The following is a 57,507-nucleotide window of genomic DNA, read 5'->3' on the forward strand; positions in this document are numbered from 1 at the left end:
GAAGTCGTGACTCCCTCTTGGAAGTCGGCCCAGGGCCCGCCGAGGGAGGCCTACCCTGACCTAGGGGCGCGCCTCCTGGCGCGGAAGTCGGGGGGCTGCCAGGCCTGCCCTTTACCGTTCTCGCATGCTGGTTTGGCTCCTTGGAAACTGGGGACTGTTTCCGAAGAAGCGCCCAGCAGAGCCCCTCGGCTTTCCCCGTGGCTCCCAGAGTCCATGGTGTTTTCGAGCACCCACCAGGGCCGAAGCAAGCGCCCCTGTGGGATTCCTGGCCCCGCCTTCTCTCCTGACTTCCCCCAGCGAGAGCCCACCAAAGTCCCACCCCGTCTCCCTTCCTTCTCGCTCCCGACCTCGCTGGGTTTGCCTTAGAGCGGTCCTCTAGGGAGAGCGCGATCGGCCCCCAGGCGGCCCTGTGGGAGGGTTTGGGAGATTCTCCAGGGTTCGAACGCGACTTTCTGAGCCTCAGTTTCTCCAGCTTTCAAACTGGGAGTTTCTCAGAGGTTGTTGTTAATCAATGGGGTAATTCATGGAAAGCCCTTGCACGATTGTTCAATATTGAGAGCTTAATAAATATTACATCAAAGCTACAATAAAAAGCGGCCTGAAGCCCTCAAGGAAGCTCACTCACAAGGAAGGTCTCTTCAGGGAACCTGTCCTCTTTCCATAATCATGCAGACCGTGGGTCCCCAGCCGGCTGCCCCTGGAGGGGCTGGGGGCAGAGTCAGTGAGCTGAGGCCTCCGCGTGCGTTCGCGCGGCTCGGAAGGAGGCGGGAGGGGCCCGGCAGTACTGCTCTGGGCGCCCACCGCAATCTGCCGCCGCAGCCTCGCCTGCGGCCGCCGCCGCATTATCCTCGCGCCGCGTGGGGACGGCCCAGTCGAGTGTGACGGAGCCGACCCGAGGCAGTGGGCACGGCTGCGGGCAGCAGGGAAGGGACAAAGTGCTTTCCGTAGCTCCCCATTTCCGAGGCCTGGAGTTCCCTGAACGAGCCCGGCCAGAAAGGAGAGAAGGGAAGCGTTCTGATACGAATCCTCTGCTAGTCTCCAAACTACACCTATGTAAAGGTGTTTTCCCTTTCTAATGATTATAGCCATTGCTTTGCACCAGCAGGAAAGTCCATCTTTCTATCGCCACGGCCACCTCCACCCCAGCCACAGTGCAGTAGAACGTCCTCTGGTGGCATCTCGGAGGGCCAGCCCTGCCGCCGGGTTGCAGCAGATGGTGATTTGGAGGGTCTATAACACCTCGTGCGTCCAAATCATTCCTGGCTCTGGTGAATTTTTATTGAGAGGGCTAGGAAGAAAGAACGGGTTCCCTTTGACTTTGAAAGTGACCTAAGAACCAGGTCAGTGTTGGAAATAATTTCCTTTTTATTTATAATATTTTCAGAGGAGCTTAAAACATACAATGAGAATAGTCCTAATATTACTCAGGAATTTCTCTTAATTGTGTTAATGGAGATAAAATAGAAATGCAAACACTAGACCTCAATTTTTAAGTGAAAACGTAGGATCTCTCCAACACTGGTTGACTGGGAGGGTGGGCTGTGGGAATCTGAAGTCCCACACGCAAGGTTGGTACAGCCTTATAAACGCAGGACCCGTGTGTACAGCCATTGCAGAACTGTGTCGCTTCGTGAGACCCTCGATCTCTTTATAGTAATATTGCGGAATCCGCTGCCTGCAGGTTTGGAGAGGTGGCAACAGGATCTAGCCGAAGAGAAAGAGGGAAACATGACAGTGATTTAACTCCTTCCTCTGCGCCCACCTCAGCAGCCCAGTCTGCTCCTTTGGCGGCTGCGCCTCGGCTTGGATGCAGTGAGACGTGTCCCTCCCATGTTTCCCTTAATTAGGAGGAGGCAAACTTCTATCATTCCCTCCCGCCGGCTTCGGTTTAGTAATCAGACCCACATGAGTCACGCCAAACACGCAGCCCCCTCCCGCCCGAGTGACAACTGGCCAGCGTACTCTCAGCTGTTGTCCCTTTAAAATTCGAATCCAAGGAGGTAATGATTTATCAAACTTGTCTTATCAAGAAAATGTCAAACGAAGGGCACCTTGCTTTGCACTGACGCAAACCTGGCCTTTCCCAAGGAGATATAGAAAGCGCCTCTCTTGCTGGAGCCGAACCCAGTCTTGTCAATAGCTGGTTTCACTCTCTACCTTCAATCTATTGCCAGTTCCAGACATGGTGAGTGTTTGCTTTGTTCTTTTAAGGGGAGAGGGGGCTGCGAGGGTAGGAAAGGCAGATTCGTTTTGGATATTTCTTTTTGAAATGTTGTGTGCGTTCTGGAAGGCGAAGGGAGCTCACATTGTACTTGTGAGCAACACCTGGGGTCGGAAAGAGGTTTCCGAGGCTGTGGAGCTGAGAGGTTGGAGGTGTCTCCCAACCCCGCTATTCTGAGAACTGTCCTTGGTGCTGAAAAGCCAGGTGCCAGTACTGAAGAGAGCTGCTGTGGGTCCTAGAGGCTATTGAGATAAGAATGCTGGCTCGAACTGAGATGCTTAGATTTGGTGCAGATTAATTTAGATTTGGTGCAGATTAAAGAGTTCTGATCTGTGCGTTTGTGAAAGAAGGTTAGACGAGAGGTGTGTGGTTGAGGTGAAGGTAATATGATTATTCTTACCGTATAATAGTAATTATTGGAACTAATATTTACAAAGCCCTGAAAGATAACACGAGGGGAGAAAGTGGATGGAAAAAACACCGCTGGCAGTTATTTTCATTTGAACCTCAATTGGGAGAAAGCAAATGAGAATTAGTCGTGAGTTTTGGTTCCCAAGCCAGTGTAGGGGCATGGATATTAAACTCTTGTGAATAGTTATTCTTGGGGAGTGGGAGGACCAAAAAACTTCTCACGTTCTTTTACATATCTGGGAATCTAGAAATGAATGTAGGTTGTGTAAGATAAATCCAGTTACTACCTTGTGTTTGAAATCTGGTTTATTACTGTTCTTGTGGGGTTGTTGTTACTGTTATTTTGGTCGTTATCCTTATTCTTGCTTTTGGTACCTGGCGGGTGGGGGTGGGTTTTGGAGCGCTGGGATTCGCACAACCGATTTGGCCTCAAACACTCGCAGGTGCCAGGGCATCAGCTTTTGTGGCCGCAGCTTGTTTATCGCTTATTAAAAAAAAAAAAAAAAAAAAAGCAATGTGCATTGTTGAATGACAAAGGAAATGGGGCGGAAAATTAAAGAATCTTTCTACAATGGTGATGGGAACGTGGGCACCCTACAGTCGTGATGTGAAATCCAAAGAGGGCAGGGACCTCATGGCTGTAGGGTTATTTCCGCCCTCCACTTCTCCCCCCTCCAAAAAACATTTCTGCATCTTTTCTTAGCTCACCTTCTATCAGGGAGGAGAATATTAGTTTCTTTATGTCATCCAGTTATCCACAAGACGGACAGACTGAGAAATAATGATTACAGTTTTTCTTGGAGAAGGAAAAAAAAATCCAGATTCCAATTTGTTCCCTAGATATTATGTCGGGACCTGAGTTGTGAACGTCTCTATATGTAGATACAGGTATTTTTAAAGCTGCCGTGACTTTTTTTTTTTTTTTTTTTGCACGAACTTCGCATTATGTTTGCAGGATTGCGGTGCTCCCAAGGAAATGAATAAACAACCAGCCAACAGCCTGGAGGCGGCGGTGACGCTGGGCCACCACGATGGCTCGTGCGCACCCAGGACGAGCCCGGAGCAGGGGCTTCCCGCGGCGACCGCCGCGCCGCCGCCGCGTGTGCCAAGGTCCTCTTCCACCGGCGCCCAAACTTTGCATTTCCCCGACGCGCGAGCCTGCGAGGCCGAGCGGCCGGGAGTAGGGGCTTGCAAACTCGGTAGCCCGCGGGCGCCGGCGGCCTCGGCGGCTCTGCGGGACTTGAGCGAGGCGCACGGCGCGCAGGCCGCCCCTCCTTCAGGGGGCGCCGGGCCCGGCAACGCGCTGCATTGTAAGATTCCGGCCCTGCGCGGCCCGGAGGGGGATGCGAACGTGAGCGTGGGCAAGGGCACCCTGGAGCGGAACAATACCCCGGCCGTAGGCTGGGCGAATATGAGCCAGAGCACCGTGGTGCTGGGCACGGATGGAACCACGTCCGTGCTCCCGGGCAGCTTGGCCGCCTCTGCCGTCCAGGTAAGCAGGTCGCGCTCGAGCCGCGCCGCCTCCTGCTCCCCAGCCGCGCGAGAGGCGAGCCTGGCCGAAGCGGGTGCACGTGTGCTGATGGGGAGACCGGTTGGCAGTGCCAGGTGATGGATGCGGGAGGCAGCTTTGGGGCTTCGGAAACTCGCACTGCGCTGGGGTCACTAGTTCAGGGCGCGAGGGCTGCAGCGAAGCTGCCAGAGGAATTGCGACCTCAGGACCTGCCGCTACCTGCCCCTTCCCAGCCTCAGGGGTAGCGGAAATCCAGGTGCAGACTCATTAAGCAGTTGAGGCATTTAGATTCTTACCCCTTTCTGCGGAGAGGACTCCCCCTCTTGCTAATGACTGGGTCTTTTTTTTTTCCAAAACAATTCTTAATTTTAAAAAGGAGAAGAAAATACAGGGAAAAACCTGGGGGAATAATAATTTAAGTCCTGTAGGTTTTGCACTGCGAATTACATTTATCACATGAGAACTCATTTGATGAGAGGTGGCTTACATGAGGCCAGTACTGAAGTTTAAGCCTCAGAGCCTATATTTTCCAAAACCTGGTACCTAATTTTGTATATATATTGTTTTTCTTAGAGTACCTCTCTCAATTGTATGAGCCTCAGGCCCCAAAAACCTGGATTCACCTGTGCATTTGATCCTTTACGCTCAACCAGAGGCATGAAAAGCCCACAAAGCAAATCCCAGTCCTGAGTTAGGGATGAGGCAGCTATTCCTGGTGGCCCCCCTCCCATATGGACTTTTGTCTTCTTCCATCTCCCTCCAGTTTCTCTTCCTCCTTCCCTGATTTCTTTCCTCCATCCCCTTTCACATACTTTAGCTCTTCCTTTCCCATTGCCTGCCTTTACGCTATCTCCTCTCCTCCCCTGGGCTCAAGGGCTAAGCGTGTGTAGCCAGTGGTGGGCTCTTGAACCAGAACATCTGCCTGTGTGAGATCTAGGGTGTGTATAGCCCTTCCTAGTTACTCTAGTGTTTGTACACACACACACACACACACACACACACACACACACGCCCACGCAGCAAGAGCTCAGCTGTTACAATAACTAGAAATGGACATAAACTTAGGCTTTCCCACTCGCCCTTGCTTTTGGGGTCCGCCTCTGGAGCGTTTGGCTGTGTGCATTAACAGCCAGTGACAGCATGTGCCCAAGAGTGTGACCTCAGGTAGAGGCAGAAAATTTGTTCCGCGTGCCTTGCTTAACCTCCGCACTGCGGCAAAAGGAGCTGGAATCCCCACCCTTCGTAGCCCCGGAAGAATTGAAGTGGGGGGGCGGTGGCTGGAGGTGGTATGTGTGTGCGAGGAATGTAGTGGGGATATTAAAGGTGTTCAGTATAGATCAAGCCCTGCCTTTGCCTATTTTCAGCTCTGCCCATCTTTCTGATTCTCGCCTTTCTGACGCCCACCTCGGCCCTCCTCCTCTCTCCCCAAGACTTCCTTCCCATTTTGGCAGCTGCTTCTTTACCCTCCATGGCCTGTGGAACAGTGTGGGACGTGCCAGGTTGCTAGAATGAGGTGGAGGGTGACTGAGGATGTGGAAGCTGTGCAGTGGCTCGGGTCCCTGGCAGCTTTGTGTGGTGTCCAGGTGTCCGGAACATTTCCCGAGTTTATTTGAGGTGCCTTCACCTACAGTTTTTTCTGCTTTCCAGTGAGGCATTCCAGAACCAGGGACTGCCCCAAGAAAGCATCTTAGTGTGAGCTTGGAGAGGTGAGCTCCAAAGATCCACAGACTGCGGGAGCTGGGGGGTGCCTCAGGGGACAGTGATTCTGAGCCCCTCAGTTTACAGATGGGGACACAGAAGCTCAGCAAGGGCCAGTGGCTTGCCTGGGGTTATCCAGCTGGGAGGATAAAGTTTAGACCAGAACTCAAGGTTTTCAGTGTCCTGTCTCTTTGCATGTCTGTTTCTCCATTCTCCCTGTTGTTTCACCCCCCGGTGTCTCTCTCCTTCCCACCTCCCTTGCCCCACTGCTGAAAGGTGCCCCCTTCAATGAGCTGACCAGGCAGGTCCTGCCCGTAGGCTTTAGAGAAAGTGAGGCAGGGGCTCTGGCTGGCTTCAGGCATTGCAGCTCTCCTTCTGGCCTTAGCATGGGGTCCAAAAAAAGAAAGGGCTGAGTAAGGGGTGTGAGGAATTTTGGGGGGAGGGGTTGGTTAGGGACCTGCTTGCTGGGGACTCTAGGCATGATATTGGGGGCCTGCTTGCCAAATGAACTCTTGGTCATGGGTTGGGGATGGAGCGACCTGCTTGCAATCAACCTACAGTTCAAGGTTTGGGGAAAGCTGCTTGCTGGTGTGATTTGACTGCAGGATTTGGGAAAGAGGGGTTCAGGAGTCTATTTAAGATGGCTCTTCAGATCAGAATTGGGAGCCTCCTGCTGAAAGACTCTCTGCAGGGTTGAAGGGTCAGGGCCCTGCTTGTAGGTGCATCCTCTCTTCAGAATTGGGGTCCTGCTTGCCGATGCATCCTCGGTTGAAAAGTGGGGTCCTGCTTGCTGGGAAGGATCCTCAGCAGTGGGGGAGGGGCGGAATGGGGCCTGCTTGCGGACCTTCTCCGGGGCTGGTATCCGACCATGTGCTTTTCCGCCCCCAGGAGGACGAGCAAGGGGATGAGAATAAGGCCCGAGGGAACTGGTCCAGCAAACTGGACTTCATCCTGTCCATGGTGGGGTATGCAGTAGGGCTGGGCAATGTCTGGAGGTTTCCCTACCTGGCCTTCCAGAACGGGGGAGGTATGGCTTTTCCGCTCTTTCCGCCTGTGGCGGGGCGGGGCGGGCACTTGTGGGTTGGGGGGTGACGCAGAGCCCCGGGACGGGGACTGAAGCTGAGAGGAGAGGCTCAGAGAAGCCTCCTCACACTCCAGTTCGTCCCCTGTGGGCATCCATGTGAAGCCGGAGGGCAGGAGCTATTGAAAGTGGTTGGCACTAGATCCAGGAGGCTTTTATCTGGAGATGGAGCTCAGAGACGAGATGGGTCCCCACGCTTCCTCAGTGGTCCAGCTTGGGGGGCTGGGCCCCGATTCAACTGAGCATTGATGCAGGGAAGTTCAAATCCTAATTTGGCCCACAAGTATTTCGGTATCCGACACACTCCCCGCACCTAAACAACTTTAGAGCCAGGAGCTGTGCGGTCCTGGACACTGAATTAAGGAGGTTTTAAGATCATAACCTGGAAATCCGAGCCTACATAGGGGACTTTGGGAATGGGCGCTTGGGTCGTGCAGAACGCAGGATGCAGGCGAACCAGGAGTGGGGAGATCAGAGGGGCTGGGGGTTGTGCTGTTGAAAATCTATTAGAAGCACCCCCCCCACACACATCCTCATGGGCACAAGCAGGGCATACTCTGACTTTAGCAAAAATCGTTTTGCACAAACGGTTTCCGTTTCATTTGTCCTCACTGGGTGGAAGGAAAACCGTTTCTAAAGGGGGGAGGACGCCAGTGAGGCATGCACCAGCTGCCAGGCCTCTAGGATCCTCTCCTGTACCCACCGAGGAGGGACCTGGCACGTTCACGGTCCCCTTTGCAAGGCGGGGCTAAACTGACAAGTCAAGCCCCCTCTAGGAATAGGAATTTGCACCTAGGATTCCCTTTCACAGCTTCTCAACTGGACCAAGGAGACCAGAGCCGTGCCCCTCACCCCATCGGGTTAAGCAGCTTAAGTTTTGTTTGTTTGTTTGTTTGGTTGGTTGGTTTTGTTTTTTGATTTTGGTCTCTCGGTGCGCTCCAGGCACAAGGACAAGGGACAGATGCAGCGCCACGTGATGATGAAAACGGAAAAATATGTTAATACCCCTCCCCCTAATTCCAAATTAGGACACGTTGACAAGTATTTATGAGGAGTGCAGAGCGTTCGCAATCAGGGGTGCCCCGGAAACACACATACGGGCGCCCCAGACGTGTTACCCCTTGGTTCTCTGCAGGGAGTCCCCGGACCAGGGTGCTGCGTTAAGCTTTACAGTACCAGGAAAGGGGGCGACACTCAGGATGAGGGTGGGAAGGGAATTCCAGTCCAGGGAGCGCGGCAGCTTTGCAGCCCTGCTGCTCTCTCTGCTGGGCAAGTCAAAAGGGTCCGTGCTTTGCTCGGCCCGGGATCTGCGATCTGCAATCTGCGAAGTGTTGGGCTGCGCAGGGAGTGGGACGCTGGGAGGGAAGGCAACCTCTTCCGCACTGCGGCTCTGGGCCCCTTCGCGCGGGTGGAGAGCTCGCTTCCTCCCTCCCAGGAGCAAAAGAGAAAGATTACGCAATCTACATCTTTCTTGAAAACCCATTCAGGAGAGGATAAAGCAAGAGCCCTGGTTTAAAGCAAGAGCCCTGGTTTTGCCCCGGCAGGAAAGGCCTTTCCAGCAGGAGGAAGAGACTAGAGAAAGATCAGCTTTCCTTCAGTGGAGCCCAGTGTTCTGGGCTCTGGCATCTCGAGTCCTGAATTGGTTCTGACTCTGCGACAGAACTCCCTTGTCCAAAGGTCATGGCTATTCCCCAAGCCTCTACCAAACAACCTCAAAGAATCCTTGAGGATAAAGAACTCCAGAGAACCCTCAGGAAGTCTGCGGAGACCTGCCAGCTACTGGTGCCCTAGACTGGGCGTTCTGGGGAATAGACATGAAGGATCAACATCAGGGGCCCTCGGTCTATGTAAGACACCCACATAAATAGTGTCAAGTGCTTAGTGCCTGGGGAGAGGTACTGTGGGAGGACAGAGGAAGGAGGCTTCCTGAAGGAGGAAGCATTTGAGTTGACCTTGAAGGATGGAAGGGACTTCTAATGTGGAGAAGGAAGTTGAGACGTGTGTGATGGCTGAGGCAGTGGGGAAAGGGATGTCCCTGCCACCCGTCTGGCAGAGCAGGTCCAACCCTGGTTGGCAGAAGGTATGCAGGTAGCAAGTTGAGGGCTCCTGGAGTCCTAGCTTAGAAGATTTTAAGGTTTTGGAGGGCTGAGGTGCCAATGAGATTTCACCAAATCTGACTCCAGTAGTGAATCAAAGGTGTGGATTTGTTGAACATTAGAAGAGCTTAATTTGGGGACATTGAGGTACTAGAATAAGAAAGAGAAAAGAAGAGAAAATAAAACTCACCCAGTAGACAACCCCTAGTGACCCATCCAATGGGGAACTGAAAAAAAGAATGTGTTTGCAGGGTACCCTTGTACTTTTTAGAGGAGGGCTCTTAAATGTCCTGGGTACCTGTGGTTGAGCTGGAATATCGAAAGCTTCCTAGAGAAAGCAAGGGAGCTTCCTCCCTGAGGGGGAAGGTGGAGCCAGCTGGCCTGGGCCTCCCTGGGCTCTCACCTCCCACTCTCTCTTTCCAAGGTGCTTTCCTCATCCCTTACCTGATGATGCTGGCTCTGGCAGGGTTGCCCATCTTCTTCCTAGAGGTGTCTCTGGGCCAGTTCGCCAGCCAGGGGCCGGTGTCTGTGTGGAAGGCCATCCCAGCCCTACAAGGTGAGTCTCCCCTGCCTTCCAGCTCCCTCAGCCCTCCCCAGCCCTCTGTGGCACCACGTGGCCCCGGGGAGGGAGACCTGCTTCTGGGATCAGGAGAACCCACTCCCAAGATCACCTCTGGCATTGTTCCGTTCCTGGCAGAATGCCTCAATGTCCCCGGTAGACACAAGAGTCTATCCCACTATTAGTGTATCCATCTGTAAGAGAGAGCCAAGACCTAGGTCCCCACCCTGTGCCCAACTGTAAGGATTCCACAGGATTTGGAGGAAATGAATCCCTGGAACTTTTGCTTCCACAGGCTGTGGCATTGCAATGCTGATCATCTCCGTCCTAATAGCCATATACTACAATGTGATTATTTGCTACACACTTTTCTACCTGTTTGCCTCCTTTGTGTCTGTGCTGCCCTGGGGCTCCTGCAACAACCCTTGGAACACGCCAGAATGCAAAGATAAAACCAAACTTTTATTAGGTAAGTTTGGAGATACCTACACTAGGTGAACTATTCATTCATTCAATGAGGACGAATTGAGCACATATTACGTTTGCCAGGTTTTATGCTAGGTGCTGGGGGCACAGAGATTAAAACCAACATCAAATATACTTAATTCTAATATTTAAGGAGCTCATGGCCTAGAGGAGGGGTAATCAAACTTTTGTTTGCTCATGAATAGCTGGAGTGTTTGTTTAAAATGTAGAATTACAAGTCCACCAAATAGTCTGAGTTACTAGATTTGGCTGGGGTCAGGTCCCCAGGTGACTCATATGCACGGTACAACTTGTAAAGCAATGGGGTCTAGCGTCTAGGGGAGTGACGCTTGTGATCCTGGGTCCACACTTCACAAAATGCTGCCCAGTGCATGAGGTAAACGTGAGAAGAGACACTTAAACTGAGGACCTGTGATAGAAAGGTGCATAACGCAAAGACCTAACCGAGAAGAGGGGAAGGCTGCTCGGGGAGGCAAGGCGTGTTCCTGGGGGAAGGCTGGTTCGGGCCTGAAATCCACTGGGACTTGAGGACTTGGGGGAGCTGTCAGCTTGCTGGGTCAAGGGCAAGAGCGTGGCGGTGAGGAGGAGCAGGGCAGAGTGGCTGGCAAGGCTTCTGGTCTGTAAGACGTTTTGCCCCTGATGGTACATGTGTTTGTGTCAGGTAACTTCTCCTCTCTGGATCTCAGTTTTCCTCATTTGAAAAATAGAAATCCTAACAACATTCTTCATCCTACTTACCTCTGTAAGGAGAAAAGAAACGGAGGATATGATCGCAGTTGGAAAAGCGTACAAATAGAAGGTGCTAGTATCAGTTGCCTTTGAAGGTGCTGATCATTTTAATGGACACCAATAAGCAAGTAGTTTCTTCTCTCCCCAGCGGAGCTGTTATTCCCTTTAAGCTGGATCTGGCTGAAGTCAGAATCCTGTGGTCTCTGTATGATTGGCTTTTAGTGTTGGTCCCCCAAACCAGTACTTTTGCCCTGACAGCCTGCACACTGCAGAACTAGGAAGTTACTTAAACGCTTTGAGTGTGTAAGAGAGAAAGATGATCCGTCCCTCCCACACCCCAGAGAGATGCACATTCCTAAAGGCAGTAATTCACACTGGAGTATTTTTACACACATGTGCATGTATGCACACAACATGTCCAGCCTCCACCTTGAGAAGCTTTGAATGAGACTGCAAGAAAGCTAAAGCTGGAGACATGCGCCCATCAGATTCAAACCCAGTGCACCTGAGGTGCTCAGGAATGGGAGGATGGGGATTTGTGGGGTTCCCAGGTGTGCGGTCCACTAGTGGAATGACCGAGAGTAAGTGCCTCCAGACCCTCTGGGCCTCATCTTTACAATCTCCATGCGGACGGATTCTTAACTTAGCGCAGTGGTTCTCAGCCCAAGCTGCTACACAGTAGAATCACCTGGGGAACTAGCAAATCAAGACATCACTTAGGGTCCAGCCCAGACCAATTAAATTGGGCGCTCTGGGGATGGAGCCTAGGAATCTATTTTTACAGTTCCCCAGCTGCACCCAAGGGTAAGAACCACCAGGTTGGTGTTTGCCCACGTCCCTTAATTAAGCTGCCCTTAACCATGTTTGGAATGGAGTGCCCACTTCCTTTGCCCTGCAGTCCCTATCAACTCAGGGTCACCTCTGCAAAGCTGCTGTCTGAGAGAACCCCACTCAGGTACCCCACTTAAGGTAGCTGTTCTCAGATTCACAACCAACAATCTGCTGCCGGAATGGATTCCCAAAAATGCCATTTTGGCAAAGTGCATTTTCTAGGATGTGGGGCTGGAATGGAGAAAAACCTCAAGGTCATAACAGTGCCCTGCCTGTCCTTCCCAGATTGTGTCTGGGACGGAAGTTACTTTCCAAGGGAGTACCTCTTCCAAGGAGAGATGTTGCCTTGATCCAGCCTCCAAGGAAGCTTCCCTGGGCACGTCCCTCAGGGAATCACATGGGTCCCACAGCTGTTCCTCGGGAGGGATAGGAGTTCAGAAACACGTTCTCCTCTGCTAACAATAGCCACTAATATTTGTGCAGCACCTTAATAATAATAGCCAGCATTACTTATTACACACCAAGCACCATGTTAAACCCTTTAACTCATATTACCAATGTTAAGATGGATAACAAGCCAACATATGGTTTAATTATTATTTCCATTTTACAGGTGAAAAATCTGGAGCTCAAGTTTATAAAGCTAGCTCTGTGGTAGAGCTTAGATTAGATTTGACCCCAAGTTTGCCTGCCTCCCAAGGCCATGGTCCTAACCACCATGTTAAATGCTCCGCAGCTTACAAAGCAGCTTCATAAATGATGTCTCTGCTATTCCTAATAAGAGCTGTATACGTCCCAAGGGGCAGGTGACATGATCACTATTTCACAGGTGACAAAGTAGATTCTAAGCCTTAGAGGGTGGAAGTATCAGGCCACAAGTCTCAAGGTAGAGCCAGCACAAGAATTTGGGTCTCATGACCCCTGATTCTCTGCTCATCCAGGGTTCCTGAAGGTTCTATTCTATCAGTCCTGGCAGAGTGACATCTGTCCAGTTGTTCCCTAACTGATGTTTTTAGCTGAGATTCTGTGGGTTTAAAAGAAAGTTCGTTTAAACAGTAGTCTGACTTAGTAATTCCACTTCTGGGGATCTATTGTTAGAGGAAAATCAGAGACACAGGTAAGGACTATTCGAGACTGTTCATTGCAGTCACATTTACAATCTAGGAAAACACCGGAAACACTTAGACGTGTAACAAAAATTCAATAATTCCGTGGTTCAAATAAATTATAGTGCATCCATAGGATGAAGTATTCTATAGTCTTTAAAAGTGAATATTCATTAAACATAGGGAAATCATCAGCATATCGTTAAATGTAAAAGCAGGATACCAATTTATAGTATAATTTCATTTTTACTAACAATATGTGCTGACTAGAAAACATATAGGAAGGTGATACGCAAAATGTTAACTGGTAAACTTGGGGCCATTCTTTTTTTTCTACATTTTCTATCAGGGATGTGTATTTATTTTATAGTCGGAGAATATACATGTATATGTATGTGTACGTATATATATATACACACATATATAGTGTGTGTGTGTATTTTTTTACAGCAAGCTGAGCACGATGACTGGGCCAGGCGTGTGGGTGCAGGGCCCCCCCCTGGTTTTGTGGAATTTTTTGTCTGGCTCACAATATCCCGGGGAACATGAAAGGCAGAGTGAAGACATTATACAGCTAAGCACCTTGTCGACTGGTATAAACCATAAAAACGATGCAAGCTCTGAGCAGAGAGAGACAATGGACATTTTTCACTCTATTCCCTGGAAACATATGGACAGGCTGGGCAGATCTTATTTCATTCTTAGCCAGTACTTTAAAAGTTTTTGTTTGTTTGTTGAAGATGGAGGTATCAATCCTTTCCCCTCTCTTAGTGGAGCCCCTCCATCTGTCCTTCCCTGGGTTATCCGCACTGGACCGGGGCCAGGTATCCTTTGTGTAAGTATTGATCCTTTGGGGTCCTGGGGTGTCTTGGAAAAGGGGTTGATGGCCTGACTTTCAGAGACATGGGTAGCTTTGTAGCCCCACTGCTCTGCTGGACAAGACCGGAGTCCAGACAATGATGTCCCAGGCTGCCTCCCAAGTGGCCATACTGAGAGAGGCTTGTTTAGGAAATGGAAAAACTCCCTCCCCCAAGGCAGTGTTCCACAAATGACCTTCCAGGCTCACCCTACCCCGTGATAGTGGGTCGCTGGTCCCAGGAGAGGGGGGTAGATTCCCACGCCATTACGACCTTCACTCATAGCAGGGAGGGGTTTAGCCCATGGCCCCTCAGCTCTGCTAGGGACATACTGCCTGGGAGCCCCACCTCGTCATTCAGATGCCAGGACCCTGTACCTGCTCCAGCCATGGGCAAAAGCCCTGGCTCCCTCCACCGCGGAGGCTGAGCGTGCCACACGGTTCTCAGGTGTAGATTGTGAGAGAGGCTGTCTTCCTTAGGGGCATTCAACCCTCCAGGTATTTGTAATGTTGAAGGGCTAATCCATGCCCTGCCAAGTAAGACCAACAACTGTTCTTTGAAATTAGGAGCTAGCTGGGTCATTTAAAATGGGAAGCGCATAACTACCATTTCTGTTTCTGGAATGGCTTAATTTTCATTAGAACCTTAATTCAGTGATTCCTTTTCTCCCTGGTCTTTCACGTGCTTTCATTTATTCATAATTGCCCGCGTAAAGAGAATCTCATTCGAACAGCTTCCAATTCAGCACGATGCCTATCGCTGTTCTTTGTTCAGGGTTGCTGGGCCGCAGAGCTCGCCGGTGACACGGCCCATCGTTCCGTTGCTGGCCGACCCGAAGGCGCAGTGTGCTGGGAAGCACGCCTCTGCCGCCCAGTGGTGGGAAGGGATGTTGCAGGAGGCTTGAGGCTGCAGGGAGCCCTGCTGCAGTGCCTCAGGGACGCTGTGACCTTGCACTGCAGCGGAGAGCGGTGATCCAGAGACGTCCAGAGACGCTCTGTAGGGAAGCTGCCCACGTGCTTCTCAGTGCCAGTTTTGGAAGCAAGCGATTTGACGTTTGCCCGTGTGTTAACGATCTCTTCTGTCTTAGGGGACGTACTTTTGGGCAGGAGGACGAGAAATAACTTCTGTGCTTACTTACAGAAAAGGGCTATGGATGGTGCTTTAATTGTCTTCATTCTGGTCCCTGCTGGGGGAAACAAATGCTTCCTCGGTAAATAGTTGGTAATTATGAGGTGAGAATCCCCCTGAAAGTCTCTGTTATTTGATTAAAGAAGATAATTTTGAGTAAGAAGGCATTTTGAGGACTCTAATAGTGGTGGTTCTCAAACCTGGGAGATCTTGGCAGGAGACATTTGACAGTGTTCATAGACATTTTTGGTTGTCACAACTGGGCTGGGGTGGGGTGTGGGGGGGCTGTATGTTCCTGGTATCCAGTGGGCAGAGGCCAGGGATGTTACTAATACCCTGCAAGGCATGGACAGAGAGTTTTCTCGTCCCAAGTGTCAGTAGTACTGCTGTTTAGAAAAATTCTGGTCTAAAGGACTAATCAGAGGGAAGGGATTCTTTTAATTACTCTTTTCAATTTTATCCAGTATTCTGAGATATTCTGGGGGAATGTGTGGGAGGTAGTAGATAATTTACGGCTGGCAAGTGGGATTGAGAGACGATGTTGAGGATTAGAGATGCTCACCCCATGCAAAGGTATAACAATGGCGATTGCACTACGGCTAAAGTTTTACTGAATCCAGCTGTGTGCTAGGCATTGCATGAAATTTTTCCATTCATGATCTATCTCACTTAATTTGGTTCTTGGAACAACCTTCAAACTAGATACACTGTTATCAGAAAATGGAGGCTTGGGCAGATTAAGGAACTCATCCAAGCTCTCAGGGCTAGTGGAACTCCTGAACCCATGGTTTTACCCACTTCGCTGTTCCACAGAGGGCATAAATTGGGATTCCATGCACCAGATCTAGGCTGCATGTGCTTTTTTTTTGGTTTGGTTTGGTTTTGTTTTGGTCCACAGTGCTTAAGGACAATTTGGCCTTATTTCCAAAGTTTTTTTTTTTTTTTTTCACACACACACTGTATTTTATTTTTACAAGAGATAAATAGACTGACACCAAGCATTGTACATGGATGACCACAACAAAAGCAACAATGATTGCAATTACCAAACATGAAACACACTCATACTATGTCATAATATTGACATTCAGTCCAGTAATCCTCCACTGTAACAGCTCCTTTACTTTGCAGTGAAAATTGATTTGTATATTCTTTGCCTCTGAGTCCTTGTGGGATTTTTTTTTTTTTTTAATTCAAACAGAAAGTCACAAAAATTATACTCATCCTCATCAGTTCACTCAGTCCCATGTAATTAATTTTTTTTTCATCTTGATCTTTTGTTAGCACTTTTATGAGTTCATCGGTTTTTCATTAGCGTTCTGAAAATGCTTATTCATTCAGTTCAGCAGTACAGTCAGTTACCAGAAACCTGTACTTGTCAGAGTCTTTTCCATGAATTTCCTGAAGATGAAACCCTTTTATAGGAACATATTTACAAAAGCATCAAAGTACACCCAGAACTGTCTGTAAATGACAGAAGACTTAAAAATGACCATGGTTAAAGATTTGATGAAAGTTCATAATAATGCAGTTGACAAGAAAATTAGTTATTTCTGAGATATACATTTTAAAATAATAACTAGGATTATGACTTATAACATTATACCAGAACATATAAGATTTTTAGAAATTTCATGTAATGTCTGAAACATTTATATTAACATATTTCCATACAAATAACCCAATGAAAGTTTAGTATTAGTTGTTTTGTTTGTTTTTTTATACTGCAGGTTCTTATTAGTCATCAGTTTTATACACATCAGTGTATACATGTCAATCCCAATCGCCCAATTCAGCACACCACCATCCCCACCCCACCGCAGTTTTCCCCCCTTGGTGTCCATATGTCTGTTCTCTACATCTGTGTCTCAACTTCTGCCCTGCAAACCGGCTCATCTGTACCATTTTTCTAGGTTCCACATACATGCGTTAATATACGATATTTGTTTTTCTCTTTCTGACTTACTTCACTCTGTATGACAGTCTCTAGATCCATCCACGTCTCAACAAATGACTCAATTTCGTTCCTTTTTATGGCTGAGTAATATTCCATTGTATATATGTACCACATCTTCTTTATCCATTCGTCTGTTGATGGGCATTTAGGTTGCTTCCATGACCTGGCTATTGTAAATAGTGCTGCAATGAACATTCGGGTGCATGTGTCTTTTTGAATTACGGTTTTCTCTGGATATATGCCCAGTAGTGGGATTGCTGGGTCATATGGTAATTGTATTTTTAGTTTTTTAAGGAACCTCCATATTGTTCTCCATAGTGGCTGTATCAATTTACATTCCCACCAACAGTGCAAGAGGGTTCCCTTTTCTCCACACCCTCTCCAGCATTTGTTGTTTGTAGATTTTCTGATGATGCCCATTCTAACAGGAGTGAGGTGATACCTCATTGTAGTTTTGATTTGCATTTCTCTAATAATTAGTGATGTTGAGCATCTTTTCATGTGCTTCGTGGCTGTCTGTATGTCTTATTTGGAGAAATGTCTATTTAGGTCTTCTGCCCATTTTTGGATTGGGGTGTTTGTTTCTTTAATATTGAGCTGAATGAGCTGTTTATATATTTTGGAGATTAATCCTTTGTCCATTGATTCGTTTGCAAATATTTTCTCCCATTCTGAGGGTTGTCTTTTCGTCTTGTTTATGGTTTCCTTTGCTGTGCAAAAGCTTTGAAGTTTCATTAGGTCCCATTTGTTTATTTTTGTTTTTATTTCCATTACTCTAGGAGGTGGATCGAAAAAGATCTTGCTGTGATTTATGTCAAAGAGTGTTCTTCCTATGTTTTCCTCTAAGAGTTTTATAGTGTCCAGTCTTACATTTAGGTCTCTAATCCATTTTGAGTTTATTTTTGTGTATGGTGTTAGGGAGTATTCTAATTTCATTCTTTTACATGTCGCTGTCCAGTTTTCCCAGCACCACTTATTGAAGAGACTGTCTTTTCTCCATTGTATATCTTTGCCTCCTTTGTCATGGATTAGTTGACCATAGGTGCATGGGTTTATCTCTGGGCTTTCTATCTTGTTCCATTGACCTGTGTTTCTGTTTTTGTGCCAGTACCATATTGTCTTGATTACTGTAGCTTTATAGTATAGTCTGAAGTCAGGGAGTCTGATTCCTCCAGCTCCGTTTTTTTCCCTCAAGACTGCTTTGGCTATTCGGGGTCTTTTGTGTCTCCATACAAATTTTAAGATGATTTGTTCTAGCTCTGTAAAAAATGCCATCCAATGTTTTAAAATGGAGAGATTTCATGTAAATATCCGGATTTTCTGCATCTTTTATCAGGACACCTAGAAAAGCATGGCACTGATTGGCTGGTAAGTTGTCCCTCGGTATTAATGGGATTGGTTCCAGGAGCCCTTTCAGATACCAAAATCTGCAGATGTTCAAGTCCCTTATATAAAATGGTGTAGTACAATGAAAACAGTATTCAGCCAACCGCCATTGAAATTTCATTCTGTGGTTGATTGAATCCATGGATGTAAAACTGCGGATACGGAGGGCAGACCGTACTCTCTGTTTTGCCACCCCTTTTTACCCTCCATTTTATATCTTTGTAATTTGTGTCACCAGCCTGGCTTCTGAAGGTGTTTGAGTTTATGTTCCCTGCTCTCTGCTTCCCAGTAAAGTGGTTAAGAGCATGGCCTCCAAAGAGAGAGTGACTGTTGGCCTCCTGATTCTGTTGTGTGACCTTGGCAAGCAACCGCACTTCTCTGTGCCCAGTTTCTTTACCTGTAACATACAGATAATAACAATACCTACCTCGCAAGTGTGGTGTGAGGCTCAAATTAGTTAATGCATATGACATTTAAAATAGTACATAGTAAGTGCCATATAAGTGTTAGTTATTGTTGTTATTATTACTTTTCATTTCTTTATAAATTAATATCCTTTGGCATTAATCCTGGTGGACTCTTTATCTAAAATATCCATCAAGTGATCATAGAAACATTGTGATGTGGTCAGAAAGGCTTCAGTATCTTCCTATTTCAAATGAGGATAATCATAGGCACCTCCCAGGTCTTCTGAGGCTTCCACAAGATAATAATTGGTAAAGCGTCCAGCACGGTACCGACATGCTAAGACTCACCTGCTTAGTTCCCTGTTCCCATCCCAGCCTAGGTCAGGCATTCTCAACCTCAGCACTGTTGACATCTTGGGCTGGATAATTCTCTGTTGTGGGGCTGTCCTGTGCATTGTTGGATGTTTAGGAGCATCCCTGGCCTCTGCCCACTAGTTGCCAGTACCACCTTGTTCCCCAAATATGACAACTAAAAATGTCCCCCGACATTGCCAAGTGCCCCCTAGTGGACAAATTCGTTCCCAGTTGAGAACCAATGTGTTCAGTCCTGTTGCAGGCTCACGAGCACGTGCGAGTGTGCAGAAAGCACATGGCACACGTATCTTAGGGAACTTCTGTATGTCAGCCGTTGTGCCAGGCAGTGGGTTCAAGCTGGGCTTATTAGTAAGCCTTCTGTGGTAGAGCCCTTCAGAAGTTTTACTTATGTCTGATTAAAATTCATTTCTGCAAGCCATTTATTTTTTGTGGAGTCATAACGATCTGGCTTTGAATCCTGATTCTCTTCCTCATTAGCTGTGTGATTTTGGTAGAATGACCTAACCTCTGAGCCTTTTTCCTCATCTGAAAGACGGAGGCAATAGTACCCACAGCACAGGCTGTTGTGAGCCTTAGGTGAGATAATGCATGTAAAGTGCTTGGCGTGTAGAGAGCGCTCCAGAAATGAGAGCCGTCGTTGCCGGGACCGGGCACTGCTGGGGGGTACCGGGGGCTCTGGGATGAATAGCACACAATTTTGGGGTTCATCTGCATCTAGCTTTGCTCAGTTAATACCCTCGCAAAGTTACTCTGCAATATTTGGCAAATATGTTTGGCTTTTGTTTTTAAGTTGCTAGAGAGATACACGTGTCTATTTTCTGTACAGATTTCACTGTGTTTTCGTTCCATCCTCTCCTAAACAGATTCCTGTGTGATCAGTGACCATCCCAAAATACAGATCAAGAACTCAACTTTCTGCATGACGGCCTATCCCAACTTGACAATGGTTAATTTCACCAGCCAGGCCAATAAGACGTTTGTCAGTGGGAGTGAAGAGTATTTCAAGTAAGATTTTTAAAAAACTTTTCTAAGAGAAACCCAGTGAATTAGTGACTATCCAACTTGTAGACTAGAGGGATGGGTTGCCTCCCTCTGTACCCTCCCTACCTACTCAGATGCTCAGGGAGGAAGACTTTTTCCCTGGTCTGGCTTCTGGGAGCGGGTTATTGTGCCCTGTGGGCCTGGAGAGGAGAGTTGGCTGAATGCTGGTGGGAACAGAATTGGTGCTGCTGTAGTTCATGATGTTGATGCCAAAAACATTGCAAAACCTTCCTCCAATGTGATCTAAGCAGACCTTCAGCTGACTAGGTTGTTTTTTGTTTTTTCTTGTTTTGTTTTTTTCCTTCTGCACTTGTAAGGGGAAGAGAGACAAAAATTCAGGAAAGTCAGGAAACAAATCATGATCAGTGATTTGGTTTAAAGAAGAACTAATTCTTTTCTTTTTTTTTTTAAAAAAAACAGTTCTGTCTTAGTTTTATACTTTCTTCATCCATTTTGCCAGACATTGGGGATTGAGGTTTGGGGATTTAGGAAATCCTCAGCCACCACAGGAAGATTTAATAACGTTCAGGGAATTATTTCATAAGGGAGGTAGATGGAGACAGAGTTCAACAGAGAGTAGATAATGTTCTCTAGCTAGGCCTTAAGTCGGGGGTTGTAAACTCAAATGTACTTGGGGGCAGGGAGGAAGAGGTAAGACGATAGAGAATGGTGGGGACTGTGGCTAACGGGAGGGGAGGTCTGCCCAGTATAAGGGAGGGTGCTGATGCTCAGCTCCAACTGACCCCTGTCTGATGGGAATGTGGGCAGTGCTGCCAGAGCTTCCATTTTACAAGAGAAGTTGGAAATAAAATAGGAGTTTTTATGTGTCTCTCCCATTTTAAATGTTAGCACACTAATTCAAATGAAACACTGGGGTCATGTAAAATGCATGTATCAGGGGGCCCCTGGTTTGTGGCCTTTACTTAGATAGTAGGAAGTGGTTACTACTGTTCCCACTAGTTCTTCCAAGCTTTCTCTCCTGTGGACTAAGAGGGCACATAGATGTTTCCTGTAGAACAGAAGGGGCACTTAGGCTGAATGAAGAAATAACCCCCTTTGAAGAATACGTAGGACCAGTGAGGGTGGGCCTTGATTCACCCTGAACTCTGAGAAAGGAGTCTGACCTCGTGGTGGGCTGAAATCTGATCACATAATCCATGTGGTCAGGTGTATTATAAAGTGTTTTGCAAATCTGCTTTTGGTGGCTTTGCTAATCCTCTGGGACCAGTCTTAGTTTCCAAGAGGGAATGTTATCAGGAGCTTCTTGGGGCCCATCCAATATCCCTTATTAAATCATGGAGTAGTTGAGATGGCCAAGGGGCCGTGGAATTGTTGGCTAGATGGCCTACCCATTGTGGGGTTGGGGGTCCTTTTCAATGCTTAGAAGTATGGTCCCTAAGGTTTGGTAGCCCAGGCCGGTTCCACCCTTGGTGACTTCTACTCTACTGTAGAGCCCAGGTTGCCCCAGCAGTTGAGACTAAAAGAGCTCCAGGTTGCTCTCGTGAACCGCAAAACAGCCTCTCACAGTGTCGCTGGCTAGCTGGCCGGAGGGGTGCTGCCCCCTTCGCTTCCCTCAGGAGGTCAGGACGCTCGGCCGTCATGCCTGCAGTCCAGTAGAGTCTGGATGCTGGCTGGCCCTTGGTTCAGGTCACAGAAAGACACCCACCTGCACGCACAACACTTTCATCCAGGCTGTGTGACTTTATTACGGAGTTGAGGGGATCGTCGCATCTGGCGTCATGACTCATGGTCTCTGAAGCTGCTTCCTCTCCCCGGGGGTGAGGCTGGCTGCTCGCCCTCTAGCCAGGGATGCGGGCGTCGCCACCTTCAGCTTACACACAGGTGCCAGCAGCCGCTGCAGATGAGCGCCAGCCCCCTTCTGTTTGCGGCTGGTTGTCTGTCTTCGAATATGTTCCTTGAGTAAGGCCCAGCCAGCCCTGCTTTTACATTTCAGCCAACCTCAGCCCTGGGACATGCCCATCACAACCTGAACTAAAATGCACAGCAGCATTTTTAATTCTTTTACCATAATGACTCTGTACTGATATTTTTAAATTTAAAGTTGTACAAAAACTATTGGGATACATTCTCATAAAAGAGTAGAACAACACAGAAACACACAAAAATCATCCTTGACAGTTTAGAGTTTCTGTTAGTGATGTGTCCTTATGTAAAGACAACAACCTCCATAATGCCCATTCCGGGGGCTGCTACACCAGGACCCCCGATGCTGTTGGATTTGTTGCACTGCTCCTGGGGCAGCTCCAGATGACGGTGGAGCTGACATAGCCTTGTTCAGAGCCCACCCAGGGCCATAATTAATTTTTTTTAAGTCGAAGTATAGTTGAATTACAATATTGTGTTAATTTCAGGTATATAGCAAAGTGATTCAGTTACACAAACACACATATTCTTTTTTAGATTCTTTTCCCTTATAGGTTATTACAAAATATTCAGTATAGTTCCCTGTGCTAATACAGTAGGTCCTTTAGGGCCATAATATATATTTTTAAATTTATTTATTTTATTTATTTATTTTTGGCTGCATTGGGTCTTCGTTGCTGCGTGCAGCCTTTCTCTAGTTGCAGCGAGCAGGGGCTACTCTTTGTTGCAGTGTGCAGGCTTCTCATTGAGGTGGCTTCTCTTGTTGCAGAGCACGGGGCTCTAGGCACGCAAGCTTCAGTAGCTGTGGCACGTGGGCTCAGCAGTTGTGGCTCGCGGGCTCTAGAGCGCAGGCTCAGTAGTTGTGGCGCACGGGCTTAGCTGCTCCGTGGCATGTGGGATCTTCCCGGACCAGGGCTCGAACCCGTGTCCCCTGCACTGGCAGGCGGATTCTCTACCACTGCGCCACCAGAGAAGCCCCTTTAGGGCCATAATTAATTAAAAGCAGGGTAAATTCAGTGGGTCTCACCGCAGACAGCTGTGGGAGGGAGCCCGGATCAGCAAATCCCTCACAGCCTGATCTGATCGGGTCCCTGATGGGGAGGGTGGGGATGCCGGGATTTTGTCTGAGGCTCTGCAGGAAGATAAAGCCTGCAGACTGTCACCTCCGCCAGCTCATCCTTCCCCTCCTTCCTCCCCTCCCTTTTCTCTCCTTTCAACTCATAGGTACTTTGTGCTGAAGATTTCTGCAGGGATTGAATATCCTGGCGAGATCAGGTGGCCACTAGCCTTCTGCCTCTTCCTGGCTTGGGTGATTGTGTATGCATCCCTGGCAAAAGGAATCAAGACCTCAGGAAAAGTAAGAACTTGTATTTATCTGAGAGAAAGCTCTGGGACCCCCAGGGCTGTTTGTGTCATAGAGCAGCCGAAGGGCACTGGGATGAGAGTCAGGAGGTGTGGGTGGAATTCTGATTCGTCCCTGAGTAGCTGTGAGGCCTTGGACAAGTGACTGCACTGCTGTCTGTAAAATGGGATAATAATGCCTTTCTCCCCGGGAGGTTTTAAGGGTTAACTGAGACAGTTGTACTCAGGGCTCCTCGTGGATGGCGGGGGCTCTGTGGTGAGTTTCCTTCCTTCCCTACTGGGGGCCCTTCATTCAGCAGATGGCTCTCCCCGAAATGATTCAATCTCTCCCGAAAGTCTAGAATTGGTGCTGCCGGCTTTTTGCTTCTTGGTCTGGCTGCCAGCTCAGTCACTGCTCCTCCCAGGAAGCTGGAAGGAGATCAAAGTTGTGCAGGGGATTCCTTCTCCTCACTCCTGACCACCGTGTTCTCCGCCTTTCGTGCCCTTTCTCCAACCCCATCCCAACACTCTCCCACCGCACGTGCCCCCAGCATGACAGGGCGATAGTCCTGCCCGCGGGATTTTGGTCGAGCACGTGCTTGGCCCCTCTTGCCAGATAGTCGCTTGGCAGGTCCTTTGGAGGTGGTGGGACCCCCCACCCCAAGCTCCGTTCCAAGGCACGGCAGGCACGGTGTGGAGGGTCCCTCAGGACACGCTGGATGTTGTGGTAAAGGTCCCAGTGTTTTCCCCTCATCTTCCTGCCGCTTTAGAAAACCGCCATGAAACGGTTAACCAACCACTTTGATGATGACCAATACGAGTTCATCATCTGGAGAGTCATTTGCATGTCTCAGCTTGAAACCCGAAATGTCTTTAAGGCCCAAGGAATAGAATGTGACGGTGGACTCTGAGACCATAGGTTGTGGAGTTTGGCTTGGTGCAGTCATCCAGGCCAGGGTTTACTGTGGTCACAATAGCAAGCAACCCGTTTGGAAGGATCCGGCCTCACGGGGGTGAGGGTCCGTGCCGCCTCTCACCTCCCAGGCCTGCTTCACAGGTCCCACCAGGCACCCACACCTGGCACCCATCAGCCACAGAGAGCGGTCTGTCTTCTCCCCGGACGCATGGACAAGCTCACGAGGGCCTTCTGATAACAATTCTTTCTGGTGCCCTCCATGTAATCTGGTTCCACGCGGGCCTGAATGGTGTATTCTGGCAGCTTGGTCAGGGTCCCCTGAGCCAGTGGTGCCCTTAAATGACATCAGGTGGGGAGAGAGCCAGACTGGGGGTTAGGAGACCTGGGTTCTAGCCCCCCAGCCCTTCCGTGGTGTTTTCTGTGTAGGGACATCTCTGCTTGGACGATGAAACCTGGCTGAGCTTTGGATTTGCCCTTAGCTTTTATTTATTTAGCCAATAAGTGGAAAGCAGATTTTCTTTATCTTAGCTATTTCAGGAGCCTTCGGTTGTCTCATTTCTAAAGTGAAGGCAATTGGATTGGGCGATGTCTAAGACCTGCTGGCTCTAACATGATTCTGTCGGAACACTTGCTGGGTGAGCTGGGGGTACTTTTCCTCTCTTGACCTCCGTTTCCCCCTCTGTAAAATGAGAGCTGGGATTGAGGACCCTGCTAGCTCTGAATGAGTATTATGAGACTGGAGCAGTTGTTTTTCTAGGGCAGCAGGAAGATGAGGAAATGTTAGCATGACCCTCACAGTAACGCCCTGTGAGTACTGAGGTTTCCTGGGCTCCTCACCTTCCGTGACTTGGAACTCAGCTTGGAGTGGCAGTAAAGGGCCAGCCAGGTGATTGTTTAGCAAGAGGGACCATGTCTTTGCTCAGCCAAAATCGAACTGCAGGACCATCACGTATAGCTAGAGATAGAGAGAGGGCACCTTCAACAATAATCGAGTGGCCAGACAGGTCTCTAGCAGGATAGGCTAGAAGGTGTGATTGGCAGGAGAAGAGGTGTTAGGTGAGGAGGATCAGATCAGCAGCCTTGTTGGTGACATGAGGAAGGACGGCCTGGTGGCTTTAGTGTCAGACCTGTCTGAGTTCAAATCCCGTCTTGATCACTTTCTAGTTGTGTAACTCTGGACAAGCTATTTAACCATTGGAACCTCAATTTCCTCATCTGTAAAATGGGGATAATAGTACATACCTCATAGAGCTGTTCTAAGATTAGGTGAGAGAATATATATATATATATATATATATATATATATATATATATATATATATATATATATATATATATATATATATAAATACCTGGCATATGGTCAGTTCTTGACATTAACTCTTTTCATTTTTGTGATAATGACTGACTGATGTATTGAGTGGATATTGTGCCGTGCTGACATCTTGAAAGCAGTGGCTCTGGTGGGAAAATGAAAAGAGAAAGGGAACTTCGTTGAACACTCTGTGTGACAGGCACTCTGCTAACTACTTTACCTGCATTAGTGCATTCAATCTGCCCAACAACCAGCTAGGTAACGACATTTCTTTCCATTTTATAGATAGAGAAGCTGAGGCGCATCAAGGTAGAGTAAATTGCCGGAGGTCACACAGCTTTTTTTTTTTTAATGGTGTAGTATTTACATATAACCTACTCACAAACACCCGAATACTTTATTATTTTTAAAATTATTTATTTATTTATTTATTTATTTGGCTGCACTGGGTCTTAGTTGCGGCATGCGAACTCTTAGTTGCAGCATGTGGGATCTAGTTCCCTGACCAGGGATGGAACCCAGGCCCCTTGTATTGGGAGCACAGAGTCTTAGCCACTGGACCACAAGGGAAGTCCTGGTCACACAGCTTGTAAGTGGCAACGCTGGGATTTGAACCCAGGTCTGTCTCCCTTTAAAGCCTAGACTCTTTCCACTACATGACATCCTCTCCCAAGGAGCAGCTATTAGAAATAGATGGAAATGCAGAATTCTGGAGCCGTCATTTGCATCTGGGTGGATAAAAGTCCCTCCACTGTGAATCAGGACCCTTGCACTGCTACCCCGTCCTGCTGTCAATAGCTGTCATTGCCAGCTGGGCAAGTCCCAGGAGGCACCCGGGTCCCATCTTTCACATCTGCAAATTCAATGGTTAAAATAAATATTCTCTAAGATCCTTCTTTGCTTATCAGTCTGCAATTTTGGGGGGATGGTGTTAGAATCAGTTCTTGGCATTGATTTAGAATTTAATCCTTGGTGCTAGATTTTATGGGCTCTCTCTCTTTGAAATGGGGATTTTTGAGTAGCCCTGAGCAAGTAAGCTTTCCTTTTAGATCTGCTAAGTTATCTTTCTGCTTCATTGAGAAAGGTTTCCAATTAGGGATCAATGATTAATTTTCTTTTAATGAGGAATACCACCAGAAATAATGCATCCCAGTTTATTATCCTGCCCTGGCTTGTGCAGACATTAATCATGGAGCTTTGTTTGGAAGCACGGCTGCAACACCTCATTATGACAGTCTCCTTTGTGATCGAAGTTCCACCAAGACTGTCATTTCTAAGCAACAGAGATGTCCTTCTTCTGTTGCAGCAAGATAAACTCAGTTCCTTTTGTTCAGGGCCCTAGGAGACAAGAGTGGCCGGTTGCTTCCTATGAGACCTGAGTTTCCCTTTGAGCAGCTAGAATTCCAGAGGCAGGGGCGACCAGCAGGCAGTCTGAAGGTCAAATGCAGCCCATCTGACCTCAGGGGCCGCTGTGCCTGAGAGTTATGGCAAGGCCACAAAGCTAGCTTAATTAGCTGGCACTGGCTGGGGTGGGGGCAGTGGCCTTACCACCTGTTCAGGGCTCCCGTTGTCAGGACGATGCTGCCAGGTGTCAGGCCAGCAGGCTCAGATCAACTCGTCATTGTCACTCCTGCCAAGTATAATTCATTACTGTTCAAGTTTAATTCCGCTGACAGTCCATCCTGAAACAGGTGCATTCTGAAGCCCCCATGACACAGGAGAACTAGCTGTGAAGAAATCTCCACAAACACCTAACGCCTGACTCACATTGGAGGCATCCCCAGGATTTCGAAATGAAACTGTGTGCCCTTTCAGTTCACCGCAATCCCCACTGACAAAGTGAGTGCACCATTCCACATACCAGGGCCGGACCTGGTGAGGCAAGCAAGTGCCTAGGGTGTGAAATTTAAGGCGGCGCTCACTCTCAGGTTCCTGCATGTGCAGGCTCGGCCCCATGAGAGTGAGTGCTTCCTTAAATTGTGCACCCCGGGTGTTCCCTTGCCTCACTCTAGTCCCCGCCCTGCCTCACACATTTCTGATCATGTGGCCCAGTGAGCGGCATTAAAGGTAATGGATATAGGCTTTGTAGTTAGAAAGCTTCAAGTCTGGATCTTGGCTCCAGCTGGGAGACCTTGAGTAAGATATTTAACCCTTTGTGAGAGGCTTAACCTGAGCCTCAGTTTCCTCCTCTGTAAAATGGGACTGCAAAGAACTGATCCATGGAGGGAACTCCAGAAATGGGCTGTCTCCCGCACTCAAACGGGAGCAGCGTCTCAGCCGGTTAGACTGGTGCCACTCTTGGGGTCTTCTTCCTGCTGGACCCCACTATCTACATCATCTCCTCTCCCTTGCCTCCTTCCATCCTCATCTCCCATCAGCTCCACATGGTCAGGAGGTGAAGAGGATATCCCTTAGTTGTCACCCTGCCCCTGCTGTCTTGGCGGTGCCCCGCCCGGCCCTGTAGCGTTCCTCTCCCCAGCCCCATCCGACAGCTGGGAGGACAGCCCGGGTCATCCTGTGGTGGGTGATTTTCTCCTGAGACGTCAGATGCCTTTGGGTTTCCTACCGTCTGTGTGTGGAAGGGTTTCACTTAAGGGGAAGGAGAGAAGCAGGTTTGGGGGGGTAGGAGGGAGCAGGGAGCCCCCCCTCATGGTCCCTGGTGATTCCAGTGCCTCAGGGCAAAGAGTGAAGGGGGCTGCTGCCCCGGGGGACAGGGAGGGGGCTCCTGGTCGGTGGTGGCAGCAGTGCCGAGAAGAGGAGACCAGCCCATCTCTGGTCTGTAGACAGGAAGACTTTGGCCTTGACGAGTAATTGGGTTTAGAGGAAGAAATAACTCCTTATCTTTCCTTGACCTGCAGCCTGTCCCATTTCAGCTGACAGAACCTCTGCCCACCAGCTGCTGAGGCCACAACCTTTGGGGGTCACCCTTGACTCCCCCCCCCCCCGCCCCCCCACTCACTCCACATTAAATTGGTCAGGAAGTTCTGTTGCTCTTCCTGCACGGTGTATCCGGTTTCTGATCATTTCTCCTAGCTCCCCTGAAACACCCTGCATGGAGCCATTGCTGTCTCTTGCCTGGATCGCTGCTGTGGCCTCCTAACCGCTGCCCCTGCAGTGTAAACGTGACGTGGCAAGCCGGTGACGGCTAAACTGTGAGATCGTGTCACTCCTCTGCCCAAATCCCTGCAGCAGTTCCCCATCCCCTCCCCACCCACACGGGCCCACAGGACTCTGCAGGATCTGTCCCTGCCTCCACCCCTACCCCCGCCTTCCTCTCCCGCCTGTGACCCTGCCCAGCCCCTGGCTGCTCCTAGAAGGCAGGCACACTCCCTTCTTAGGGTCTTTACTCCAGCGGTTCCCTCTGTCTGGAATGTTCTCCCAGATATCCAGTTGGCTCATTCTCACTTCCTTCAAGTCCTGGGCAACTTCTCAGTGAGGCCTTCCCTGTCCTCCCCTTTATTATGGCCATCGTCCCAGCCACCCTCCCCAGCATGTGCCTGGAACATATTAGATGCTCAAAAATATGTGTACCTATGTATGCATATGTGTGTATTTATTGGGTTAATAAGTAACCCCGAGAGATTTATCTTCATCTCAACCCTGACTTTCCCTCAATCCATCCTTTGCAAGTCCTTGAATCAGTTCTCATCTCTTAAAATCCCAGCGCCTGCCAGCCGCTGCCAGGCCGGAGCCCCTGTCAGGCCATGGGGTCTGTGCAGCCAGTGTGTGATGGGGACTCTATCTCCCTCCCGGAGGCAGGTGTTCCCCAGGATGGAAGGCTGTGGGTGAGCACAGAGGGGCTCTGAACCAACAGTGCTCAGCCGGCTGTCTATGCCCATCCTGTGGATGAGGGAGGGTTTCGTGGTCCAGGACAGGAGCTTAGCCTCATCCTTCCAAGCGTCTCCTAATGCACTTTTGGGATGTAACTGGCTTATGAGCTGAGGGTTGCCAGGGTTATTAAATTTAGGACTGGTGAGTCATTGGCAAAACAGAAATGGCACTTCTCTTTCCAGGGTCTCAGGCCTGTTCCGTGTCGTACGCATCGTCCCATTGTGCTCTTCCAACAGCCCTGTGAGGAGTATGCTTTTGTTATTGCCACTGCAGGTGTGGACACTGAGACTCAGTGAGGTTAAGTCACTTCCCAAGGTGGCCCAGCTCATAAGTGATGGAGCTGGGATTTGAACTCAGGCCCGTGGGAGTGCAGAGCCCAAGCTCTCCCAGTCTGCTCTTCTCTCTGTCTACTGAATCCTGGTCCCAAGCCCTTCCTCCACTCTGAGGTTTGATTGACAGATAAGGAAGGTGCCTCTCACTCATCCCCATTCAACCACAGCCCCCAAGTTCTGCTGATGATATTTCCCAAATGTTTCTCGGCTCTGGTCCTTCCCTCTCGTGCAGAATCTAGGAGCCTCCTTTGGCTGGTACTCAGGGCCTCCACGACCTGTCTCCTCCCATGTCTCTAGTGCCCCATTGCTCTTAGCCTCAACTGTGTGCCGTGCTCCTAGGGAATTTAGGGCCTCGCCCTCACCCCTGCCTTTCCCACTTTCTTCCCTCACCTTCCCACCTCACCTCACCTCCTCTGCGTTGCACTTGGCCTCTAAGATCCAACTCATGCGTCATCTCCATGCATCTTTTTGTGACCTCCTGGATTGAGCCCAGTGCCCTCCCCTGGACTTCACGGTGTCCTGTTTGGAACTGCTTAGCCCATTATTCAGACATTGTCTCTGGGTCTCTGAGGTTGAGTTCCTTCACCTTTATGCATCTAAGCCCTGGCACAGCTCCCAGGTCATAGTAGGCCGTGATAAATGCTTGTTGAACTTAACTGCATTTAATGACCATCTGTTACAAGTTAGATGCTGTGCTAGGGGCCCATTTAATCCTCAATTATTTTTTTTAAGAAACGTGCTATTATCCCCAGTTTACAGCTGCAGAAACTGAGATTCAGAGAGTTGATTAGCTTGACCTAAGTCTCATAGCTACTCAGGGCCAGAGATGTGATTTTATTTGAACCTAAATATGTCTAATTCTAAGATCATGGTTCTCTCATGTCACTAGGCTGTCTCACTTAGGGTGTGTATATAAACAAGGATGGAAAACTTAAGCTAAAGAAATTAATCTCTAATGGTGGGATTTGGGGCCTGAAGCAGAGGGTGGGCTAGGCGTTAAGGAGGAGGGGGGCACATAACCTTTCTCTTTCAGTTGGTCCTTAGGGAGTTGTCCACTTCTGCACTGCAGGCTGACTCAACCCACAGCCTTGGGTGTCCCCCTCGAGACTTCATTTCTGGCTCTCTCTGATTCACCTTTGGTCCCAGTGCCTTCCTTGTGTCCCCAGACCTGGAAGAGTTTGGGGAAAACTAGCCTTTCAGGCACTTGTGTCCGGGTGGCAGATCACACTCTGCCTCTGTTGATGCTCCTTGGGTCACATCCTGTGTGTCTGCTCACTCCTGCCGCCGTGTCGGTGGTTTTTCCAGGTGGTGTACTTCACGGCCACGTTCCCGTATGTTGTACTCGTGATCCTTCTCATCCGAGGAGTTACCCTGCCTGGAGCTGGCGCTGGGATTTGGTACTTCATCACCCCTAAGTGGGAGAAACTTACGGATGCCACGGTGGGCTTCTGATTTCATTTATGACGCACCTGTGGGGGGAACGGCACATAGGGTTGGGTCCCGCTCCAGGACACTGTTTAGCAGAAGGGGTCAGACCTCCGCCCACAGGGCATCTCACTGTTTGCCAAACTCCTGATAATCTTGAAACGTTACACACTCAGGAAGTTTTTAATGAGAAGTGAGCAGCTGGGGGTTTCAGATTCCTGAAATAGTTGTCCTACATCTGGGAGGCTGCCGAGGCTGAAATGAAGAATGAAATTCCCTTAATAGCTTTGGGCCACCTCATGCCACTTATCTGTTGCTAATTATAGTGTGTTGGAAATGGAGTTTTGCTGGTTGGAAAATAATAGCACTTAGGCAAACCGCAAGCAATTATAATTTAAAGGGCTCAGACAGATTTGAATACTTCTGGCACACCGACACAGAGCCAGCACACACTTATACTTTCTCTTGGCATATTCTGCACAGGCATATCTTACTCTAAAATTCCCAACCCCCAGAACTTCACATGAGGGGGTGATTGTTTAATAAGAAATGCATTTTCTCACCTTAAAGAAAAATCTGCTTTTCCAGAAGATTTTAAGAAAGCATAACTAGGATTGAGTTTGCACATAATGAAAAACCTCCAGATAATGGCAGCTTAAACAAAAGTTTATTTCATTTGCAGCCCAGTGGTAGATAGTCAAGCACTGGTTGGGTGGCTCCATGGTGTCCCAGGTTCCTGTCTTTCTGCCCCACCATCCTCAGTGAGTAGCTGCCATGTAGCTGCCAGAGCTCCACCCATCATGTCAGCATTCCAAGTGGCACAAAGCAGTGAGGGAAGAGATAGAGATAGGCATCCTCCTTCTCTTTAAAAGAGGAGAAAGCCAGAAATTCCACATAACACTTGATTTTCTCATCATTGGCCAGAAACTAAGTCATATGATGATTTCCTCCCAGCTGCACCTCTCCTTGATTCTGGGAGGTGGCCATTTGGCTGGACGGATGGCTGCCTTTAAATAAAACCACAGCTTTGTTAGTAAGGAGCATGGGAGAATGGAGGTTGTGGTACAGACTTTGCCAGCACACACTTGAACTTTCTCTTTGCATACGTTAAGCACAATTTAAAAACCAGTTTTAATTTATAAAAATGATAGGAAGTCCATATCAAATCATATAAATCTATAGCTCAAACTCTTGAGTAGCTTTCTGGAGTTTGATGAGGACAATTAAAAAAAATCACCAAGATGACCAAGCGGTGTTGTCAGCCAAGTTCGAGAATGAAGTGGCACTGTAAAATCCACTGAGCTGTGGCACAGAGCTTGCTTTACTTTGATGAGGGGCTACAGAATTTCAGATTTTTAGTAAATTGTTGTAATCTTTAGGAATGTCAATTTTATTTTTTATTTTATGGGGGGAATGTCAATTTTAAAAGGTTTTCATTTTGTATCCATGAATATTTTTGCTGTTCCAAATTGTTTTTTTGAGTTTGTTTCCAGCTAAAGAAAGGGCTCTCCCCTTCTGTATAGTTTTACATTGTAGGGCTTGCAAGCATGAAACGTGTACATTGCTTGTTGAGTTCCTCTGCTTTGATTAGAATGAAGTTAGAGTCTCCCAGGTCATTTACTGCCTTTCTGGCTTCCAGTGCAAATGACGTATGTTTCTCATTTATGTTGGTGCCAAAGTCATCTTGTCCTGACTGCCTTTTCCCCGGGGGAGATGGTGTGGCTTTGGGAGACTCCCCTCCCCCGGGCCAGCCTCCTTCAGTGACCTTGAATCTTCCCCTCTTTTGCCTCCTAGGTGTGGAAAGATGCTGCCACTCAGATTTTCTTCTCTTTATCTGCTGCATGGGGAGGCCTGATCACTCTTTCTTCTTACAACAAATTCCACAACAACTGCTACAGGTATGTGGAGGCACTTCAAGTCCCAGAGGTGGCGGGTGAGTGGGACTAGGGCCTGGGGACAGAATCATGGGCTGTGTCATCAGACACCTGAGGCCATATCCTCACACTTCACCCAAGGCAGAGCCAGACAGCTCTGGTGTAGGGGAAATTGCCTGCAAAGGCCTAGCTGCTGGCTTCTGGTGGCCTGGCTTGGACCCCAACTTGCACCCTGATTCTGACACATGGGATAGAACTGAGCTTCTCTGGAGGTGCCATGCAGCTGGTTGTGTCCTGGAATAGTCATTTGTGAGCTAGCTAGTCCATGGATACAGTTGTATGGTAGTTGCTGATGAAGTATGGTCATTCAGTCACTCGACAAACATTTTTCTAGAGAGCCCCGTAAGAAAGGCAGCATGGTACAGTGGAAAGAATACCTTGGTGATGGATGTGTTAATTAACTCAATTGTGGGACTCCTGTTTCAATGCATATGTATATCAAATCATCACGTTGTACATTTTAAATATGTTAAAATGTATTACAATTTTATCTGTCAGTTAAACCCAAAGTTATGCAAACTTTGAGTCCCCTCCCAGATTGAGGAAACAGAACATCAGGAGGTGGGGCTGGCCCGGGAATCTACATATCGAGACAGGATCCTCAGGTGATTCTGGTGCAGGGTGACATCTGGATAGTGTGATATTAGGGGACTCTGGAACCCCAAAGATGTGAGAGAGCCTGGACAGCTTCTGGAGGAGGTGACATCTGAAAGTTAAATCCATCTGTGACAAGCAGTAAGAAAATACTGAGGGGATGATTAAAAAAAAAAAAGAAAGAACCTTGGAGTCAGAGAGACTTGCATTTGTATTATGACTTCACCATTTTCTAAAACTCCAAGACATGGGTAAGATACTTCACTTCTCTGAATCCCTGTTTTCTCATTTGTAAAATGCAGATTACAATATTTTGTTGAAGGGTAAGAGATGATGTATGCAAAATTCTCACAGCAATATTTTGCACATAGTAGGTGCTCAGTAGACAGCAGTTACCATTCTTATTATTTTTAATCATGCATGAGATATTTCGTGAACCAAAAGGAAGAGATTATAGTTAAGCTGTGGCCTAGCCTGGCTGGGATGGCCTCACACAAGTGACATCTATGCTGGGCCAGATTTCAAAAGGCGTTAGGGGAGGAAGGGAATGTTTTCAGGTGGGGATGAGTGGGGATGGGTGTGATGGAGATGTGGCGGGGAGCAGGTTGGTGGGACTGGAGCAGGTGTGTGCTCACCGGGCAAGAAGCAAATGGGGCCTGAGAATTGGCTGAGGCCAGATTGGAGAGAACCTCTGTGTTAGTCTCCTGGGGCTGCCGTAACAAATAGCACAGAGTGAGTGACCTGAACAACAGAAACTAATTTTCTCGCAGTTCTGGAGGCTAGAAGTCCAAGATCAAGGTGTCGACAGGGTTGGTTTCTTCTGAGCCCTCTCTGCATGGCTTGTAGCTGGCCATCTTCTCCCTGTGTCTCTACATGGTCTTCCCGCTGTGCGCCCTGATCTCCTCTTCTTATAAGGGCATCAGTCGTATTGGATTAGCACCCACTCTCACGATTTCCTCTTAACTTAATCACCTGTTTAAAGACCCTATTTTCAAATGCAGTCACATTCTGAGGAACTGGGGGTTGGGACTTCAACATTTACATTTTGGGGGCACACAATTCAGCCCGTAACAGCTAGAATGCCAGACTAAGGTGTCTGAACTTCTTTGGTCGTAGTTGATTATTAACTTATGACCCGCGAGAATCAGTCTGAGCATCGTCCAAGGGGGAAGCATTGCTCTGGCTTTGTTAGAAATGAGGCTGTGTGGTGTGGCTAATGGGCAGGAGGTCTGGGTTCAAATCCGAACCTACCATTATGAGCCCATTACCTGCCCCTGGGCCTCAGTTTCCCCATCAGTAAACTGAGGTCCTGGACAAGGTGGGTTGTATCCTGAGCACTTGCTCTGTGCCAGGCTCTGTGCGGTGCAGGCCTCATCTGGTTCTGTCCTCACAACAACCAGTGAGGGAGGTGGAGTCATTGCCACCATTTAAGGTCAGAGTGGAGAGAAGGGAACCCTCTTGCACTGTTGGTGGGAATGTAAATTGATACAGCCACTATGGAAAACAGTGTGGAGGTTCCTTAAAAAACTAAAAATAGAGCTACCATATGATCCTGAAATCCCACTCCTGGGCATATATCTGACAAAAACCATAATTTGAAAAGATACGTGCACTGTTTACTGCGGCACTATTTACAATAGCCAGGACATGGAAGCAACCTAAATGTCCATCAACAGAGAAATGGATAAAGAAGATGTGGTACATATATACAATGGAATATTACTCAGCCATAAAAAAGAACAAAATAATGCCATTTGCAGCAACATGGATGGACCTAGAGACTGTCATACTGAGTGAAGTAAGTCAGACAGAGAAAGACAAATATCATATGATATCGTTTATATGTGGAATCTAAGAAAAGGGTACAAATGAACTTATCTACAAAACAGAAGTTTTTGTAGAGTTACAGATGTAGGAAACAAACTTATGGTTACCAGGGGGTAAGGGGGGGAAGGATAAATAGGGAGATTGGGATTGACATATACACGCTACTATATATAAAATAGATGACTAATAAGGACCTACTGTATAGCACAGGGAACTCTACTCAATACTCTGTAATGACCTATATGGGAAAAGAATTAAAAAAAGAGTGGATATGTGTAAAAAAATAAATAAAGTCAGAGTGGAGAGGAAGTGACTTGGTCAAGGTCATGCCTCTAACATGTAAGAGAATTTGGCCTCACGGCTCCATCTAGCTGTGACCCCTCTCTTGTGTCTGGGATGGACAGGGCAGGCCGGGAACGGCAGCCATATGGCCAGCAGAGGGCGCTGGCACCGAGGTGCTGGTCTCTCTCCTCTCCCCGCCTCCCTTGCCCTTCTAGGCCCGTGTGCCCCAACCCCAGGCTGTTCTCCTGCTTGGTGGCATCTGTTGGTCCCACCGCCTTCTCTTCTCTCATACGTCGTTCCTGTCTCGGACTCTGCAAAAGGCCTCATCCCCTCAATTTCTGCTCTGATGGACAGACTTACCTCTGGCACTGCCCGGAGGAGAGATCCAGTTCTCGGGCAGGTGGAGCCAGAGCTCTGTCCCAGAGGCCCTGGAGCAGGGCAGTTAGGGGAGGGAGAGCTTTTTGAGTCTTTTGGTGCTTATCCACTTGGCCCAAGAGAGCCTGTGGTCAGGACTGGTGGTTCCTTTCCTTGTGAATAAGAGAGAACAGGACCAGCCTACAGTGAGTACCTATTTAGGAATGGGCATGTGGACATGGGCACACAAACACGCGAGCACACATTCACGTGTCCCTCCCCTATCGCTTCCTCCTCACAAAGCACGCCTATTGGCAAACTTGTCTCTTCCTCCCAGGGACACCCTAATTGTTACCTGCACCAACAGTGCCACGAGCATCTTCGCCGGCTTCGTCATCTTCTCAGTCATCGGCTTCATGGCCAATGAACGCAAGGTTAACATCGAGAACGTGGCAGACCAAGGTACAGTGCGCTGATCACCCTGCTGTCGTAGGGCAGGTTCCAGGTTCACACCCTGAGCTCCTCATTTATGCTATGCTAGGAAGTTGGCCTTCTGGAACAGGCTGGAGAGGGGGACAGCCTAGGTCCCCCTTTGCGGAGGGACCCAGAACAGCTGGAGTCGGAAGCTCATGCAGGGTCAGATCTGGCTGGTCCTTCCCCAGAGGTGTGGCTATAAAGGCCCCTTTCCCGCTTCCCTCTCCTTTCCTTCGTTTCCCGTCCTCTCTTAACTCAGCTCCAGCAGAAGTAAGGTCTCTACCTGTTGGGCACGGGGAGAGGATTCTCTAGGCAAACTAATGCTCCTGCAGCGGATGTAGGCACAACCTGCTTCAGGGTGGCATTCCTTGCCGAGGGCTCTGTAGGCACCAAACACTAATGCTTAGCAAGAGCAGCCTTTTCCTGATGAAGCACTTTCCTGGTTGTTAGGTCAGATGTGTTCCCGGGGTCTTCTGCTTAGTTCACAATGCAGACCCTGCAAATTGTTTCCCCAGTGGGTGGAAAGGTTGGACGGCGGTGGTGGGAGGGATGTGGAATAAATGTTTACCTTCTGCCCAAGTGATCCCTCTATTAATGGCTAGCATTTGTGTGGTCCCTTTGGAGTGTACAGAGAGCTCTCCTTTTTTATCTCATTTAATCCATATTTCTAGCACAGAATCTTGTAGAGAGTGTGTAATACTTTTAGTTAACTTTTTACTTCCACCCAGCCTTATTCTACAGAAGATTTGGGTGCTGAGCAGGTCTCAGTGATTGAGGGATTTCATCGTGGCGTTGTCTATCATGACGGGCATTCTGTAATCAGGCATTTATGGGCTGCCGTGGTATAGGGACTGTGCCAGGGGCTGTGGGGACAGGGCTGTGGGCCCAGATGATCCAGAGTGTGGACCTGTCTGTGACTTCCCTGCGCAGTTATCTTTCTTCAAGGAGCTCACTGCAAGTCTCAGATAATGGCTCAGACGCCAGCACGAGAAAGAACTAGGCCCTAGCAATGTCACCTTCTTGGTGGGCCGCTGGCTGTCTCCTGGCTCCCTAAGGATAATTAATTACTGCTTCAGCGGCGCTGATGATGCACTGCAGGCCTCAAAGGGTTAAAGAGCCAGCTTGTTGGTGGGGGGGAGCTGTCTCTCCCTGCAGAGGGTGCTGGACCCCCAGGGATTTTGGTTCTGCAGCAGTGCACTAAATTAGAGGTCCCAGAGCTGAGCAAATGCCCTTCCCTGGTTGAAAAATTTAAACCTTCTGGGGAGCAGGGAGGTGGTGAGGGGGAGGGAGGGAGTGGCGGAGGCTTTGTTTTCGGGGTGCCTGTACCACCCACGCTGTCCTCATTTCCTTCCAGCAGCGTAGCTGGAGCAGGTACGTCCTGTTCCACCTGCCAGCAGATCTGAGGTGTTCTGTTATTTTTGTGACATTACTGAGCTCCTTGTGAACCAGTGGCCGAGTGGCCAGAGATAGTGATTCTTAAGATGTGGGCCACATTCGTCAACTCTTCTGAGCGTTTCCCGCCCCAGGAAAGGGATTTGGGGGCACAAGTTGCTAAAACCCAAATTAAATTTTGTTTTTCGTTTATATAAAAAGCATCAGACAAATGGCCTGTTTCCCTCTGAAACTTGCCCTTTTCAGAATTTTTTCATTTCCTCTGATTTTAACAGGGAGAGAGGAGTACTTCTCACAGATTCTAATGTGTTGTGTTCATACAGTTGACCCTTGAACAATGCAAGGGTTTAGGGGCGCCGACCCTCCATACAGTCAAAAATCTGTGTTATAATTTAGAGTCAGCCCTTCGTAGATACAGTTCCTCTGAATCTGCAATTCCTCCGCATCCATGGATTCAACCAACTGCAGATTGTGTTGTACTGTAGTATTTACGATTGAAAAAAATCCATGTCTGAGTGGACTCGTTCAGTTCAAAACTGTGTTGTTCAAGGGCCAACTGTACTTGGTAGTTTCTCATTGTCACCAGCGCAGGGACAGTGGGTCTCATCCCACAAGGGAGGGGCAGTGGTCCGGGAGGTCTTGTGAATTCGCATACATTCTTATATGTGATTAGCAGGCTTGTCCAATTTCCTCCGTTGTAATGGAGGCTCTGCAGAATACAGAGATCGGGGTCAGGCCTGCATTAGGTGCCAGCCCCAAGCTCTCCTAGCTGGGTGACATTGGCACGTGGACATTCAGTTCATTTTTGCTGACCCAACATTAGTAACTGTGCTTTGGGATTCAGTCAAAAGCAGTTTCTCTTTAATGACCTAACCCTAGTCCATTTCATTTACAGGTCCCTTGTAAGGGAGGCTCAAAGTCATTACCCCAAATCTTGGCCGTATCAGAGCTTCTGGGGGCTTGAGGGTGGGATTGGTGTTGAGACCAAGCTGTCCTCTGCTTTTACGATGGGCACAGGGAAGGGGGCGTGGTCTTCTCAGGCATCGACGCCAGAGAAGGAGCTTGCCGGGAAGTCAGCCTTTTAGAGTCATCTCCCAGCCAACTGCTACCTGGGGAGCACTGACTCACGGTCAGAATCCAACTCAGAGCCCTGCCGAGATGCTCACCCACTAGCGGCAAGACTCGGTTAGACCACAGCAGAGGAACACGGAGGTGCGTATTGCATATAGAGTCCCAGGTCTAGGCGGTAACTCTCAGGTAACCAGGCCACTAGGAAGTTCCGCCCTGGCTCCCTCACTCACTCCTAGTTCAGAGACCCTGCTGATCAAGATGAACGCTCTCAAACTGGACGGACCGTCCCACCATCTGTCTGTCACCTGGATGCCAGTCCTTCCAAAGGCACAGGAAAGGGTTCCGGTGCTGCGTCCTCTGAGAACGCATCCACACGTAGTAGGTTTCTCAGCAGAGTAACCACTCCCCGTGTGCTGCGGGTCGTGATGGGTCCATTGACCGGAGCCCCTGGTTGTGTCTTCAGTGGCTCTCTAGGACCAAGGAGGCTGTCGCTGTAGGTCTCTGGGGGCCCCGCCCAAGACGCTGGCATGCAGAACCCCTTTGATCCCCTCTCATGGGAAGAGTAATAATGGTCTATGCTTACTGAGTTCTCGCCACGGCCAGGCATTGTTCTGAGCCCTTTACTTGTATCAACACACTTACTGCTCACAGAAACTCCCTGAGTGTAGGTGCCATTATTATCTCCATTGTACAGATAAGGAAACTGAGGTTTGTCCGGAGTCTTACCTACGGTCCCGCAGCTAGGAAGAGGCAGAGCCAGTTTTCTGGCCCCTGGGGGAGAGGAGCCTGCAGTCCACCCACTGGGCCTTGCTGCCTCCCAGAGGCAGAGGAAGGAGGCAGGACTCAGCCTCCATCAGACACAAGGGCCTCGCCCGGGGAAAACTCCACCGTGGCTCGGACAGTCCATCTTTCTGAACTCTACAAAATGTTCTAAAACTGTATTTAAAAAATCCACTCTCTAGCCATCTTGGATAAATGGAGTTTGCTGAAAATGATGCCTTTACCCTGCATACTTTAGGGAGGCCGCTGAAATGGAAACAGGCCAAATATTTTGAAATCATTCCCCTCCCTGAAAAAGCAGTAAAGCCCAAACGGCCAGAATCCTGTTAAGCAATGAGCCGAGGTCCTCCGGCAGTGGCCATTTGAAGACCTTCTCGTCCACTTCATGGGCCTAAACTGAACTGGCTTCCTCGGTGTTCCGGGCACTGAACTGACTTCTTCGGTGCATTTGAGACCTATTTTGAACTGTAGCTTAATATAGATTTTTCTTTTATGGTTCACTCAGGGAGCCTTCAGAGGCTGTCTCTACTGTCTGTTCAACAAATGCATCGAGGGGGGGTATCTTAGGCATTCCAAGCTTTATGTTTTAAATACCCAAAGCCCTAGGCAACATTGGGAGCTAACAACCTGATGAATTCCAGTTTAAAAAAGTGTCATTATGCTTGAGCTATAAGAACTCCAGGAGCTACGATTTCTGGCTTCCAGACGTGCGCTGGCCGTGGATTACCCCGACGCTCCCTGTTCTCTGCCCCTTATCATCTAGGTTTCTACCTACAGGGAAATTCACAACTGCCAGGTCTTTAGCCATCTTCCCAGTGAGGCTGTAAGGAAGATAGGAATGGCTGTTGGGGCTTTATGTTAGCAGAGAAAACTGCAGCTCAGAGATCCTCCACCAAGACCACACGCAATATTCTTGGGAAAACCGGAATCGGAGCTGCTAATTTCCAAGTTCATTGTCCACCCCTAAGAAAAGCTAATATTCTGTGAGTGCTGATGATGTGCAAGGCACTGGTCTCAGTGCTTTACGTGCGTTTCCTCATTTGTCCCTCATAACCGCCCTGTGAGGAACTATTGTTATCCCCATTTTACAGATGGGCAAGATTGAGGCTTACAGAAATTAAATAACTTCTCTAGGGTTGCACAGCTGGCAAGTCATGGAGTCTGAATTTGGACCCAGGTCTGTCTAACTATTAGAGACCAAACTCTCTTAACTCTTATATCATGCTTCCCTCTTCCCCACTTAATTACCTGTGGACTGATGTAGCCCCATCTTTACCAAGCCTTTATAGGGCAAGTTCCTAAAAGTGTTAGATTGATTCATGTTTTATGTACATGGCTTCTCCTGGAGGAGTGACTAGGAAGAAGGGTAACAAAATGGGGAAACGATGTCATTCTGGGCATGTTTAACCCTTACAGCAGGGTTTCTCCACCTCAGCACTCTTGACATTTGGGTCGGATAATTCTTTGTTGTGGGGACTGTCCCATGCATTGAAGGATGTTTAGCAGCAACCCTGGCCTTTCCACACTAGACACCAGTAATCATCCCCCATGATATCCCAGTTATGAGAATCAAAAATGTCTCCAGACATTGCCATATGTGCCCAGGGGGGCAAAATCACCCACTGTTCTAGAGGGTAATTATTACATTCTCCCCCAACTTATGAATACAAAGATGGAGGTTTTCATGTTATTTGCTTGGGATACAGCCTGGCCTTAGAGTTGAGTTGGCCCCGAGTCTCTGCTTTGGCACTCTTTTTGAGCTTCTCCTCTGAGTTCCCTGAGGTGTGGACCTAATTCCCCTGGTCCTTCCCTTCCAGGAGCTTGAGGTCTAATTGGGGAAATGGATAGAGAGGAGTTAAAAACATAGCAAATAGCAGGAGCAGCATGTGATAACTAACAACTCAAGGACTTCCATGGAGAGAGGAGCCTGTGGGCTTCCGGGAACAGGGGGCCTTGAGCTGGACCTGTTTGCAATCATGTGTCTTGTTCCTTCCAGGGCCAGGCATTGCATTTGTGGTTTACCCGGAGGCCTTAACCAGGCTGCCCCTCTCTCCGTTCTGGGCCATCATCTTTTTCCTGATGCTCCTCACTCTTGGACTTGACACTATGGTGAGCCCCTCCCCGCTTCGATCCCTGCTTCTCCTGAAGACTCCTGTCCTGGGTCCTGCATCCAGCCTGCAATGGGGTTGAGCTTAGTGGTACTTAAACGTTTCCCTGAGAGATGTAGGGATGGTGAGGTACCTGTCCAGGGCTCAGGATAACCTTGCATTTGTGGGTGACTCAGGTGATGGGGCGAAGGAGCCGTGCTCTCTCCCTCTCTGTTCTCCATGCAAGTTTTAGCCTGTGTACTTCCTGCTTTTGGTGTCATTTTGCCAAAGCAAGTTCTTTGGGGCTGAATAAGGGAAAATAATATGAGGTCAGTTTTAGGGGAATTGCTCTGGGGCTGAGACTACTACAAATCATGCTGACAGGCACTCAGAGTTTAGTAGTTGGGTGCAAAGAGGGTTTTTCCTCAAGCAGAAGATCAAATGCTATTTAAACGGGAGGCGAGGAATTTACATCTCATGAATACAAAGTGAAGCTTAAAGTGTCCTGATGGATGGGTATGAGTGCAGCCTCCGGGGGCTGGAAACACTGCTCTAAGGCCCACATCCTGCTTGGATTCCCCTTGCTGGCCTTGTGGGTTGGACCCCAGCAAAGTCTTTCAGACCCATCGAGGGAATGCAACCCTAAAACCCAAACCTCATACAAATACCACTTTGCCTGATGGGAAACACAAAGGGCTTTTTGGAGCCTTTGGGGTTGGGCGGTGTGTCTCAGGTGTCGCTTTGCTGGCATCGTTCCAGTTTGCCACCATCGAGACCATAGTGACCTCCATCTCGGACGAGTTTCCCAAGTACCTGCGCACACACAAGCCGGTCTTTACTCTGGGCTGCTGCATTTGTTTCTTCATCATGGGCTTCCCGATGATCACTCAGGTAAGCTGCCTGCTGGGCGCAGGCTTGGGATGGGGGCAGGTTGCAGGGGGGCCTGACGGCTCTCCAGCCTTTTACTCTTAGCTCCCGGACCTTATAACAACAGCCAAATCATTGCCATTTCCATGTAGATGGCATCAGTTCATTAGGGATTCTTACCACAGAGGAAAATATGTCACCTTGGCTACTAATGATACTTCTAGCATCTTCGTAATTGAGATGTAGCCTTCTTGAGCCAACGAGACAGGTGTGTCCTACTTTAAGAAAATGGAATACATGAAAATACTGACCAGAGTAACTGATTACCTGTCATATACAAGATTTATAGCCACTTGAGTTCCTTCTAGTCCTGAGTGTCTGGTAAGTTGAGTATTAGCTTACCTGAGACATATATATATATATTGCTGTCCCTGTGACCTTGAGCGAGTCACTACTTTGGGCCTTGGTTTCTTCATCTGGAAAATGATAGATTGAAAGGAGATGGTCTCTAAGCCTCATCTATTGTAGAGAGACTTAAAGAGTGAGCTGAAAATGCAACGGGTTGCTTGAGGAGTGCCCAGAGACACCTAAAGGTCACATGAAGGTCAGTCACATGCAGGTATATGGGTAGAAATGGTCATCTATTGCTTAAAGCAAAAATGAAGCAATCTGGCTACTTTCACATATACATCTTCAGATGCTGACCTTTGCCTTTTAAGAGTAAGATGTTAGATCACTTTTCTGGGCTTGTTCTATTGATTAGCTCGGAGTCTTTCCAGGGACTGCTTTGCTAACACGGCAAGTCCCCCAGCTTACATACCTGGCCAGCGTTAGGTTACTGATGTCAAGGGGAGGGGAGATCCTTTGACTCCTGTTTGCACCTGACCCTGCTCAGGATGGAAGGATTGACTGCTAGAAGTGGGAGACAGCCTAGATCCAGGCCTATTGATGTCGGTTGTTTCTCTCCCCTACCAGGGTGGAATTTACATGTTTCAGCTTGTGGACACGTATGCCGCCTCCTACGCCCTCGTCATCATTGCCATTTTTGAGCTCGTGGGGATCTCCTATGTGTACGGTAAGGGAACCACTGTGCCTGATGCTGAGGCAGAACTTAGCGTCGGTTGCCAAGTGTCCATGGCAAGCAGGTTTCCCATATTTTGTAAGACAACGAAAGGGCTTCATTGCAGCTATTTAGGAAACATAAGAGAGCTGCACCTTTATTTCCAGCTTGCCTCAGGACCACTGGGGTCTAGATTTAATAGAGAAACAAAAGATGGCTGATGGTGAAACTCAGTAGTCTTTGTTATCAGAAACTGCTAGGACCAGGACATGCCTTTGGGTGTGGTCTGGCAAGTGAACCGTCGTTAATGCCTGAGGACAATGGCCAGATTGGGTGGCGGGGGAAGGCTTCTTTTGCATTTTGAGGTCTCAGTAGCTGCAGTCTTCCTGTAGCTTGAGGTGAGGAGAAGCGTCATGGCTGGTTCCCGGATACTTTAGTGAGAAAAGAGAACACAGGCCTAACAGATCCTTAGGAGACTTCATTAGCATCATGGGAGCCTGTGATACAAGATCTCAACCCCAGATTTTCCCAGGAAGAAACTGCCTGTTCCTTTACAGATTAGCCCTTCTTAATATCACCACAGCAACCTGCATCCCATAATCATCAGGGCCATTATCTAGAAGAACAGGAATGGTAAGTCAGCGGATGCCATCTTTGCCCTTCACGTGGAGGTGTCTGTGCGTGCGGGGGAGGGGGTCTCACCGGGTGATCTCCTGGGCTCCTCGTGTGCGCCGCCGGTCAGCACAAGCAAGTCCTATTGGGTTCAAGGCACTGCTGACTTCCCTGTGCCTCGAAGTCTCAGAATCATCCCTAATATAGATAAGGCCTCCTTAGCAAATACCAGGAAGGTGAAAAATGCCAACTCAGATGATCCATCTGTACTTCAGCACCAAAAAGAGATGGTAAGAAGAAAGGCAGGGTATCACTTGGATGCAGGATGTCCTTGGTATGAGCATCTTGCTTTTAATGTAATTGTTAGCCTCCTGTCCATCAGGGTTCAGCAGCTTCTTGCTTGCCTGAAAAACGCGTTAAAATGGAGGGTGATGGGGAATCAAAATATAAAAAGGAAACCTCTCATGTAAACGTTAGGTGCCCTAGAAACAGGAAGATACTGTAGTCATTGTTAGGTGTTGGCAGAAGGGAACTTTGTCTCAGCTGGAGATTACATCCCCACTGCAGGGAGAGTTTAGTTTCTGGCCAGAGAAGTGGGCAGGCATGCCAGCTGTCATGATGGGATCAGAGGCCAAACTGCCAACACTTTGGGCTGATGAGACAGCCTGGAGCCTGCAGTGACACTGTGATTGAAGACCTGCATTTAGGGTGAGGCTTCAAAGAGCTTCCTACCTGAGCAGAGAGTGGCAGAAGCCCAGCCAATCTACCACAATCCTAACTTTCTGCCCAGATACCAAAGGCTTTGCCATGGAGAGGCCTCTGGGGCCCTCCTTTGGAAACTCAAACCCTCGTGGGTCTATATATAAGCTAAAGTCACCAGATGGTCTGTTGGCAAAGTCAGGAAAGCTCTTCACTGCAGCACTGGCCCAGGTGCAGGAAGCCATCTCATTGACCTCCTCTGCTGTCTGTATCCTCGCTGCTATTTGCCACAAAAGACACATTTGCACAATTCTTTCCAATAAAACAGGGCTGTTCAGTGTGGTTTACAAGCATCATTAAAACAGAAACCTTTTAACATCTCTATTTTTAGAACTTAAGTAGCTCCCCCCAGCCTCCATATAAAACTGGTGGTAGATTTTTTGGTTCTGAAGGAAAAAATAAGTCCTGAGTGCTTCATTCCCTGGGCTCTGCTAATCTTCCTGGGGACCACCCAGGAAATCGCCTGGCCTCTAGAGGGCTGGTGCTGGGCCAGCTTCCAGGTCCAGGTGGACTCTGTGCTGAGCTCAGGGTGAACTTGACTCCTGCTGTGTCGGATGTGGGTGTGAACCTCTGATTTGGACCTGGATGGAATTCTAAGAAGGGACTCTTAGAAGAAATATTTGAGATAAGCTAACATAATTGTTAGAGGTGAAAGCAAAAGCCTGCACAAATATATAATGTACGCTCCCGAGGACACTGGATTCTTTATTGAGATGATGAGGCCCCAAACAAATGCAAGGTTAGTTTAAGGAGGTTGAACATGAACCTGTGAAGAGTGAAAATGAACCCGACTGATTTGATTCCCCCCCATCCTGGCTGCTGAATTTGAAAAATAAGTAGGTGGATTGCAGAGATTTGTGTTTTCTTCTTAGTTCTAATGATCTCTAGAGTCTAGATTCTAGAGGTTGCCATTCAAACATTTAAAATACAGTAGGTACAATTTTCAAGTTTTATCTTTAGATCAAAATATCTGATTCAGGTTCTCAAGGCAACACTCTTCAAAGGCCAATATTTGGGTTTGAGGTAGCTAGAAAAGTGGCACTCCCTGAGTTTGGTGAGGGACAATCCCTTTAACAGACTGTTACCTAATAGAGTCGCTTTGAAGAAGTGATTTGCATTTTCCTGGGAGCCAACACAGGGACTTTCTGGCTTGGGGGGGACCATAGGATTGACCTGCCACCACAAGGCCCTGCTGCCTGCTTATCTGCTTGGCTCTACACTGTGCATTTCCCCCAAATCACTGTATGCTCAATTGTCTTGAGCTGTTTTCTTCCATGTTGATCAGTTACTTGTTTCACATCCTACCCCCACTCTGTCTTTCTCCACATCCTCGTGAGGGATGTTAGAGTCACACAGGCAATGACGTCTACAGGATGGAATATGTCATTCTCCAGTTCTGGTTGTCCATCCTGCAGGCTGAATGCCTCAAAGTTTTTTTGTTTTTGTTTTTAGTATAAAAGAAAACAAAACAACAAAACAAAAACACATGATCTCTCCGGAACCCCACAAATTCAAGCTTACTTTTGTTCCTCTCTGGTCCCCCTCCCTGAGCTCCATCGTCACATGTGTTCTCGGCTGAAATGTCACTGTCCACCTCTCATTCAGGGTGTAAGTTCCCCCCGCTCCATTTGCTGGGGTTCAGAAAACATTAGGAACAAGATGGTTCAGTCCATTCATAACTCACATAGGTAAATGCCTGTGAGTAAATCAACAGGTATTTTTTTTTAAGCAATATCTATTTTAATTAATTAATTTATTTTTTGCTGCGTTGGTTCTTCATTGCTGCACGCAGGCTTTCTCTAGTTGCGGCGAGCGGGGGCTACTCTTCGTTGCGGTGCGCGGGCTTCTCATTGCGGTGGCTTCTCTTGTTGCAGAGCACGGGCTCTAGGCGTGCGGGCTTCAGTAGTTGTGGCACGTGGGCTCTAGAGCGCAGGCTTGGTAGTTGTGGCTTGTGGTGCACAGGCTTAGTTGCTCTGTGGCATGTAAGATTTTCCCAGACCAGGGCTTGAACCCGTGTCCCCTGCATTGGCAGGCAGATTCTTAACCACTGCACCACCAGCGAAGTCCTCAACAGGTATTTATTAAGTGTTCACTGTATGCCCTGCATGCTTCTAGGAAAGTGGGGAGGGCAGAGGTAGTTTTCTATATTCACGGATCTTTCCAACTAGCTGCCAGGAAGAGCAAATCTACTTCGTACATTGAGAAGAAGGCCAGTACTAAGCTGTGCATCTCAGCTGTGCGCTTTTGCTGCCCAGAGATAAAGGAGGGCCAGGGTAGCCAGAAAAACTTTGAGAAGGTGGAGTTTTGGAGATAAAAGAATATAAAAGTAGATAAAGACGAGACTTAGTGTTGAGTTTATTGCTAACCAAGGCAGGGAAAATCTGAGCCCACACATAGGGTTTTGGCTCCAAGAGATGCAGCCAAAACATTACATTAACTGTAAGAGAATAATATTTGAGATACACACAGGACTGGAGACCTTATTTGTGGGACCTAGTGCAAAAGGAAAATGTGGAGCCCTGTGTTAAAAAATTGTCAAGAGTTTCAAGATGGTGACAGGAGAGATTAAGATTAATCCAGGGGTGGCGCCCTTCTGAGCACCAGGCCCTGTATGAGTGCTTGGCTCACAGGCTAGGAGGTTGGCCCTGGCCACACAGTGGGGAGAGCAGCCCCTGGAAGACCATACTCAGACCAAGGGCAAGGGTACGGTTCATAAAGACAAAAGCCACAAAGTTGCATGGGTGAAAGTGATCGGTTGGTTGAAGGAGGTCCTTGACTTAACAGTTCAGGATTGGCTGGTTATATGGAGGTTGTGGTGGGCCCATTTCTGGGCACCAAATCTGTTGGTTTGAATCTAGAACAGTTGCTATGAGTTCACCACTTTTTTTTTTTCTTTTCCTGCTATTTTTCTGCTAATTCAGTGAGAAACAGTTGCTCTGATCCATTTTGGAGCTCTCTTACCCCTCCAGGTTCAAGGTCATGCTGCAGGCAAGTCTCCATCCATGCACATGCTCCAGGCCCCAAGATCAAGTCCTCTATCAAGAGTTAGCCTTCTAAATGGGAAGGAAATCCAAAAAGAAGAGGGGTATATGTATACGTATAGCTGATTCACTTTGCTGTACAGCAGAAGCTAACACAACAATGTAAAGCAGCTATACTCCAATAAAAAAAATAAAAAGAGTTAACCTTGAAGAGGGATCTGGACCAGCGGGAAGGATAGAGCAGGCAGAGGAAGCCATATGAACAAAGGCCGGAGGGGAAGGTAGACATTGAGGCTGTAAAGGACTCAGGTGGGGACTTGGGCGTGAGTCGGGGCGTGGGCGGGCTGTGCTGGGTGGGAGCTGGAGCAGGCAGAGGATGGAGGGACTGGAGAGCCTGACTCAGGAATGAGCAAGAGGCGGGAGGCTTGCCTCGTGGCTCCCAGCCGGTGTCCCTGGGCTGCATCTGGGGGGCCACATTTGTGGAACAAGCAGAGCAATCAAGGGGCCTGGAGCCTGTTGAAGGCAGAAGCCTGTCGTCCAGAGCCCCCGCGGGAGGCCCATGGGGAGGGCTGACTTCCAGGGCTTGAGCTGACTCTGGAAACCAAGCCATCTCACCTTCAGTCCCAGCACTGCACCTCAGCATCAAACTGCCTCTTGCCGAAACTGGGCCCCCATCATCCACCCCTTCCTACAGCTCTGGGTCCAGCTTTTGCTCCCCTCTGGGGGAGCTTGAGCACTTCTACTGCCACCCCCCTCCTCCCGTAGGAGGCTATCTGTATGTCTTCCTCTGTCTAACCTTGAACCCTGTCACATCAATTTCCCCAGGCGAGCTGCGCACCGTCATCTCCCAGGGATGATTTAATAGCCTGGTAACAGGATTGATACTGATAATAGACATTTTTAGAATCTTTTAAGAACTGAAGCCTGCTTTCAGGATCTCATGTGTGTTTCTGAGGGCCTCATCTTTGACTTTTGTCTCTTTTTTTGTTCTCACCCCTCACTTATGCCCAGAGGGTCTAGTGTCCAGAGGCCACTCGCTTGAAGGTGTTTGATGAAAGGAGACAAACAAACCCAAAGATGGTCAGGTCAGCTGCTCAAAGTGTGCGGTTCTTGCCTGTGGTGGCCCATGATTTGGGGCCACCAGTCAGAACCGCCGACTATGAAAGGGCTTGAACTTGGGGCCCTTTCAATTGCCTTCAGCATAGCGATCCCGCAGTTCTGAGAAAGCCGTGCTTCTGATGAGCTCAGGAAACAATACAAGAAACCGTTCCCTCCTCAAACATCCTCTGTCGCTTTTCCTTTCAGAGAGTGGATGCCGGTGATGTGGGGCCCTGAGAATAACTCTCTTGTCTGCTTTTTACTTTATGTAGTTATGTTGATCAGCGACCAAGAAGACCACAATCCTCTGAGTTCCAACAAAGCGGGTGATGGCCACGTGGCATTCACTTTGGTTCTTGCCTGCCCGTAGCATCTTACATAGAGCAGAGATAAACTGACTCATGAGAGAGTGTCCTTGTGAGGGTGAGGGGTAAAAAGACACATGCAGCGAGTCTCCCTCAAAATCCCAAGGCTTTCCTAACACACTGTGCTTATCGATCACAATCTTAATTGGCTTTGTCAGAGTTGGTTGCTGAGCCCATGAGCCCACCTTCGAAAACAGCCGCACGGGTGACTATGCCAGGCTGTGGCAGTGTGGAGACTCCCGGGGTAGGCCGGGATGGAGCTTTTTAGATGTCATGGTGGGATGACATCTCACTTTGAACTTCACTGCAGAGGGTGTTTACTATCTATTTAAATGTTCCATTTGCCTTAACCTTCCCGGCAGCAAGTCATTTGTCTGATGGTTTCCTGCATAAATAGGGGTCACGTCGACACCAGGATGGGGCCGTCCCAGCCAACGGCACTCGAGTGAGAGGCTCTCACGCTGTCCCCTGCCCCACCTCACCCCTGCCATTGCACCTCATGCTTGATCTCCGTTGGTCTCTTTGCAGGCTTGCAGAGGTTCTGTGAAGATATCGAGATGATGATTGGATTCCAGCCAAACGTCTTCTGGAAAGTCTGCTGGGCGTTTGTTACTCCAACCATTTTAACTGTAAGGACCGTGTGCTTTATTGCGTGGGTAGCACCTTGCGTGCCTATGTGATGCTTTATGTTGAGCAAGACCTGTGCCTCCATACACATGAGCCTGCGGAGCTGGTAGGATGAGTATTACTCGTGTCTTTCAGCTGAGGAAACGCAGATGTGAAGAGGTGAAGCGCCTTGCCTAAAGGTGCCTGACTGGTCGGGTGCAGAGCGAGGACGCATGCACAGTTTGGAGCTTCCCTATGGAACGTTTCCCATTATATCGGTCTGCCTCGCGTGATCACATTTCCCATGTGCTAACTGGGGTCCACGCTCTGTGCACAGTGCTTTATATCAGGGGTTCCCAACCCCTGGGCCAAGGACCAGTAGTGGTCTGTGGCCTGTTAGGAACCGGGCCACACAGCAGGTGAGCGGTGGGTGAATGTGTGAAACTTCCTCTGCCGCTCCCCATCGCTTCCCATCGCTCGTGTTACTGCCTGAACCATCACCCCCATCCGTGGAAAAATTGCCTTCCATGAAACTGGTTCCTGGTGCCAAAAGGGTTGGGGGCTGCTGATTTATATGTATCACCTCGTCTCTCCCTCACAGCAGCTCTGAGGGGTTGGTATTATAATCATCTCCATTTTACGGATGGGGAAACTGACACCCAGAGGTTATGTGACTTGCCTAGGATTGTACAACTATAATTAACAACAGCCTGGGTTCAAACCCAGGCAGTCTGGCTCCAGAACACTTAATCCTAAACACTGCTCAACACAGCTACTCTACAACTAATATGTATAGCAGAAGTTAGACTTTTATTGTTCATTTTTATTGCTTTTGAGGACTATCTTATCATCCTCAAGTGTGATGATGACATTTTGAGATCATTTGACATTCATCTTCTTAAAGATCAGAGCCCTTCATGAGCCAGTAAATCTGCAGAGGGACTTACAGGCATATCCTGTCACCTCCTTTATTGTGCCCCAGCTCCTGGCTTTGCCTCCATCTACTCTCCAAGCACAGTAATTGACAGAGACCTTGCCTTTCCTTCTCTTCCTCCCTGGCTTGTAGGTGTCATCTGGGCAAAAGCTGCAGGAAGCTGGCTGTAGTTCCTTCTGGGCCCAGCAGGTGGCACTAGAAACCAGATTAAGACCCTTTTACTACACTGTACCAGCTTCTTTAAAGGAAAACAAGACAGTAAAATTGTAGAGAAAACATATATTTTCCTTAAAAACAAAAACAAAAACAAAAAACTGTCACAGGGTGAGTTTTAATCAAAACATCTCAATTTCTTTCTGAAAAGACAGAGGTTTAGAGAGAAAAACCATTCAGCATTTACCTCCCTCTGCATTGACAGGAAGACATCATACAGAAGCCCACATCTGTAATTTGTCTGAAAAGTCCCACCAGATTTGGGGCATGAGAGTTGAAAAGGACTAAGGTAGACTTTTCAGTTTCTTGAATCCAGGACTGAAGTGTGTGTGAAGGATGGGGAATTACCCATCTCTTGGGAGGAAGACGGGAGACCCCCCCTCCCCGCTGTTCCCCATCTCTGCTGAGCTTCGCCACGTCCCTCAGTTACTACTACACACAATTTATTCTTGGGTGGAATCAAAGTTAGAATCTGTTCCAGATTCTACCGACCTTTCCCTCCTGTCTTGGAAGAGATAAAGCTTCAGAGAATCTTATTATATTCTGCAGACGCAGATCACATAATAATAATCAGGAGGACGACTTGTGGAGATATAGTATTAGGTAGCAGCTTTATTAACTATGTCTCTCAAGCTCCCAACCACTCTGATTGGTGGGTGATTCTTCCCCCATTTTACAGTTGCCTGTGCTGAGGCTTGGAGAGGCTAAGGAGCTTGCCCAAGGCCGCAAAGCTTGCAGGGGGCAGAATAAGAATGGAATCCAAGGCTACCTAGGCTTCAAGATAATACATTTCTAAATACATTTCTAATACATTTCTAAAATCCTAGTTGCTTTCATCTCCAAGTGGAGTTTGGCCAATTCTGGATTAAAATAATCCTAATCTTCTTTAGGAGCAGAATGTCAGGGGAAAGGGATTCTAGGGACTTGCTGTGTTTTTTTGAGAAAGTTCCTCAACTGTGCTGTGCTTTGCTTGATTTCCGTTATAAAACTCACCTCAGAAACCTGTGGAGAGGTCCCTGGCTCGGTGGCTAAATTATCCTTTCTCATGGCCAGGTTCATCTGAGGGCAGGGTTTTTGTCAAACCTGACTTGGCAGAGGGAAATTGATGGCAAGACCAAGTTTGCACAGATAAATTTGATGTGATATTTGTGTAATGAGGAAAAGGGTATCAAAGGACCAAGGCTAACCCTTCTTTTTTGCCATTTGCCCTTCTGTAACACGGCTATCTTGTAGTAGGCTAGAATGAGCTGAGATTATGGGTTTAAATGACTTAAAAAACCCTGAAATAAAATTGATCATTTTTTATATGTGCCTTCATGGATTTATAGAGCTATAAATATTCTGCGTGCAATTATTGTATACATAGGCAGATCACGTTACTGAATTATGCACACACGTAAGCAGATGTATTGCTATTTATATAGTAAATGAAACGGGGCAACTTACCATAATTACATTAAGCCATACTTCCAATAGACTGGTTAATAAAGCTTATAACTCTAGGGGCAAATGTTTAAAAGGGGGCCTAGAGTAGATATCTCTTATAGGAGCAGTTTTCTCAACCACTGTCTTCAGTCTCATGTTGCTTCGAATCCATATATTGAACTGCTGTTGCATTGAAATAATCACTTGCCCTGGCAGCCTGGGCTTTATAGCAATCATACAGATGCCTTACATTTGTCTAATGCTTCACACTTTCCCAAAACACTTCCATATATTATCTTGCCTGGCATAATTCCCTCTAATCATTTTCAGGCAGTTCTTTTACTGCTTAGGATAGAATGAGAGAGCTGAGGAGGAGGGAAGGACTTAGGCAGGTACATTGTTCTAGGCGGAGGCTGCCATAGGTGGGATGAATACAGGGAAGAACTCAGTTTTCTGAGGGCAGTGCCCCCTCCCCCAACAGAGGCTTGGCTAGAGCGTTAGAACCCCTCTTCTGTCCTTTTCGGTGCCTCTTTTTCCAGCGTATCTGTCACCTTGTTCCTCCTCCGCTACACTAAGCAAGACTTCAGAGGGTTCGCGTCACTGTTGCCAGCCAAAGTGTGCGGTGATGGGGGGAAAGGGGCAGACAATGCATCATCACCTCTCTTAAAAGTGAGGGGGGGCTCCTGAGTAAATACCACACTGTTGTTCCCAGAAAATCCCTGTGTTGTATACCTGGTGTGAAATGGATCTGTTATATAGCAGAGAAGTCTGAGACATACAGGTCCCTCAGCCAATTAGTGGTAGAGCTGGGATTAGCCTGCCCGTCCCCGGCCTCTCGGCTCACGGGTTGGTGACGAGGCCTGTTCACCTTGCATCAGTTGAGGGGTGGGCTGGGCCTCCACTCTCTTTGTCCACAGCTGATTATAGGACCAAACTTCCTGCTCAGTCACTGCTTGGGGACCTCTCAGCCGGCTTTAGAGGCAGCTCCTGCAGATGGGCTCTTCCCCATTCAAGGGGAAAACGAAGTAGATTCGATTCATTTTTCACATTAATCTAATGGATTTTTTCCTTATAACAAAAGCTTGATTATCCATTATAGGCAGTAGAGACGCCCCTCTCCTTAAAAACACCCACCGTCCCCTCTCCTGCCTCCACCCGTCTGCCACCTCGGTGTGTAGCCTTTAAAATCGTCCTCTCAGCCAGTCTGTGTGTATAGACACCCATATGCATTGCTCAGTTTTTATGGGATGGCAAATGCAGCATCAGTGGCTCAGTGTGTGTCACGTTCATTTCTGTGAAATCCAGTTTCTTCATTTAGAGAATGAAGTAATAATACTTCCCTTTCAGGGTCGTTATGGGGGTAAAACGAGATAATAGACAAAAAAAGCAGCCAACTCACAGCAGGGGTCCAGTACATGACTGTTGAAGGAAAACTTCACATCTCCACCCTAACGCATGTGTTTCTCTTTTCTTCCCAGTTTATCCTTTGCTTCAGCTTTTACCAGTGGGAGCCCATGACCTATGGCTCTTACCGCTACCCTAACTGGTCCATGGTGCTCGGATGGCTAATGCTCGCCTGTTCCGTTATCTGGATCCCGATTATGTTTGTGATAAAAATGCATCTGGCTCCTGGCAGATTTATTGAGGTAATTGTATCAGCTCCCACTCCTGCCGTCCCCTCCCAGGGGAGAAGCTCTGAGAGCTCTGTGCTTTAAAAAAACAAAAGATTTGGTGAACTTATTCTAAGGGGAGACATGGTGATTAAGTGGTTACAGTTGCTACTGTTTCTATTAAACCCATTCTTATTATGTATTATTCCTCTAATGGAGGGGCTCAGCCAGTCCACAGGCCATGCTGGTATTATGCTCTTCCTCAGAGCAGTGACGGCTCTGGGGAATAAACGATCAGAGTGTCTCCTCTCTCCTGGTGCTTCCCCCTCCTCTCCCCTCATCCAGAGCTTAAATCCCAGTGTTTGTTTGGTTTTTCACCACACATCAGATTCCCCCTTTCCTGATGTTCCTCTCTGTCCGAGGTGCCTCCCCCCAAACACCTATTACGATTACGTTTAAAATCACTCCCCCTTCCTGCTATGCCTGTGTTAGGCATGGCTGAGGGGTCCAAGCTGATGAAAATGTCACCATCCCCGAAGGATGTAATGAAAGGTCCAGGGTATGCCTGGTATAAGGCATGTTGGTTGTCTTTGTCGGTTAGTCCCTTGCTGGACCCATTTCCCATTTCTTTTTTTTTTTAAATTAATTAATTTATTTTGGGCTGTGTTGGGTCTTCGTTTCTGTGCGAGGGCCTTCTCTAGTTGCGGCAAGCGGGGGCCACTCTTCATGGCGGTGCGCGGGCCTCTCACTATCACGGCCTCTCTTGTTGCGGAGCACAGGCTCCAGACGCGCAGGCTCAGTAGTTGTGGCCCACGGGCCCAGTTGCTCCGCGGCATGTGGGATCTTCCCAGACCAGGGCTCGAACCCGTGTACCCTGCATTGGCAGGCAGATTCTCAACCACTGCGCCACCAGGGAAGCCCCCCATTTCCCATTTCTAATGCAAAAGACTCCCCACCCTCACTCCAGAGAGGCTGGTGAGGGGACTGCCACTTGCTGAGCCACCAGTGAAGTGTGGTCAGGCTTTTGTTATTCATGAGAAATCACGTGCTCAGACGCCTTAGGAAGAGATCGGCCCTGCCTTGTCTTGGCGGTCCAGAGGGCTGCCGTCTTGGACCAGGCCGGTGCTGCTCAGGGTCTGGCCCAGGGGCTAGCAGCACCAGCACCACCTGGGAGCTTGTTGGAAACACAAACCATCAGGCTCCAGCTCTGCTCTGCTGAACTAGACTCTCAGGGAAGTAGGACTCTGGTGTCCGTGGTTTAACGAGCCTCCAGGTGATTCTGATGCAGATTCAAGCTTGAGGGGCATTGGATTAGATGGAGGCAAAGAAACACCTGCTGATGAGGGTAGTGAAGAACAGCTGGGTGGGTTTTGCTCTTGGTCAGCCAGATGGAGGAGGAGAGGCCCCTGGAGCATCTCTCGCAGGCTCGGGAGGGGAGAAGCAGACGGGAATAGAGCATGTGAGTAAACGCCTTACACGCATGTCCACGCGATGAGGAGGCGGCCTTTGTTTTTATTGGACTAAAGATGGAGGCAGAGTTGACAAAGGGAGATGCAGGCGTCTTCTTACTGAAGCAGTGTTCCAGTTTCCATCCTCAGGAAATTGTCTGTTATCTCCTTAAGGTAAATTGACTCAGCCCCCTCACCGCCAGGGATGGCTTGCCCGAGCCTCAGATGGACCTCCTACCCACTGACCCAGAAATCTCTTTCCCTCTGAACAGAAGCTGCTTTAGCCTCTGCTACTTTTGTCTTAGGCTGAAATCCTCTAAACTGATGAGTCAGCAACATACATTTATTATGGTTGGTTCGGGACACAAAGGTTGCAAACTGATGATTAAGGGGAGGTTAAACTAACAGCTATAAGAAGCAGCTTCCCTTTAATAGGTAATAAACACATACTTGTTCCCTCTTATGTAGTCAGAAATATGTTTTCTTTAATTTTCTAGAAAATGCTCCAGTCAAATTATGTTTTCCATGAAAGGTTCAGTTGACAGATTAGAGACATTCCCATTATTTTTAGCTTGCCTGCAAGAACCCACACTTCTGAACCAAGTCAGAAGCGTATATTTTTGTCAACAGATAATTAAAATCTTTGCTCACTCTTGGCAGTGTATCTCTGTGGTTGAGGGGTTTTTTTTCCGGCCATTTATATACTTTGGGGAAATATGCTAAACAAAATCCAATTATTTTGATGTAACAACTCACTGTTGAGGCTACAGAACAAAAGTGAGTACATGTCCTTTGCAGTCTGCGTTTGGCAACGGAGAGAGCAGCTTGTAGATCCTCTCCATTTGGAGGGAAAAAAATGTATAATTAAAATCTGGGCCCTTTATTCTCTATTAATCTTGTGCAAGGCAAACCCTGGGCAACTGTAATATTGCTTGCAGGGTGATGTAAATAATTTCAAGTGAACTAAACTAAGTCTCCTCTTAAATGCATCCCTGGCCTTGTTAATTAATGGAGCTGATCTTCCTAACTGCTTCTCTTGGTGGGGGACCTCTTGGTTCCAGGAGGCGTTCTGGCGAATGTGGTCACACCCAGTTTGGGGATGGGTGGGTGGTGCCTGGGGGAAGAGGGTGCTTTGCTTCTGTGACCCTGTGTGTCTTTGGCTTCTTTGCAGAGGCTGAAATTGGTGTGCTCGCCGCAGCCGGACTGGGGCCCCTTCTTAGCTCAGCACCGCGGGGAGCGTTACAAGAACATGATCGACCCCTTGGGAACCTCTTCCCTGGGACTCAAACTGCCAGTGAAGGATTTGGAACTGGGTACCCAGTGCTAGTCCGATGGCATGGGATGGCCCAGACTTGATTCCGTTTCTCCTCCCTGCCTTCCCCTAGTGTTTTCCCCAGGTTTCTTCCCATTTTTCTTCTTTTCTCTCCCCACATCTCGGTTCATACCCGTGCACGAGAGTGGTGACTTAGAAAAGTAGGACATAGTGTCGCATGCTGTAGCTGGGAGCTAGATGGACCACTTGAAGAGCGGTTTGCCTGTGTCCATGCTGTCAGTTTCTGGTGGGGTTTACCCCGCAGGCTCGAATCAACTAGGGGAGCGCTTTCCAGCGAAGTCACAAGTAGATGTGCGTGCGTTGGTCAGTAGAGAAGCATCCTCTGTGGTTGTCACTGGTGGTGCCAGTCAGGCTTATGCAGAATGGCAGGATAACCAGACTGTTAGTTTGGACTCATCTGAGCAATGTAGTGATTTTATTCCGACACATAAAGTTCAGGACTGGTTACCTTTGGAGGGTTGGCAGTGGTCAGAAAATG

General features: G+C 48.3%; 1 protein-coding gene across 1 annotated transcript; it reads left to right on the forward strand.

The window, feature by feature from the left end:
• Nucleotides 1-666: 666 nt before the first annotated feature.
• SLC6A5 (solute carrier family 6 member 5) lies at nt 667-57,023 on the forward strand. The gene is made up of 16 exons (XM_059929931.1): nt 667-876; nt 3,588-4,124; nt 6,729-6,867; nt 9,442-9,573; nt 9,872-10,045; nt 19,702-19,843; nt 22,988-23,120; nt 30,804-30,938; nt 32,718-32,821; nt 36,252-36,376; nt 41,628-41,740; nt 42,478-42,609; nt 43,561-43,660; nt 49,989-50,089; nt 54,117-54,284; nt 56,868-57,023. The coding sequence occupies exons 1-16, from the start codon at nt 667-669 to the stop codon at nt 57,021-57,023; spliced, it is 2,601 nt and encodes an 866-aa protein (XP_059785914.1).
• Nucleotides 57,024-57,507: the final 484 nt, after the last annotated feature.

The sequence above is a fragment of the Balaenoptera ricei genome, chromosome 8 (assembly GCF_028023285.1).
Source record: "Balaenoptera ricei isolate mBalRic1 chromosome 8, mBalRic1.hap2, whole genome shotgun sequence".
NCBI lineage: Eukaryota > Metazoa > Chordata > Mammalia > Artiodactyla > Balaenopteridae > Balaenoptera > Balaenoptera ricei.

Bases quoted from the DNA above. Each gene is read 5' to 3' on its own strand.
- SLC6A5 (XM_059929931.1), top strand. From the start codon at position 667: ATGCAGACCGTGGGTCCCCAGCCGGCTGCCCCTGGAGGGGCTGGGGGC. The intron at 4,125-6,728 runs GTAAGCAGGTCG...TTCCGCCCCCAG, and splicing joins TGGCCGCCTCTGCCGTCCAG to GAGGACGAGCAAGGGGATGA. The intron at 23,121-30,803 runs GTAAGAACTTGT...TGGTTTTTCCAG, and splicing joins GAATCAAGACCTCAGGAAAA to GTGGTGTACTTCACGGCCAC.